This window comes from Physcomitrium patens, chromosome 24, assembly GCF_059467195.1.
Source record: "Physcomitrium patens ecotype Gransden chromosome 24, ASM5946719v1, whole genome shotgun sequence".
Taxonomy (NCBI): Eukaryota; Viridiplantae; Streptophyta; class Bryopsida; order Funariales; family Funariaceae; genus Physcomitrium; species Physcomitrium patens.
Genome location: NC_143433.1, coordinates 6,213,487 through 6,285,575, shown reverse-complemented (window position 1 = coordinate 6,285,575; position 72,089 = coordinate 6,213,487). Strand labels below are relative to the sequence as shown.

The window sequence follows — 72,089 nt, the reverse complement described above, 5'->3', positions numbered from 1 at the left end:
TATACAACCAAGCATTGTAACATTGTAGTTCCCGTACTTCTCTTATCAGCAGCAACCATTGACTATGATAGAGTTACCAATAGTATTAGCTCCGAACGTTTCTAACAAAATCTTGTTATTAAATTTGACTAAAAAAATCGAAGAAATAGCAGTCAATATAGTAAAGCATAAAGAAAAGAGGCAAAAACCTATTAATATTAGGTCCAATGTATGATAGAGTAATTGTAAGGGCCAAGGTCATTTGGTGACAGAATGCCCCTCTCTTCTACAAATGATGGTACAATGTATATTCTACGGAAGAAAGCATTTGACAGCTAATTATTGGAATTGAAAAAAACAACAATAGTTTGAAAATCAGACTAAGATCCCATCTACTCAATGGAATGTCAATCAAGTTCAAATGCAAAATATGTTTGGCTGGAACGGAACTGGTTCAAATAGGCGGAATTGAGCCTTCAATAACTTTTAAGGTCCAAATTATAATCCGAGTTCTGCATCAAACTTTCATAATTATGTGAAAGAACAGCCAAGATATCAACAATATTTTCCATCACTGCAATCAATTCTAATTTCCTCCGTACTAATAAGACAATCGAGATCATTTAACAATTCAATTTGGAATAGGCTCAACCAATATATACCAGTGCAGACACCCAATATGCTTGATAGAAGTGGAAGAAGACCACTTTGTTGTTATTATTAGAAGTAAATTGATCATTATGCTAATGAATGTCTTAATTGAAGAACGAGTGATGATTATGCTCTAATTTATAGAAATTATAAGCAATTGAGGTATACATATCATCAATGTAATACTCCGTTTAATTTCAACAATCGTGATTAGTAGATTTAGCTATAAAGTAAGATGGAGGATAATAATTGAGGTCCCTAAGATTCTTTGATAAATTGGAAAGAATGTGTCCAAGTGTAGAATAGATATTAGTTTGTTTTTGTAAGATATTGGTAAAATAGACTAATAGTCTATAAAATAGTTAGTTCAGGAGGATAGATGGTTAACTTAGTTATTAAAAGTGATTAATTACAAGATTATGGTTAGAATCTGAGAATAGGAAGTAAGTATATAGGACTTGTAGAAGTTAGTTTGAGTGCCAAACTGTGATAGTTATGAGCTAGGGTAAGCTTGGTACTACTTCTTTGTTTCTTTGTTGTTGAAGAGTAATAGATAGTTTTTGAATATTGTGAAGTAAAACTGTGGAATAAATCAGAGATTGATTTATGAGTTATTGATTATGTAATTGGAGTACTGTGTGGTTGAATTATTGAAAGAAGATATTGAGAGTTTGATATCAGGTTCTATGAGAGATTGTTAATAGATAAAAGATTATGATTATTATTTATTGAGAGTTGTGTGAGTTTCGACAGAAGAAGTCTGTGATTACAAAAATTATGTGGAGATAGATTGTTTGGAGAGGAAGTCTATTATTTCTAGTATTGGATGGAATTTATGTATTCGGAGTGGTCTTTTAAAATAGTGCAAGAGTTGCGCTTCAATATTATTAGTGATTGCAGAGTACTATTAGAAAATGGAGAGCATTGAAGTATTTTTTGGTATTTTCAATGATTCAAAATACAATTAATTGTGTGATCCTAACGAATAGAATTCATGTACTTAGTCTTTCTTTACGTTTGAATCCCCCTATACAGGTTTATTCTAAAAGAAATTTGTAGAATAAGTAAAACGACAATTATACCAAGCAATACTTACTAGGAGCTAACAAAAGGGCAAAGAATGATTTCAATATTTTGGTGAATTAGTTGCAAAGGAATAATTCAATCCAATTATGGAGACGTCAAATCCAATTCCTATAATGGACATCTTATTGATGATGAGACTTGGTCCATCTATGCAAATCAATGAGGTCCCAACTATCGAGGTCTCGGCTCAGTTTAAACCAGTTCTATTCTATGTGCAGTTCCAAGAGACGTCTTATCCATTAAAAGATCTCTTTGTGGATGGACATTCCACGAAAGCTCTTTGAGCTGTTTTAATTCCGATTCGAGGAAAGAAAATTATATTACCTCAAAGAATAAAGCTGCAAGAAATAAAAAGAAGTGGATATTGGAAATTTCTTAAACATGGAGCCTTATGACATTTTAAAAGATCTGGATACTATTTAGCCTTCTATTTCAATGAAGCAGCTTTTAGCAATAACACTAGAATGTAGCAAAATATGAATGCTTCTTCCTTTCTTTTGTATACTCTTATGCTTCTAAGTATGTTGTGTTTTAATGTCCTTGCAACAAATAATCCATTAATGAATAATGCATCGTTTCTTTGAGGCAATACAACATGGTTTAATATATTATCTGGGTCAACGTAAGGTGTTATTGTACATGTTGATGACAAGTATTTAACAGCACCTATATCAGGACCCTCTCGTGTTTTACAAGGACATATATATCCAAGCTCAGTTAGATGTATTTGTCTCATTATAGCACTTATTCTTTCTTTGGAACTAATCTCAATCCTCCTAACATGAGACAATGAATCAAGAGTTGACTTTGATGAAAATACTTGAGATATAGTTCTTTTGTTGTCACCTTGGGTGTAGCCTTCCCATATGCCTGTCTTTAAGTTATTTTGGATATCCTTTGATATTCGATTTAGTGCGCTTGCTATCACTACTTTTTGCTTATTGTTGCTTCTTATCTTTTGCTAATTAAGCTTGTTGATCCTCTTCTCTATGCACCTCCGTACAATGTCTGCTAGAGTATGCACACATTTAAAGCTCAAGCAGTCCCTATCATCTTCTTGTCTGAGTGATAGTATAGTCTCTATAAATTTGCATATCATCAACGATAACATCTTTATCTTCCTATCATCATCAAGAGTTGCTAAGATTCTTACTATTAAATATATATATATTTTAATGTCAATATCAAAAGAAGTAAAGAAACAAAGTAAAGTTTCTTATACCAACTCTTTTTAATTTAATCTACTAGCCACTCTAATATACATCTAGATTTATCAACATATAATATGTTTTAACTAATTTTTACATACTATAAGCATTTACAGTACAATACCGCTACTAGTTATTAGCTACTATTATTAATTATTAGCTATTGCTATTAGTTATTGGTCATTGTTATTGATTATTGGTTGTTGCTACTAGTTATTGTTATCAAAGCCGATTATTATTACTCGTTATTTGTTGTTGCAATTTTTTCTTTATCTTCCATAATCAAGTGCTCAATGCATTCTTAAGCTAAATGCCATATAATACGATATTGCCACATAGCTCTTAGATAGATAGTATATATAGAGATAAGAGTGAAGCCTTCTTTATTCATTTCAACACCTTTTTTTTTTTTTTTCTAATCTAGTTTCAAGAGTCTCTAGTTTCTTTATCTTTTGGTAATAGCCATTCTATTTTTTTTTATTAATATAAATATTTTTTTATTTCTATTTCATTGAAAGAATCTCACTTATTTATTTACTTTCATCAAGTTCTTTTTTTTGACAAGATTATCAAAAAATTGCTATTAATCGACATTTTCATGATGGCAAAAGTAGCAAACGTGAATACATCTTGTATGGATATGGAAATATCTTTTAGAATTTCCAATGGTATTATTGAAGTATTTTTAATTATATGTAGTATAAATGAGGCTATTTTGGGTATAATTAATTATGAATATTTTTATATATGATCTGCCATAATATTAACATCTAATCTTCTATCAATTAGGACATTAGTTAATTTGTAGTATCCAAATTGGATGCATATAATTATAGCATTTGAATCAACTATTGTTGTGTATATTTTGACAATATCTAAAAGATTGGTACTAATTTATTGCACACTATGCAAATATGTTTGTAATTTAAGACTAAATTTGAGTAATTTTTTCAAGGTGATTGAGATATTAGTTGAGTTAAAAATATCATTGGCTTTTGATGTTGTTACTCTAAGTTTCTCTTATATAGATATTTATATACTATATATATATTTTTTAATATTGTGGTTGAAATTTTTTTTGTTGCTTAATGCATGATTTTTTTGTTTTGAATTTCTTTTATAAAAGTATTATTATTACCAAAATAGCAGATATCAAGGATTTTTTTACTATAATTATTGTTATATCTCTTCTTTGATTTGGTTCCTTTACTTGTGACCATTGTGGTTTGAATATCAAACAATTCCTTTCGTAGTAATTTGTAGATATATAATTCTAATAAATGTTTGTACATGTCACACAACTTAGTTGAATTGTACCACAATATATTTGTGTGGGCTATAAAGGGGTAATATTTTGCTCAATAAGTTGATTGTTTAGATTTTAAAGATTCCATTGACAAGATTGTTGATGTCAATGATTGCATGTGCTGTATAACAATAATAGTAGTCGAGTACAATAGAATAGAGGACTATGATTGATAGTACTATTCAATCCTTGTGAAATCTTTAAGATTGCTTTGAAAATTTTATATAATATTGAAACTTACATATAAATTAATCCTTGCTAAAAAAAAGTGTGTAAACCTTTTAAAAACCAATTACATAAAATAAAATTATCAACAAAGATTTTTAGTTTATCCAATATTTTCTTAAATTGATTATAATCTATGCTTATTAGTTCATTTGGATTTTGTTTAATAATCTTCAATGCTTGGAAGACTTCTTTGTTGTTCTTAAATATACAAAAATTCTTTAAGAATCCTTGCTCCAATCTTTCTTATGTAGCAAAGAGATATTGGACTTTGAAATTGTAGGTCCAATCTATGGCCACATTCTTTCTATCATCATAAGAAAGAGATGTTTAAGTTCTTTATTATTTATAATTTAATAGATCATTGCTATGTTTATAAATTATCACATATGTTGATCTAGTTTATACTTTAATTGAAATACAAGATATGAAACAACACATTATAGTTTCTTAAATAACATTATTGTATTATGTGTTGTTTTGCTCAGGAATGCACCGGGCACTTAGTTGTGGAAGGTGAGATTATGTTTCATAAGTAGCTAAGAAATCCTAATAGATTTCACCCATACGAGAAGAATATAATCTGAATTTCAATTCAAAAGTAATTAAAACACTCTTCTTAGTAGTCTTAACTATATATAAATCCCAATTACCTTGTTACTTTCATACTTAAGTAATTTAGATTTTTCTTGTAAGCCTCAATCCTAATTAGTGAGCTTTAACAAGTTGTAACATCCAATCCGACCGTCCACTTAATGTGGAATTTTGCATACAATTATTAATGCAAGTTCTCTGAATGCTCAAATTTTTTTAGCCCAATCCAACTTACAGATTGTGAGAAAATCTCCAAAAATTGCACCAATGTCACTTGGCCGCCAACTTAAAAAGTAAAGCAGAAATCCCAACAATGATTTCTCCTTCTCCAATTATTAACTTTGTTTTAAAATTGGTGTGTAGCTTCATCTTTAAGTCTTCTAATATCAAACCAATTTTCACCTTAATACGACTAATAAATTTTCAAATATCATAGAAATCCTACCCAATCTTATATTGCCACCTTCCAAAATCCTCTTGTGCTAAAAACTAGATATCTCTAAACCATGCCGTTAGATTATCACAAAATTTTGTATACACTTAGCACACCCAATAATCCAAATAATATCAAATTTTCAATTATAGATATCATGCCAATTGTACAAATTAGGTAAAATGGCTAGCTCTAATTATATTATATAAAATCCAAATCACTAATATAAATCCTAAATTTGAATAGCAATTGCTAAGTCTTCCAAAACCCTCTTAAAACAATTCTTACGTCTTTGGAAAAAACTTCAAGCTAGCTCTCAAATCCTAACCTCCGAACTTCAAATGAAATGCTATTTTGTCCTAGGCCATCATTTTAGTAGCCAAAGATCTGATTTCGACCCTATCTCACAAACGGTTGATCCCCGGGTATCAATCTATCCTATCCTAAGGATTTTTTAGTCCAATCCTACTCTCAACTTAACCCTAGTATCAAATATATTAATTATTTATATCTTCTAACCTGATTTCATTAATTTATGGTCTTTGTAAGGTAGTAGAAGAGTCTCTACAACCTAAAAACTAACCTTCAATCTACTAATTATTTAGATAAAAAAATAACCTAAGAGGCTTTTATAAAAGCCATGTTTAGATACCTCAAATTATAATTAAGCTAAGATAATTAGATAATAATTAGAAATTCAATTTTGATTATAATTTTATTATATAGTCGTGTTACATCATGACATCCACTCCCTCTTAACCTGCGCATCCTCCGGCATGCACCAAATGAACTATATGTCATAATTGGGATCATACCATCTCTTCATTTTCTTCATCAAATCTTTTATTTTTATTTTTATCATCCTCTTCAAAATAATTATCTTCTTCAAAAATATCAATATCTTTCGCATGATCTTCCATATTGATTACTCTATCTTGTCTTTTAAAAATCTTCATTCGCTTTCTAGTAATAGGTATTTTCAACCTCGTACCATCTAACTCCCTTAATAAATATGTGGCATTATCATGAATCATTACTACCATATATGGTCCAAACCAATATTTTGAAAACTTCCTCAAAGTACTATGTTGGTTATCCAAACTACTATCATAAACAAGTATCCAATCACCTTCTTCAATTGCTCTAGGTCTCAATCGATGTTGCTTGTCAAATCGAGTCTTATTTCCTAACCTTGCCTTTTGTAAATTTTTTAATGCTAGTTCCACATCTTTTGATTTTTGTTCAAGTTGCCAGATTCTAATGGCTAACAATTCTTCTCTTGTCAATCCATCTTTCCATGGTAGCATACTCCAAGTTGGCACATTTTTTTCAATCGACATAGTTGATTTTTGACCTGTCATAAATTCCACTGGGATATATCCTATCACCAAACTATGTGTTGTTCGATCAGCCCATAATACATAAGGTAGAAGTCGAGGCCATTCTCTCATTCTTCCATTGTAAGCTTTAACTAAGGCTTTTACAATTAATAGATGCTCACGTTCACTCTTTGCATTCTCCTCTAGATTAAAAGTAATAATCAATGATAATTTGATCTCACATCTCTTAAAAAAATCATGAGTTTCATGTGCATCCAATTCTCCTCAATTTGTAGTGATCTTTCTCACACATCCATAGTGAAAAATAACTTCTTCAAGTAAAAACTTGCAAATTTTCTAAGTAGATTTTGTTCTGAGTGACCTGCCTTTTACTTGGTTTGATAAATCTTCACGAGCCAAAACTAAATATTTCATTTGCTAAAGTCCCATTAGCATAATAATCAAATCCACAACCTATTTAAAATGAATAGCCAAAGGATATGTCAGATGCAATCCATTTTGATGTCTTATATTTGAATACATCTAACAAATTATACAAGACTCTACAAACAAAGTTACATCTCGATACATATTCTTCTATCAATATCATTCCTTCATTTTAGCAAAAGTAGCCCAAATTCCTCTATATCCCGCCTATAGACTCTCATAAAACTCTTTGAATAGTCTTTGTTGATCTTCTTTAGTACATACTATTCATCTTGGTATTCCAATTCCTTTCTTTGGTCTCTTCCATAAAAACCCTTCTTGAAGCAAAATCCATAAGTCTTCTTTCTTATTTGATTAAATTTTTTTATTAAGCATTTCTCTTGTTTAGTCAAGGTATTCAAATAAAGACCAATTTTTAGTAATTCTCTTTTATAAAGCTCTTCAAAAAACATCTTGTCTTCTTTATAAAGATTTGATACTAAATAGAATTTTGTTCCAAGATCATCAATATCTTCAACTATCTCGTCTTTTCTTTCATACACTGCTCGAAATAACATATTTGCTACCGGATTGTCTTTCTCCGCAACATGCCTAAATTTTAGATTTAGTGATTTGATATAAGCAATTTATGTCAACATTACAATATCTGGTGTTGCACATGTAGAATAGATATTAATTCGTTTTTGAAAGCTATTGATAAAATATACTAATAGTCCATAGAATAGTCAGTTTCGGAGGACGGATGGTTAACTTAGTTATTAAAAATAGTTAATTATAGGATTATGGTTAGAATCTAGGAATATGGAGTAAGTATATAAGAATTATAGAAGTTAGCCTGAGGACCAGACTGTGATAGTGATGAGTCGGGATAAACTTAGTACTACCTCTTTGTTTCTTTGTTGTTAAAGAGTAATGGATACTTTTTGAATATTGTGAAGTGAGTCTGTGGAATAAATCAGAGATTGATTTATGAGTTATTGATTATGTAATTGGGATACCAAGTGATTAAATTATATAAGAAGTTATTGGAAGATTGATTATAGATGGAAGATTATGATTGTTGTTTATTGAGAGTTGTTTGTGTGTTTTGATAGAGGAAGTTTGTGATTATAAAAATTGTGTGAATTCAGAATAGTTGGAATGAAGTCTGTTATTCTTGGTGTTGGATGGAATTTATGTATTTTGAGAGGTCTTTTAAGAGTGCAAGATTTCACATTGTGGTTATTAGTTGATGAACGAGTATTGTTACTGGAAGGAAGCATTGTAGTGTTTCTTAATATTTTAGTGGTTCAGAATATGGTTAATTGAGTGACCCTAACTTATAAGCTCATGCGCTTAGTCTTTCTTTAAGTTCAAATCCCCCTCTACAGGTTTATTCTGAAGAAAATTTGTAGAATAGTAAAACATTAATTATATTTTGGTGTCGTTGCCAAGGATTGACAATAGCATTGAGTATTAGAATTTAACCGTTGGATGAGTAGATAGAAAATAAGAAACAAATTCAGCAGTATATAATGAAAGATTATGATTATTAAGAATGAGAACATTGCACTAAAGAAAACACGCCAATCGAAAGAAAGACAAGAGAGAGCTCAAGTAAGAGAATCATTGCAAAATGAGCAAGAACATAAGTTAAAAAAGAAGCATCAATAAAGTTGGATTAAGCCATGGTTGCATGCTTGTCAGTATATCTGAGTATATCTAGAAGTTGACTGATCTCTAATATTTTATTGTTAAGAAAATTACCAAGAGCACTCGCATGAAATTTTGTTACCAATCCGGTGTCGGGGTAGAGAGAGTTTGCCTCAAGAAAACGCTAGGCTTCTGGCTATCACTAATTATTCAATCAAGCTTGAAAATAAGGGTAGCCCTAATTTTATATATAATTTTTTTCTTTTTGAATAATTACACCAAATACACAATCTTCAAGTAACTCACAACACCCAAAATATGATAAAATCTTCTAAATCCTAATTTATTCTTATGTCGAGATTTTTCCAAACTTCAACACCTCATATTTCTTAATCCGACCGTCCTAACAAAATCAAATTTTACATGAGGTACTGATATATTCTTATTAACTTCTTTAACAATTTTCAACCGCAAATTCATTGCAGATCTTGAGATATCTTGAAAACCCTAACAGTCGCTTCAAACCCTTGTCTTTATATATTCGCGTATAATTTTCTTCATATCTCACAAAATATAAGCTCAAATGCCACGAAATTTGTATGTATAGCTTCTTAACAAAACATTTTACATTCTCTAAAAAGTTTGAGCCAAAAATTTGTCCGAAAACTCAAGTTATGCCTTCAACCATTACTACAAACAAAACCGCTTACTTACTGCCTTTGATTTGGAAGCGCCGCCTTCAACTCCTTACAACTCCTTCATATAAACTCCAAAAGCAATAATTCTTTTGTAAAAGATGTAGGCCTTAAAATCACCGTTCTAGTCGCACCTTCCAATCTTCAAAAGCTGCTGTAAAACTCCTCGTACTCTCAAAAGAGTAACAATACGTCTTAAATAAATACCTTAACTTCAAACGGCTATAACTTTTTCACCCTAATTCCAAATCTTCTAATTTTTGCACACAAATTATACCCCAAATCCTAAAATTTTTAACCCTAGCTTGTAATCTCTGAATGCCTTCGAAAGAGGAACCCTAATCCCTCATAAGGCCTCGGGCAGCCTCCTTGAAGCCCATTGGGCATGGTATTCGACCAATAGGGATGAAGTTTCCCATTCCTTGCCTTCATCCGACCCTGCCTTGCTTTCATCCCTCCCAATTAGCTTCCTACTAGTTTAGATTTTCATCCTTAGGTTTCCACCTTTTCCCAAGGTTTCATACTAAACATTTAGGTCTCATATATATATATATATATATATATATATATTTTAATGTCAAAATCAAAAGAAATAAAGAAACAAAGTAAAGTTTCTTATACCAACTCCTTTTAATTTAATCTAGTAGCTACTCTAACACACATCTAGATTTATCAACATATAATATGTTTTAGCTAATTTTTACATACTGTAAGCATTTACAGTACAACACCGGCATATTTCTTGAGCTTATTAACTGCAAGTGGAGGAAACACAAAAGAATTGTGTACTCCATTAGGTGCCTTCTCAATAGCAAAAACTGCCGATTTTATAAAAATTGGTCCCGTAGAATGGCATAAATTGCTTGCTAATAAGGGCCAATTTAGCATATTTCAAAATCCATGGTTTTCACCTCCAATTCAATTAATAAACTTATTCAAGGATAATAATAGTAAATTGAGGAGGTTGGAAAGTCCAAAAAAGATAATTGAAGAAGGTAGTAGTAATTTTAATAAGAGATTAAGCGGCATATTGTCCTCTTCAATGACGACAAGTGGTTTAGCAGTTCCAATAGTAGTCCAAATGGGTGACGTGGACGATCACACAACCAGCGTGGCTCCATTACCTACTTTTAGGGACTTTTTGGGTGTGGATACCGATCAATATTTGTCTCAATTTTGATAGCATGTATAGCCAATAATAGAAGAATCAAAGATATTTGGTTACAATGGTTGCCAACAACGTTAAAAGACACGGTATTTGAATGGTACAACTGCCAACTAGTGGATCAATTTTTGAATTGGGAAGCATTGAAGAATCTATTTTTAACCCATTTTTGGCAAAAAGATTTTAAGAATCGTCTTCGAGAGAGGTTAATGAACAGCAAAATGATCCTAAGGAAGGTGGTGGAATCGTATTATGGCCAGGTGGCTGATATACTCAGTAAGTGGTGGAATCACAAAATGTCAAAGGTATTTATCTTATCCATATTAATCATTGGTTTGCATCCACTAGAGTTAAAAATATTTGTGAAGGAAGCTCAACCCATTGTCATGTTGTGGTTCGGCTACTATATGAAAATAATGTAATTATGTACTTAATATATAATTTATTAAGTAATATTGTAAGAGCCATGTTAGTAGATTTTAGTTGGTTGTAGAATATAATTTGATTATTATTTTGAGAACAGGTTGTTTAAAAAGATTATTATAGAATTTATATAACTTTAATTTCCTTTTGATAGTAGCTTTTAAGATTGATTTTGGTTGATAGAAACTTCTAAATATTTAGAGTCACCTTTGTTAGACATTGGTGACATTTGAAAATTTATTTTGGTTCTTTTATTTGGTGTTTAGAGCATAAAATATGTAAATCTTATAAGAAAAAGATTGAAGAAGGGTTTTGGTAGCAAAGGGAGTAATTAGGGCACCAATATAGATGAATGGAGATAAATGATGAAAATCTCCATTCTTATTGGTCAAAAATCATAACCAATGGGCTTTGAGGAGGCTATCCGAGGCCATATTAGGGATTAGGATTAGTTTCTCATAGCCATTCGAGTTTTGAAGGCTAAGGTCAAAAGATTTAGGTTTTTGGCTATGGTTTTGGTACATTTTTTGTATAGTTTGGAGTTTATATGAAGGATATACAAGCACTCAAAGCTAAGGTGTTGATTTGGAAGCTACTATCACTCTTTTTAGCATAACGTATGCGTACAAATAGCAATTAAGGATTAGCAACTGCGACTAGAGAGAGCACTTTTGCGGCTACACTTTTTAGATACTGCTTACTGGATTCTAAGTTGAAATGAAGGAGTAATTGGATTTTGAAGTTAGTGTATGCAATCTAAGGGTAGTAAGTAACTTGATTTACTAGTGGTTGTCTCTTGAGCTATATCATGAGCAATTTGACAAGATTTTGGTTCAAAATTTCAGAAAATGTGTAATTTCATGTTAGTAAACTTTGTGCATAAGTTTTATAACATTTAAATGTGGGATTCTTGAGATATTAAGAAAATAGTGCTCGGGTGCTTGTAAATTAGGGTTTAAAGCATCTGCTAGGATTTCTTAGATGCCAGAAGATCGGGAGTGAATTTGCAATTGTTTTTTTTTGTGATAAAATTTTAAGGTGAATTCTACCTATCTTATAAATTTGAGACAAACTAAATAGTTAGATCAAGAGTAATGAATTTCTAAATTTTAGGAAAAGAAAACCCTTTGTGGAAAAAATATGTTTTGAAGGGATTTTATTATATTTTGAGTTTTATGCAAAATAAAAGAGTTTTGGAAGCTAAGAAAAGATTCATATAAAGATTTGAGCTACATTCTCTATAGCTAGATATCTAGTATATTCTCAGATAGTAAATCATGCCTTACGACAATGTAGCTTGACATGGAGTATGTTCCTTGTCATAGTGACCGGATCTTTGTTGTAGCCCATCACGCCTTGTCATATTTGCCAAATGATTCCACGAATACCTCCAAAAAGGTTTTGAAGTTGTTCAAAATTGACAATTGTAATTGTCATTTTACTTATTCTACAATTTCTTTCAGAATAAACTTGTATAGGAAAATTTGAACATAGAGAAAGACTAAGTGCATGAGCTTTACTTATTAGGGTCACTCAATTAACTATGATCCAAATCAATAAAACACCAAGAAATACTACAATACTTCCTTTCAATAACATTACTCCTTCATCAACTAATAACCACAATGTGCAACCTTGCACTCTCAAAAGATTGCTAAAACTTAATAATTCCATCCAACACCAAGAATAACAGACTTCACTCCAACCAATTTGGATCCACATAATATCTGTAATCACAGACTTCCTCTATCGAAACACACACAATTCTCAATAAACAACAATCATAATCTTCCATCCATAATCAATCTTCCAATAAATTTTCATATAATTCAATCACTCAGTACTCTAATTTTATAATCAATAATTCATAAATCAATCTCTAATTTATTCCATAGACTTACTTCTCAGTATTCAAAAAACTATTCATTATTCTTCAACAACAAAGAAATAAAGAAACAAAGAGGAAGCACTAAGCTTAACTCCGACTGATGACTATCACAGTCTGACACATCGGCTCAAGACTATCACAGTCTGACATCCCGGCTCAAGACTATCACAGTTTGGTACCTCGGCTCATGACTATCATAGTTTGGCACCCCGGTGTCGTATTACGTGTTTTCCTGCTCGAGAACGTGCCGGGCATCTAGCTGTAGAAGGTAGTATGGAGATTTGCCAATATTCAAGCAGTCTATCGGTTATTGACTGTTGGAATATAAACGACTGCAAGAATACATCGTAAATCTATATGGATGCCCTTCGATTGCTTGCCGAAGTCCTTTTTGCCCCATCCGGTAGGTCTCTAGACGTTACAGAGAACCCCGAACAACCCAAACTGCTAATCTTCAATATCGCTTTATACTCACGATCTTATATCCACTGACTGTCTCGTTAGATTAATCCACTTCATTAAAAATCCTGATTCACCATTACAACACTGACTTCAGCAACGATTCCCTCAGTCTTCCCAAAATCCTATGAAGAAAAAAAAACCCAATTCTTTGTCTTTTTTTTCCTTCCCGAAGCATGAAGCTAGCTCTTCGATCCTTCAAAATCCCCAAAATTTATTCTCTCCTCCCCCATTTTTTAACCTATCCTCTCATTTAACCCTAATTCTCCCCTCTTTCAAACCCTAGCCTTTGAATTTCTTCAATCTTCCATCTTGGATCCAGAATTGGCTCCTGCCATCAGAGCTTTTTTCTCTGTTTTTACCTTTAAGAGATCTTTTTACCAAAAACAACGTTTCTTAAAACGGCACAGAGAACAGAACAACCTGAAACAGAATCAAAACCCTGTAATCGGGACCACATTGAGTTGCCCGACCAATTCACGTCTCATATTGGCTAAGAGGCCCATAGTAAGACCTGGATGTTCCCACAATTGGACCGCATTGGGTTGCCCGACCAATTCAAGTCTCATATTGGATAAGACCTGGATTGGATGTCTTGAAATTGGATCCAATTGGCTCTTTGAACCAAGCTCACCCGTCGTTGAATTGGTCCTTTCCCTTTCTACTGACTCCCGTTATTGGAATCGAATGGAGCATTTCAGTAAGCCCCAACTGACTGTAATTGGGTGACTGAACCTAGCCTCTCAGTATTTGCATTGGAATTGGTCGTTGCTCCCAATATTCGAGGTAACTGAACATTAATAAAAGTCCTTTTTTTTATATTTTTCACAGTATACTCGTATTATAACACGATACCGGCTCATGACTATCACAGTTTGACACCCCAATAAACTTCTACAACTCCTATATAATTGCTATTGATTTCCAGATCCTAACTACAATCCTATAATAACCGCTTTTAATAACTAAATCAACCATCCATTTTCCTGAACTGACTATTCTATGGACTATTAATCTATTTTATCAATATCTTACAAAAACGAACTAATATCTATTCTACATAGCCCCATTCCTATCTGTGCAGTGTCCTTGCAAACACAAGATTTATTCCTATCTAAAAACTACTTAACAAAATTCTACAAAGTTACTATTTCCTCTGGCGTATCTAATTAATCATTTGCTGCATAATCAAATGTAGGTTCTACCAATGCTGATTCTAAATTCAAATTTTCTTCCTCCTCCAATCCGTCTATCGACTTCTTCTTCAACTAGTTTGATAGATCTTCATTATACTTATCCAATACACAGACTGGAGCCTCTAGTTTCAAGATCTGGGCATCCCAAAGTTTCAACTGATGTTGCTCCTAATTCATCCATTTTGAAACATCTTCAATTGATACTTGTGACCAGCTCCTAATTGTTAACTCTTCCATCAATTTTACCACCTCAGCTTGTAAAACTTCGATTTTGGACCTCAACTTCTTCGTTTCATATTTGGATTGGTTACTCAATGCTTTTTTCTCTTTTGTCAATAACTCTGCCTTGTCTCTTTCCGCCTACTATTGGCATTTGAGTTTTTTCCATTCCAAATCTCATATCTTGCGATTTTAGATCAATTCCTCCTGTTGTCCTTCCACAATCCGTAAGATGTGTTCTTTTTCTTCTGTCTAAGACTCATATTGGTGAACCCATTTCCGCTCCAATACTAGCTTGGATTCTCCAATTTCTTTTATCGTCCATTCTTGCTCTTCAATTCTTCGGTTTTGCTTTGATATCACCTTCTTATTGTCCTCTAAATCCCATTTGTTACTGCCTTCTACATCCAATGCTCTCTTTGTACTTCCAATTACAATGACGCTCCTTCTATCAAATTCTTAACTGGAACTATTATGCTTGAATATACAAGAAACACAAGAAATGGCACTCCAACCAACCCAAAACAACACCATAGAATGACTTTAACTGGTGCCCCACTTCTATTCTTTTACTACTTGGTGATAATGACAACATGTTACCCATATTATCCATAGAAGGTAATGGGAAGTAATCTTTCTTGGTGCCTGCATTAAGTTTTCAGAAATCTGGACAAATTCAAATTTTTCTGTTCTTTTTTGGCACCATCACGATTAAAGAAATCCACTCACTATTCGGTACTGGATAAATAAAACCAACCGCAAGAAGTTTTTCCAATTCCTCTTTCACCATGAGGGATTATTTAGAATTAAGGCGATGTTGTCTTTGCTGTACTGGTTTATCATTCTCCTCTAAAATGATACGATGCTCACAATCATTAGTAGGAATATCCTTTAAATCAGCATAAGTCCAAGCAAAAGCGGACTTATGATGCAAGAAAAATTCTATCCAAGAGGTCAACTCTTGATCTTTAATACCTTCATAGACCTTAATTGTCCAAGGTTCTGCTGTGCTCGCCAAGTTAATAGTTTGACATAAAGCTACAGCGGCGATGTTCTGTTTCAATCCCAACGCTGGTTGAAAATGAGTCGATATGTCCGATATGTACAAAATACTAAATCTTGTCTCCAGAGCACTCACATGGTACACATCATACTTAGTCATCCAATGAATACTAATGTACTTAGAGTTTTTTGAATCTGTCGGATATATCAAGTACTCCTTCTGACCTCGACATTGGTACATCACTCGAAGGTGTTGCGCTGCCTCCATGGGCAACTCTATAATTGGTACAATTACATCATCATCACAGCTAAGCTCATCATCCAATGTCAATTCAGATGCTGGCAATTGAGATTCCGCTTGATAGTGTACTGGGTACATTTGTAATACCATTTCGTCTTTGTCCTTGCCAATTGTCAAAGTACCCTGACTCCAATCATTTTTAGCCTTTGCCTGATAAAGTCAAGGTCGTCTCAATAAAATTAGATACAATAAAGTCAAACGTTGTAGTCAAAAGAGAATATAGTCAATTGCATATGCAATACCAATAATTTTAGTTTGAACATTCCATAAAATATGCATTGGTTGAACCTGGCTATGATCTGTCATCCGTAATACCAATGTCGTAGGTACTAAGTGTTCCAAATCTAAAGCATCCATTGTATCAGTGTTTATTAAATTGACACTGGAACCACCAACCACCTGAACGCCCAAGATCATAACATTGTCAATGAAAACATCGATGGTTGGTGCACCTAGGTCAGGGTTCAAACTGACTTTATAAACTTTCTTATTACATTGTTGATGCCGTGTTAATGATGAATTCAATGTAGAACGGTACTTTGGTGCAAGTGCTAGAAGTTGCTTCATAAAAATAGAAGGTCGAATATCATCTAGATCCTTCAAAATATCATAGGATTCCATATTTAGGGTAATGCCTAATATCCTCTTTCTTTTCATTGGTTTGAGTTTAACTCTGTGAAGTAAGATATTCTTCTGCCCTGGATTTGGAATTGGAACAGTAAATGGAGCTTCCTTTGAATTCACACCTCCTAGAGGATCTTTCAACGGAAAGGACGTTTCCCAAAATTGTGTAGAAAATGGTGTCGTGTTGTGGTTCGGCTACTATATGAAAATAATATAATTATGTACTAAAAAATATAATTTATTAAGTAATATGGTAAGAACCATGTTAGTAGATTTTAGTTGGTTGTAGAATATAATTTGATTATTACCTTGAGAAGAGGTTGTTTAAAAAGATTACTCTAGAATTTGTATAATTTTTTTTTTTTTTTATAGTAGCTTTTAAGATTGGTTTTGGTTGATAGTAACTTCTAGATATTTAGAGTCACCTTTGTTAGACATTGGTGACATTTGAAAACTTATTTTGGTTCTTTTATTTGGTGTTTAGAGCATAAATTATGTAAATCTTATAAAAAAAAGGATTGAAGAAGGATTTTGATAGCAAAGGAAGTAATTAGGGCACCAATATAGATGAATGGAGATAAATGATAAAAATCTCCATTCTTATTGGTCAAAAGTCATGACCAATGGGCTTTAAGGAGGCTACTTGAGGCCATATTAGGGATTAGAGTTAGTTTCTCAAGGCCATTCGAGTTTTTAAGGCTAAGGTCAGAAGGTTTAGGTTTTTGGTTATGATTTTGGTACAAGTTTTGTGTCATTTGGGATTTTTATGAAGAAGTTATAGGCGCTCAAAGTTAAGGTGTTAGTTTTGGACCTGCTATCACTCTTTTGGACATAACGCACGCGTACAGATAGCAATTGAGGATTGATGACTACGACTGGAGAAAGTACTTTTGTAGCTATATTTTTCACTGATTGCTTATTAGATTCTAAGTTATAGTAAAGGAGTTATTGGATTTTGAAGTCAGCACTTGGAATTTAAGGATAGTAAGTAGTCTGATTTACTTGTGCTTGTAATTTGAGCTATATCTTAAATAATTTGACAAGGTTTTGGCTCAAAATTTCCAAGATTGTGTATAATCTTGTTATAAAGCTTTTTACATAAGTTTTGTAGAATTTGGAGTTTTTTTTTTTGAGATATAAGGAAAATAGTTTTTCAGGTGCTTGTAAATTAGGATTTAGAGTGTCTGCTAGGATTTCTTAGATGCCAAAATATCGGAAGTGAATTTGTAGTTAGTTTTTTTTGTTGTAAAATTTAAGGATGGATTCTACCTATCCTATAAATTTGAGACAAACTAAATGGTTAGATTAATAGTTATGATTTTCTAAAGTTTGGGGCAAAAAAATCCTTTGTATAAAAAATATGTTTTGAAGGTATTTTATTATATTTGGAGTTTTATACAAAAATAAAGGAGTTTTGGAAGCTAAGACAAGAATCATATAAAGGTTTAAGCTACACTCTCTATAGCTAGATACCCAGTGTATTTCCAGATAGCAAAACATGCCATACGATAATAGAATAGCTTGAAACGAAACCAAAGATTCCATAATTGAGACCTCATTGGGTTGCCCAACTGAGTCAGGTGTCATACTGGATAAGAGGCCCGTAACAGGACCTCGATTGGATGTCCCCATAATTGGGTCAAATTGACCCTTCACATCTGGCTCACCTAAATACTGAATTGGTCCTTTCTCCTTTTGCTGACTCCTGATAAGAATGGCTTGGACACATTCTACCTGATTTATCGGAGAATCTTAAGGACTTTGATTTATCTCCTCCATTTTTCCTTGGCTTTGGATCTGTTGATCCTAATTATTGAAATTAAATGGAGCATTGCATTGCAGATAAGTATGCCCCAATTGCTTGTAATTTCCACACACTGATACATCATTGTCACTCGCTCTGGGATTGGGACATTCACTGGCACAAGGACCAATCTGTCTGCAACGGAAACAACGAAGTGGTCTTCTTGTACTTCCATCATGCATAGTGGGTGTCTCCACTGGTATATACCAATTAGGCTTGTTTCATATAGGATTAGAAAATGATCCTGGCTGTCTCGTTGGAATGAAAGGAACTTGATTCGATGACGCCTGTGGAGCATATTACTAATACCTTTGCTGCTCCTTTTCATAGTTCTAAGGGTTTGATGCAGACCTCTGATCAAAATTGGAACTTTGAAAGTTATTGAATGCTTAATTTTATCGATTAGATCGCTTTCTATTCCATTCAAATGTATTTCTTGATTGAACTTGATTGACATCCCAATGAGTTGGTGGGATCATAGTCTGATTACCGAATTTTTCTTTCCTTTGCAAATTCCAACAATTAGTTGTTAAATACTTTCCTTCGTAAAATGTACATTGACCCATTATTTGTGAGGGTGAAGGGCATTCTATTACTAAATGACCGTGGCCCTTACAATTACTATAACAAATATTGGTCCTAGTATTGGTAGGCTTTTGCTTCTTCTCCTTATCCTTGGCTATATTGATGGCCATTTCCTCCATTTACTTCGTCAAGTTTAAAAACAAGGCTTCATTGAAATCTTTTGGGACTAATATTATTGATAACTCTGCCACTTGTTATTGATATGGAAAATATGGAGCATACTCTGTTGTCATGTTCGATGGCATAGCTTGCAATGGGATGACATTAACTGGCCCCTGAATATTTGCATTAGAATTGGCCCCTATATCTAACATCAGTGGATAACTACCTATTGATCCGTTCCAAGTCAGATTTTGATAACTACCTTGAACTAGAATCATCATACCTCCTCCAGTTAAAAATTGTTCATAAGAGATCATTTTGTTGTTCATTAACCTCTCTCCAAGACGATCTTCAAAAACTATTGGCCAAAAATGGGTTAAAAATATATTCTTCAATGCTTTCCAATTCAAAAATTGCTCCACTCATTGACGATTGTACCATTCAAATGCCATATCATTTAAGGTTGCTGGCAACCATCGTAACCAAATATCTTTGGTTCTTCTATTATTGGCTATACATGTTGTCAAAAATTGAGACAAATGTTGATCGAGATCTGCAGCCAAAAAATCCCTAAATGTAGGTAATAGAGCCACGTTGCCGTGTTGTAACACGAGTATACAGTGAAAATAAAAAGAAAGGGGAATTTTATTAATATTCAGTTACCTCGAATATTGGGAGCATCGACCAACTCCAGTACAAATACTGAGTGGTCAGGTTCAGTCACTCCGTTACAGTCAGCCGGGGCATACTGAAATGCTCCGTTCGATTCCAATAACGGGAGTCAGCAGGAAGAGAAGGACCAATTCACACGACGGGTTTGAGGAGCCAATTGGATCCAATTTCGATAATCCAATCCGGGTCCTCTTATCCAATATGAGACCTGAATTGGCCGGTCAACCCAATGCAGTCTAATTACGGGAAATCCAGGTCTTACTACGGGTCTTAGCCAATCTGACGCGAGGACCAATTTGACCCAATTACGAGAACATCCAGGTTACTACGGGCATCTTTTCCAATATAGGACCTGAATTGGTCGGGCGACTCAATGTGATCCCGATTACGGAGTTCGATTCTGTTTCAGGTTGTCCTGTTCTCTGTGCCATTTCAGGGAACGTTGTTTATGGTAAATGGATCTCTTAAAGGTAAAAACAGAGGAGAAAGCTTGACGGCGAGAGCCAATTTCGGATCCAAGCTTGAGGTGGGAGCCAATTCCGGATCTAAGACGGAAGATTGAAGAAATTCAGAGGTGAGGTTAGGGAGGAATCGGGGGGGGGAGCTAGTTTTCAAAGCTTTTGCAAGGTTACCAGTTCGGTTTTTTTGGAGGTTTTTGAAGATCAAGGGAATTAGAGAGAGGAGCTTCATGCTTCGGGTCGGGGAAGGAAAGACATAGAATTTGGATTTTTCTTCTTCGTAGAGTTTTGGGAAGACTGAGGCAATCGCTGCTGAAGTCAGTGTTGTAATGGTGAATCGGGATTTTTAAATGAAGTGGGTTTGAATACTCTTGACTGTTTTGTAAAATCGAGTTACGTCTGTGTTTGAAGGATTAAAGGGGTGTCTATAGGGTTGAGTATGCGAAGTGAATGAAATTTATTGGATTAATCTAACAGGACAGTCAGTGGATATAAGATCGTAAGTACAAAGGCATATTGAAGATTAACAGTTTGGGTTGTTCGGGGTTCTCTGTAACGTCTAGAGACCTATCGGCTGGGGCAAAAAAAAAGACTTTGACAAGCAGTCGAAGAGCATCCGTATAGATTTACGGTACATTATTACAGTCGTTTATATTCCAGCAGTCAAAAATTGATAGACTGCTTGACTATCAGCGAATCTCCATACTACCTTCTCGAGCAAGAAAGCACGTAATACGACATAAGTGGTGAAATCGACGTGAAAGCTTGAGGTGGAAGGTATTGGATTTCGGTTGATTTTATCTTTATTTTTATGGAAAACGAAAATAAAAATTTTGAAGGATTTTTGGGAGAAGTTTTTGGTGGGGAGTCTTCTAAAGGACAAGATATGCACATGGATCCGTCTATTGCTAGTTTGTTTCAAGCCTTCTCATTGTCAATGCAGCAACAGCAAAGCAATGATCGAAAGGAAGCTTTGGCAACCAAAGCATTGCAAGCAGTGGTCAATAAAATTGATCAATTTGATGGGAGGAATATTTCAAGGTATTTAAGATGTTATGTTCGTGACATGGAATTAAATCAAGTTTCTGAGAAAAAAATGGTTGCACTATTTGGACTTGCCACGATACCGGAGATAAGGGACCACATTACATCGATTACGGATCGTTGTGGGAATTCATGGGAGGATTTTTTACATGCATTGAAAGACGAATATTTCTTGAAAGATGCTGATCGCGTTACTAAGAAGCTGTTTCTGGGATGGATTGAACGGCCCAATAAGAATTTGCAAGCAACAGAGCTACTAAGGGAATTTGAGAGGCAGTACTCTCAATTATCGAAGGTAGAAAAATTGACATTGGAGCCGAACAAAGTTGATCTATTTCTTTAAGCTGCTGATGGAGAATTGCAAGAGAAATTAGAACCCCTTCTTGAAGACAAAGAAGAAGATGAAGGATTGACAACGAAGTGGAAGAACGTGGAAAATGCGATGGGGTTGCTTACAAAAAAAGAAAGGAGGAAGGATAGGAGCAATATTCTGAAAACAATACAAGCACCCAAAGCTCTAGTACGTACAACACCACCGACAATGCCTACAGTTCAACCTTCGACATCCTTGTCAAAGAAAGCAGATATGGGTATGGAAGAAATTATACGAGGAATGCGAGATCTTCAAATCAAATTGGCAAGACTTGAAGAGAATACTTCTATAAACAATTCGAAGAATGTTTCAAAACAAGGATATGTACAAAGATGCATTTAGTGTGATGATGCTTCACACACTAGAAAAGATTGCAATGAATTTAATAATATGATATGGCAGGGAATTATTTGCTAGAAAGATGGGAAGATAGCATTGAAAGATAGGGAGGATCTTCTTCAAACGAATTTTGGCAAGGGAGGAATGAGAGCATTGGTTCAAGATTACTTAAAAGAGCATGAAACTGTAGTACGAGAAAGTGCAAGTTATGGTGCTAGAGTAGATGATGAAATTGGTGGAAGTACGGAAACTAGTGAGTTTTGGGCTTCTGCCGTTTCTACAATGTAAGAAGGGAAATTACCTCGAGAAGCGTTATTGAGAACTGCAGCTACAATACGAGGAAGAACAGGTTGGGAGGATGCTGTTGAGTCTCTTTCAGTTCATGCATATATTGCTAAGAGCCAACATGAAGCTTTGATGGAAGAAAAAAGACGAGGAAATTTTGATGATACTAGAGAAGGAAATTCTTTTAAGAGGCAAACTCGAGGAGACAAGGCTCGGGAGGCAGCTTCACAAGAATTGCCTGTAAAGGATACCTCAGCATCATTGGGAGAAAAAACAACGGAGACAAAAGATAAGGGCAAATCAATTGCTTATAAGCTACTTTCTGACATTGAAGCGGCAACAAATTTGAAAGGGGTGTTAGAAGAACGTATATTAAACGCTAAGGTGGAATTTACATTGAAAGAAGTCTTGGGAATTGCAAAGAAGGAGTTTCATGATGTTATCATTGACAGCATTAAGCGAAAGAGGCAATTAATGAGCGAAACTGGAATGAGTCATGCTATTGATGCAAGAATATGTAGAAATGAAGAAGAGGTTGATATTGGTTACAAGCAACCAACAAATGAAAAGAATGGGTATAATCAGCGAGTACGTTTCGAAGATTCTAGTGACAAGGAAATGGAAACTTTGAGCCATTATATTCGAAAGCATTGGGCAAGGGCAACTACTGAGGTATTGGTGAAGGTAGGAGATATAGAAGAACCAATAGTTGCTTTGGTGGACCATGGTTCTGAAATAAATCTCATGTCTAAAGATCTTTATAAGAAGCAAAAATGGCCAATTAATATGGAACATGGATGGGCAATACGAGCAGCTAATAACACACGAGGCGAATTATATGGAGCTTGTCAAGATGTCAAAATTTGGATTGGGGATGTTGCGACGGAGCAACATTTCTTCGTTCAAGATACAACATCTTATCCGTTGATTTTAGGACAATCTTATATCACGGCAACACGGATGGAAACAAAGGTACTTGACGATGGTTCTGCTTATGCAAGGGTACGGAGCGAAGATGGGAGGAAAGCTGTATAATTTCTAACAGTACCTCCCAACCATGAACGGAATCGAGATAGGTTGAGGGAGAAACCATTGCCAAAGATTGTTGAAGGATTTAAGGATTTTGGGGAGGTACCACTGTAAAGCGAGATTATGGAGGTACAAAAGAGGAGGTACTCTCGCGAGATGAAGGTGCCTTTGATGCAAGTTTTATTGGTATATTGGAGAATGGAAATATTATGTATAAGAAAGTTGATGATTTTAAAAGAAAAGAAAGAAAAAGATTATATGATATTGAAGGACAGTTACGCAAGATAGGTACATTGCAAGATGATGAGAGGATTTTGGGTGTTTATGAAGAAAATGGACTGGAAGATTCATTGGAATTGATTACATCTATTGGGTTAGGGGATAATGATAAGATTGTTGAGATTCATTCGAGAGAGGTTTATACCATGCTTGAATCTTTTCAAGCACCAGAAGTCACAGTAGAGACGAGATATAAAACGGCAGATAAGAAGGTAAAGCCTGTTGCCGGACCATTACCAGAGGATTCTAAAGAACAAATGGGAGAAGCATCAAAAGAAGCAAGTTTAAGAGATCCAATGAGTATTGGACATCAGTTTACTGAAGAGACTTTTGAAGAATTGAAGATTGGTTCTGATGGTTCTTTATTGCCGGAGGAAATTACTTGCTTCAAAAAGATGTTGGCTAAACAAGGTAGATCGTTTGCCTTCGAATCTCATGAAATTGGGTGTGTGGATCCAAATATTATAACACCTATGGTTATCTTCACTGTACCACATGTACCTTGGAATCTAAGACCGATTCCAGTACCGAGGGCACATTTACCTAAATTGGTGGAACTATTGAAAGAAAAGATAAAGATGAAAATATTAGAACCTTCATTTGCGCCGTATTCTAGTCGATGGTTTACGGTACCTAAGAAGAATGGGTCACTACGGTTTATTCAAGATATGCAACCGGTAAATGCTGTAACTATCAGAAATGCAGGAATTGGACCTATTGTGGATGAATTTACTGAGGCGTTTGCTGGAAGGGCGATCTATTCAATGGGTGATTTGTATTCAGGTTATGATCAATTTCAACTTGCCGAAGGAAGTAGAGATATGACAATGATGAGGACACCGCTTGGATTGGTTAGAATGTACACTCTTCCTTAAGGCGCGACCAACTCAGTTGCGCATATGATGAATGGGATGAATAAGGTATTGAGAGATTTTATTCCAAAAAAGACTATGCCTTTTCTGGATGATGTTCCTATAAAAGGGTGCATAGAAGGAGACAAGGATGAAACTTTAGATACGAGGGGGTGTCGCAGATATGTTGTTGATCATATACAAGATTGTGAAAAGATTTTAACTCGGCTTGGAGAAGTTCATCTTACATTATCGGGTATGAAGTCCGTATTTGGAGTGCGAGAGGTTGTAATTGTTGGACATTTATGCGGATCTTATGGAAGAAAACCAGATCCGACTAAAGTTGATGCAATTGGAAGGATGAAAGAGAATTGTGGTTCTTTAACAGAGGTTCGCAGGTTTTTGGGTGCATGTGTATTTTATCGAATCTGGATCCCTCATTTTGCTCACATAGCGGATCTATTATATGAACTGTTTCGCAAGGATTATCGATTTGAATGGAAAAAAAGGCATATTCAGGCAATGCAAAGATTGAAGAAATTATTGATGTCACCTCCAATATTGAGGAAGGTTGATTATAAGTGCAATAGATCAGTGATTCTTACTGTAGACGCTAGTCCAATTGCCGTTGGATGGACGGTGGGTCAAGATGATTCGAATGGGAGTAGATTTGCAGTTCGATTTGGGGCTAAAGTTTTAAGTATTCGTCAGCGTGCATATTCGCAAGTCAAAAGAGAACTTTGGGGAGTTGTTTCGGCTATGAAAGCTGAAAAGGACTATTTGATTGGGGCAGTAGTAGTAATTGAAACAGATTGCTTGCCATTGCTTGGAATGATTATTAACTGTTCAACGCCAGATATTGCAATGTTGAGATGGATTGCTTATATTAAGTCACTAAATCCAGAATTTAAGCATATCACTGGAAAAGACAATTTAGTAGCAGACATGCTATCTCGAGCAAGATACGAGAGGGAGGACGAAATGGTTGAAGACATTGATGATGTCGGATTGAAATTCTATTCAATATCAAATCTCAACAGAGAAGACAAGCTATTTCTTGAAGAATCTTATGAAGGAGAATTATTGGATATTGGTCATTATTTGAATACCTTGTCTAAGCAGGGGAATTGGTCTACAGAAAAATTCAAACAAATAAGAAAAAAAGCATATGGATTTTTACTTCGAGATGGATTCTTATGGAAGAGACCGAAGAAAGGAATTGGGATGCCACAACGAGTGATAGGCAAAAGGGAAGAAAAACTAAAATTATTAAAGGGTAGTTTTATGATAGTTTATGGGCAGGGCATAGAGGAATCTGGGCTACTTTTGCTAAACTCAAGGAATGATATTGGTGGAAAAATATGTATCGAGATGTGCTCTCATTTGTAGAGTCATGTGAAATCTGTCAATCGTATTCTAATATCCGACATCGAGATGGTCTTCATCCTACGTATCCTCTGGCTATTCATTTTAAATGGCTTGTTGATTTGGTTATTATGCCAATTGGGTTATGGCAGATGAGATATTTGGTTTTAGCTCGTGAAGATTTATCAAATCTAGTAGAAGGAAGAGCATTGAGGACAAAATCTACAGAGGGGATTTGTAGGTTTTTGCTTGAAGATGTCATTTGCCGTTACGGGTGCATAGGAAAAATCACTGCAGATCATGGAGAATTAAATGCACAAGAAGCTCGTAAGTTCTTTGAAAAATGTGGAGTTAAACTATCACTGACTACTGCTTATAATCCGGAAGGGAATGCAAAAAGCGAACGTGTTCACCCGCCGATTGTGAAAGCATTGGTTAAAGCTTGTAATGGGAAGGTTAAAGAGTGGCCACGGCTTTTGTCATTTGCATTATGGGCTGATCGAACAACACATAGTTCGGTGACAGGATATATGCCAGTAGAACTTATGACAGGTCAAAAACCAATTATGCCGATTGAAGAAAAGGTACTTACTTGGAGTATGCTACCATGGGAAGATGGATTGACAAGAGAAGAACTTCTGGCTATTAGGATTCGACAATTGGAGCAAAGAACGGAAGATGTCCAGATAGCATTGGAAAGGTTAAAAAGAGCAAGGTTACAAAACAAGGCGCGATTCGATAAGCAACATCGATTGAGACCAAAAGCAATCGAGGAAGGTGACTGGGTACTTGTTTATGACAATAGTCTGGATAATCAACATAGTACTTTGCGGAAATTTTCAAAACGTTGGTTTGGACCATATGTTGTAACAACTGTTCATGATAATGCGACTTACTCATTACGGGAGTTAGATGGTACAAAATTGAAAATACCAATTGCAGGGAAGCGAGTAAAAATATTTAAACGAAGACACGCAGAGATGAATATGGAAGACCTTAATGAAGGTACTGAGATTCCGCAGCAAGAAGATGAAAGTGATATGGATAATGAAGGTGACGAAGACGAACTGGACAAAGACGTAGGGGATATATTCTGAATCAAACAGCAATTGGGTAAATTGGTGCATACCGGAGGATGCACAGGTTCAGAGGGGGTGGATGTCGTGTTGTAACACGAGTATACAGTGAAAATAAAAAGAAAGAGGAATTTTATTAATATTTAGTTACCTCGAATATTGGGAGCATCGACCAACTCCAGTACAAATACTGAGAGGTCAGGTTCAGTCACTCCGTTACAGTCAGCTGGGGCATACTGAAATGCTCCATTTGATTCGAATAACGGGAGTCAGGAGGAAGAGAAGGACCAATTCACACGACGGGTTCGAGGAGCCAATTGGATCCAATTTCGATAATCCAATCCGGGTCCTCTTATTCAATATGAGACCTGAATTGGCCGGTCAACCCAATGCAGTCTAATTACGGGAAATCCAGGTCTTACTACGGGTCTTAGCCAATCTGACGCGAGGACCAATTTGACCCAATTACGAGAACATCCAGGTTACTACGGGCATCTTTCCCAATATAGGACCTGAATTGGTCGGGCGACTTAATGTGGTTCCGATTACGGAGTTCGATTCTGTTTCAGGCTGTCCTGTTCTCTGTGCCATTTCAGGAAACGTTGTTTACGGTAAATGGATCTCTTAAAGGTAAAAACGGAGGAGAAAGCTTGACGGCGAGAGCCAATTTCGGATCCAAGCTTGAGGTGGGAGCCAATTCCGGATCTAAGACGGAAGATTGAAGAAATTCAGAGGATAAGGTTAGGGGGGAATCGGGGGGGAGCTAGTTTTCAAAGCTTTTGCAAGGTTACCAGTTTGGTTTTTTTGGAGGTTTTTGAAGATCAAGGGAATTAGAGAGAGGAGCTTCATGCTTCGGGTCGGGGAAGGAAAGACATAGAATTTGGATTTTTCTTCTTCGTAGAGTTTTGGGAAGACTGAGGCAATCGCTGCTGAAGTCAGTATTGTAATGGTGAATCGGGATTTTTAAATGAAGTGGGTTTGAATACTCTTGACTGTTTTGTAAAATCGAGTTACGTCTGTGATTGAAGGATTAAAGGGGTGTCTATAGGATTGAGTATGCGGAGTGAATGAAATTTATTGGGTTAATCTAACAGGACAGTCAGTGGATACAAGATCGTAAGTACAAAGGGGTATTGAAGATTAACAGTTTGGGTTGTTCGGGGTTCTCTGTAACGTCTAGAGACCTATCGGCTGGGGCAAAAAAAAAGACTTCGACAAGCAGTCGAAGAGCATCCGTATAGATTTACGGTACATTGTTATAGTCGTTTATATTCCAGCAGTCAAAAACTGATAGACTGCTTGACTATCGGCGAATCTCCATACTACCTTCTACAGCCAGACGCCCGGCGCGTTCTTGAGCAGGAAAGCACGTAATACGACAACGCTCATTATGAAATTGCTCACGTCACCTATTTGTACTGCTATTGAAATCGTTGGACCACCCGTCGCCATTAAAGAAGACAATGTGCTGCTTAAACTCTTAATAAAATTACCACTGCCTTCCCCAATTGTCTTTTTCGGACTTTCCAACCTCCTCAATTTGGTAATATTATCCCTGAATAAGTTTATCGGTTGAATTGGAGGTGAAAATAATGGATTTTGAAATATGCTGAATTGGCCTTTATTGGTAAGCATTTTATACTATTTTTTCAAACCAATTTTTATAGAATTGGTAGTTTCCGCTATTGGAAAGGTATCCAATGGAGTACTCAATTCTTCTGTGTTTTCTCGACTTGCAGTTAACGAGTTCAAGAGATATGCTGAGTTGTTGACAAAATTTCCTACGAGTATTCTTGGCAATTTTTTTAATGGTATATATGTCTGAAATATTAGAGATCGGTCAACTTCTAGGTATGCTCAGATATGCTGACAAACATGCAACCATGGCTTAATCCAACTTTATTGATGCTTCTTTTTTAACTTACGTTCTTGTTCATTTTGCAATGATTCTCTTGCTTGCGCTCTCACTTGTCTTTCTTTTGACTAGCATATTTTTTTTACTACAATGTTCTCATTCTTAATAACCATAATCTTTTATTAAATACTGTTAAATTTGCTTCTTATTTTCCATCTACTCATTCGGCAGTTAAATCCTAATACTCAATGCTATTGTCAATCTTCGACAGCGACGCCAAAATGTAATTATCATTTTACTTATTCTACAATTCCTTTCAGAATAAACTTGTACAGGGAAATTCGAACACAAGGAAAGACTAAGTATATGAGCTTTATTTATTAGGGTCACTCAATTAACTGTGATCCGAACCACTAAAACACCAAGAAACTCTACAATACTTCCTTCCAGCAATAATACTCCTTCATCAATTGATAACCACAATGTACAACCTTGCACTTTCAAAAGACCACTGAAAACTCAATAATTCCATCCAACACTAGGAATAACAGACTTCACTTCAACCAATTTGGATCTACACAATTTTTGTAATCACAGACTTCTTCTATCGAAATACACACAACTCTCAATAAACAACAATCATAATCTTCCATCTATAATCAATCTTCTAATAATTCTCATATAATTTAATCACTTAATACTCTAATTTTAAAATTAATAATTCATAAATCAATCTTTAATTTATTCCACGGACTTATTTCTCAGTATTCAAAAACTATCCATTACTCTTCAACAACAAAGAAATAAAGAAAGAAAGAGGAAGCACCAAGCTTAACTCCGGCTCATGACTATCTCAGTTTGACACATCGGCTCAAGACTATCACAGTCTGACATCCTGGCTCAAGACTATCACAGTTTGGCACCCCAACAAACTTCTACAACTCCTATATTATCACTATTGATTTCCAGATCTTAACCGTAATCCTATAATAACTGCTTTTAATAACTAAATCAACCATCCATCCTCCTGAACTGACTATTCTATGGACTATTAATCTATTTTACCAATATCTTATAAAAATGAACTAATATCTATTCTACAACGATATTTTCTCAAATAAATAAGTAAACCATGATAGAGCTTGCCTCGTGAGCAAAGTTCCAACTAATCCAACACGTTACTCCTCCGTCGGATAGGATTGTCGTAATAAGTGAAGTCTTGCTTGAGAATGCTCTAAGCACCTAGCTGTGGAAGGAAGAATGGAAATTGCAATAATAAAATCTTAATTCTAATAGAATACTAACAATGCTCTAATTAGACCATAATAATGGTAAGCAAGCTTAATCAAATTCAAAAAAACCTCAAAGAAATTTCAAACAAACAATAAGAATTCTTAAAGAAATATTAAAAGGATCACAAATATCACTCAAATGCATCTCAATTCAATCTTAATTTAATTCTAGTTAAAATCCTATTGAACTTCATTTATACTTTAGGCCAAAACTAATTGAATCTTAAATCCTAATAAAATCCTAAATCCTAAATCAAATCCTATACAAATCTTAAACAAACCTTAAACCAAACTCCAACCAAATTCTAAATCAAATCCTAAACCCTAAATCAAATCCTAACCAAACTCTAATCCAAATCCTAACCAAACTCTAATCCAAATCCTAAACCAAATCCTAAATCCTAAATCAAATCCTATCCAAATCCTAATCCAAATCCTAAACCCTAAATCAAACTCTAATCCAAATCCTAAACCCTAAATCAAACCCTAATCTAAATCCTAAATCCTAAACCAAATCCTAACTAAATCTTAAATCCTAAATCAAACTCTAACCAAACTCTAAATCCTAAATAAAATCCTAACCAAATCTTAAATCCTAAATAAAATCCTAATCCAAACGCTAAACCCTAAACCAAACCCTAACCAAATCCTAAACCAAATCTTAATAATTCCTATAATAGATTTAAACCTCAATAATTAATGAATAAACCGTTGATCTTAACTCAAATTTTGCTTATTTCTAAAAAAATAAGTTAAAAACAAGCACCAAAAAATTGAAAAGGATCAAAGTTACCAATTTGACAATAACCTCAAAAATAAGTTCGGGTATTGGCCGGCCTCCTTCTCCAATCTTAATGCCAATCTTCTAGAGCTAATATCTCTCTTTTATATCATTCAATTGATCTCAAAATTCTCATATACATAGAAAAATAAGTCTAATATCCTCTTATCTAAGTTTCACTCCAATCCAACTAGTAGATTGCAAGAAATCTTAAAAACCCCCATTAGACCTAAAATTCTACTTTCTAAGACCTTAACTCACTTAAACCTCAATATCCTTCAATTCAACCGTTAGATCGAGTTCAAATTCATGCTACTTATTAAAAAAAATTATAACCATAAACCCACAAAATTTTATTTATAGATCTATTATAAAACTCTTGAAATCATCCAAAATATAAATCCTATTTTATTTCATAAAATCCAAGTCATCTGAAACAAACCTTAACTTTGCAAAGCTCTTACAAAGTCATATCAACTCCAAATCATCCAAAATCAATGCCCATAGAAATCCTATCCAATCTTCTATCAAACTCCACTCTCAAATCTACCAAAAAGTTCCGAAGTCGTCATTGAGACTCGGTTTTGTGCCTCAAGGTCTGATTTCGACCCTGGTTCATAACCGGCTCTCTTTGGGTATCAACATCTAGTTTTTTTAAGTAATTTTTACTAGAATTTACTTTCAACTTCCTTCCAAAGATGTCTATATTATTTGTTTTTCCAATCTATCTAATTTTGTCTTATTTTTGGCCCTACAAAGTAAGTAGAGACTATTTTTTCTAAAAGGGTAGCATTACTACTAAAAGTTTTACTATCTTCCTATATTTTATCCATATTTTTCTACTTTTTCTTTTAACTTGGCTCTTCTATAATAAGATCCATATTATCATCTTTCACCATATAATCATGTTACAACATGATAGCATTCGTGCTATAAAGCTGTTATCAATCTAGTTTGATTGACAAAACCTTGAAACTTGAAACGCATACCATCAAACTTGTCTAAAAGGCTAATTCAGGACTCTTTTCATTGTAAGACCAACGGTCTTTGTTGAACTAGAGGCAAAGCTGCTTCTCTTGGTGCTGAAGCTTGAGGTTGGTGAATCCTCAATTGTGCCATCTTGGATGCTCCATCATCATAAAGTCTTGCAATGATTCGTTTAATCTCTGCAGTTCTCTGCGATAACATAACAAAAGCATTCATAATGGCATCCAACTTGGACTCCAAACTTTCAATCATACTAATATCTTAACTTTCGGCCATTCTAAGAGAAGGAAAGAAATGACTCTAGAAGAAGGCAGTATTGGTTTAGAAGAGGGTACTCCGCAACCTCTAAAATGCCTTGAAACCTTCAAGAAGAGGGATAATCCACTCTCTCCAAGAAAGATAAGACTCCAATATTATAATAGAAGAAATATCAATTTAGAGAAGGATAATCCGTAACTTCTAAAATGCCAATATCTTCAAACAAGGAGATAATCCACACTCTAACAAGAAGGAACTAGCTCTAATATAAAAGATGAGTGTAGTCTTGATAAATTGTCACGAATTTAGAATATTGACTGGAAACAAGAAGCTCAAGAAGAATCCATAAGAACTAGATTAATGAGATGAGTACAAAAATAACACTAGAGAGGTCAGCTAGAGCTCCAAGAGGTATGTTGTCGAGACTGAGGATCCCCTCAGTCTCAGCTCTTATATATACTACAAGCTAAGAAGCTTTTCAAGTAACTTCCAAAACTAGGAAGCCTCTCAAATAGCTTCCACAATCTATGAAGTTTCTCAAGCAGCTTCCACAAACTACAAAGCTTCTCTAGAACCTTCTAGAATCTTCTACAAGTTCTTAGTGTATGTCCTTGATATATTAATTCAAAAAGCATATAACCTTTTATTAAACTATGAATTGTATGATCTGTCCATAGTGCAAAAGGTAGTATTCTACACTATTCATGTGCTTTGCCATTGCATGCCTTTACTAATGCCTTAAAAATAGGTGAATGCCTACTCTTACTCTTACTATCACCTTTTGGATTATATGTAGTTGTTAAAGAAAGTTTAATTCCTATTCTATTTAAATTTTCTCGTGCTTCATTTATATCCAATTTATTTTTATCTACTATAATTTTTTCAATACAATTATAGAGACAAATAAAATCTTTTAATAAAAATTGGCATACACCTTTAATATCTTTTGTTTTTAATGCTTGTTCTTCAACCATATTTGATAAATCTTTTCATGCAAATAACAAATAATTCATTTGTCCAAGTTCCATAGGCATTACCATTAAATCCACCATCCACTTATAATATAAAGCCAAAGGATATGTTGAATATAATCCATCTTGATGCCAAATATTTGAATATACTTGGCAAGTCTCACAAGGTCCTACAAAATTTATTATGTCTTTGTGCATACTCTTCCATCAATATTTTTCTCTCAACTTAATAAATGCTACCCAAATACCTCGATGCCCTATCCATAAAATTTCATGAAATTCTTAAATAATCCTTTGTTGAGCTTTAAAATCACATACCACCCTTTGTAGTACTTCTCTTCTATTTTTTGGATGCTTCCATAAATATCTATCATGTAAAAAATATCCATAGATTTTTTTATAGATTTTCTTAAATTCTTAATCTATCTAACCTTCTATTTGCTTTAATGTGCTTAAATACTTCCTAACATCTTTTTATTCATCTTCATATGAATCTCTTAAAAATATTTCTAATAGTATATTTAAACATACACCTTCTTTCTTTGATAATATATTAGTATAAAATTTTGTACCTACATCATCTTCCAAATCAATCATCTCTTCTTCATCATAATACCTTGCTCTTGATAATATACTTGCGACTAAATTTTCTTTCCCTGCAATGTGTTTAAATTCTAAATTTATAAATTTGATATATGCTATTCATCTTAACATAGTAATATCTGAAGTTGAACAACTTATAAACATATTCAATAAAGGTAGAAAATCTGTTTCTATAACTGTTGGTGCCCCAATCAAGTATTCTTTTTCATTTTTCATAGCTATCACTATACCCCATAATTCTCTTTTGATTTGTGCATATGTCCTTTGCCTAGTATTCAAAACCTTTGCTCCAAACCTTACTACATATTTATTCCTTTGTTCATCATCTTATCAAAGTGTCCAACCTATTCTAATTGGACTTGCATCAACTATTAATACCTTAGGCCTTCCATCTTCATAATTTATTTTCATCAAAATTAGAGATAAAGAAAGAAGTTCTTTTAATTTTTCCATAGTTTTTTGTTGTTCTTCTTTTCATTGAAATTTTTGATTCTTTCATAATAACTCATACAATAGATCTATTATATTTGCAAAGTGAGGTATTCATATATGATAGAAAATGCATGCTCTTAAAAATCTTCTCACTTTCATTATATTTGCACATTCTTTCATTTTTTTAATAATATCAATCTTTTTCATATTTGGCTTATATCCATATGACCTACACATAAATCCTACTACCAAAACTTCTTTTACTCTAAACATTAATTTTGTCCTTGATAAGATTAAATAAAATTCTTTTAATCTTTTTAAAATCTTTTCACAATCATCAATATGATTTGTCACAAACTTCCTATATCTCTTTGAATCCAAAGTCTCATCTTTTCTTTCTTCTTCTCATCCTTTAATTAGTACATCATCTAAGAAAGATATTGTTATTTTTGAAATAAAATCTTTTAATACCTTATGCATTCTATTCAACATGTGTGCCATAGAATTTGTAGCTCCTTGTCGTAATGTATATATTTTGACCAATCCTAATAGTGTCTTCATAGTTTTCAAATCTCTACTTTGCATTGCTAATTGAAATTGATCATACCTTGAATAAAGATCATCCATTAAAGAGATAGCCCTTCTAAAAAATACTTTTGTAAAATCATCCACAATTTGATTTAAATCAATATTTTTAATAGTCACTTTATTCATAGGTTGCATGTCTTATGTAAATCTCATTTTTCCATTTTTTTTTGGCATTGTAAACCATTGATTAGAATAAGGTGCCATGAATGGTTCTAAAATTTCTATTTTAATATTTTTATTAAATAAATCTACTAACTTAGTTAAATATACTTTTAGTACTGGAATTGGTTGTAAATTCTATGGTTCATGAGAAATAGTAAAAATAACCATGGATACTACAATACTTAGATCAATACACTCAACTTCATGTACTTGAAATGCAAAAGCCTTTCTATGATATGAAAGCATATTTCTATAATATTTTTCTTTGTATTTTATCAAAAATCTATTACATCTAATATAGCATCCTTAAATTTATATCCTATTTTCTTCATATCCCTTAAATTTGGTTGTGTAGATGTTCCACTTATCATTTCTTCATAATCTGATGGTAGTGGTAAAGCCACTAGTTTAACCTTTTTTGCTACTGATTTATACTTAATTTCAACACATACCTCTTAGTAACTTAAATTTTCTATAAATCCTTAACTTTCATCATAAAATTCTTTAAAACATACATTAATAATTCTATTCTTTCCTTATAACACACATTGCAACAAATAATTTAATTTTCCTATAGTATTTGTAAAACCTACTTCTTCAAATGCTTCGAAAATAAATTCATTTTCAACCAATTTTTTATTTTCTTTCAAGTTTTGCTCAATATCTTTAATATAACATTTATCCATCCTTTTCATCTTCTCAATAATCTTAAAAGAGAATACACAATCTTATATCATACCAATAAGTCTAATAGATAATATCTCTTTTTCTAAACTAAGTGGGAGCATTTTTCTCTCTAACCCATTGCAACTCCGCCTTACAATGGTGTGCAGTAAAAATCCTCAAGGTCTTCAAAATTCTCATTTGATAATAGCTTCTCTCTCAACTCATCACGATTTCTTTTATGATTAGTTCAAACTATTAAAAATTGAATAGCTTTCATCCTATCTTGGCTTCTTATTCTTGCATAGGCTGAACCATCATCTATTATCTTTGTTTCTATTTGTCTGGCAATAATATATGATTTTTTTAATATAATAGGATATGTAGACATGTCTTGCACAAAGAAGTTTTGTTCATAAATATCATCTCCTATCATCACTTTGATATTTGGATAAGCTCCATACAAATCTCGCTTTGAATTATTTGTTGTTCTTATCATCTATCCATGTTCAGTATTAGTAGGCTATTTTCTCTTATTATACAATTCTTTTGACATCAAATTGATTTCAAAACCATGATCAATCAATGCTACAAATGATTCTTTTAAATTTCTTAATTTTATCAAAGTTTCCATAGTATCCTTTGTCCAATGACTTCTAGAATAATGGCTAGAAGCTTCAATGACACTTCATTTTTTATAAATCTTACTTGCAAGACATCTCCAAAATTTTACATTTCATCTTCTTCATCTTCATTGCTTTCTATTGTTCTTCTTCTTTCTGCATTTGATGTCATAGTGTCTCCTATAGATTCTCATTTTTTCTTTATTATATCAATAATAATTTCATAAAACTCATGCTTTGTAAGTCTTGGAATTTCATCAATTGTAAATTCAACCTTTTTACTTAAAATCTGCTCCTCTAATACTTTCTTCAAATATGTAAAAGCTTCAATATCTGATTGTAATTTATAAGCATGGGCTTTTGCTTTTTCTTTTTCAATTTTCCTTTCTTTTGTGGAAATATTCTCTGTTGTCTCTTCATATATAGGATTCTTTTATTTTTGTGCTTGTTCTCCTTTTGTAGTTCTTTTTGAAGGCCTTTCATTATTTTCATCTTTCCTTTTTTTTTCTCCTATTAACACTTCATATTGACTCTTTGCAATATGAGCATGCACAAATAATCTATCTACTAGATCATTCCATCCAATAATTTGTCGAATGTTATTACCAACATATTTTAAATTGTCTCTAGTAAATTTTCTTGTTTCAGCATAACTCATTGTACTTATTCACAAGAAACTAAATTCTCCTAAAAACTCAAGATTTATACTTAAATATTTACTAGGATTTGCTTCCACCCAATATGTTGATGCTTCATTGCTTGAAATTCTATGTACTTTAAAAGCATCTCCTACAAACACCTTTATTCTTCTTTTACCAAAAATTTTCTCTAATTTTTTTCTACTTTCTTTTAAGTGTATCATACGATCTTTAAAAAAAAAAAATTCTTTACATAGTGCCTCTCTAAAATCCTCACATTCTCTTCTTGAATGATCTATGCTATCACACCACATGTACCTAAGATTGAATTAAAGATGTTCGATGGATAATAGACATTTTTACTTTAGATGCTTCTAATGGTCTTTGAATATCCACCCTATCTTTTCTTTTTTTTGCCAACAATCCTATTGCCTCCTTCACTTCTTTCTAATTTTTTGTCAATCCTTCATCATCTTTTTTATCATTAAGCAAGATTTCCAACTTCTCTTAAAACTTTCCATCAATAACTTGAAGAAAGAGCTCTATCTTATTTGGATCGAATAATTATCTTTTCTTCTTTGATAAAGAAGAATATTACTTTTTAAACTCCCTTAATAATTTTTTTGCTAGAAGATCCTTCTTTGACCTTTCAATTCATTCAAAAAAAGACTTCTTTGTAACTTAATCACTATCAATCAAGAATAACTCATCCTTCAATGCTTGAAAAAATTTCTCCCATGAAACTCCAAAATGTCCTATAAGAGACTTTACTTGATTTCTTATCCTTGATACAAAGTCTAATTCAAATAATTGAACCATCTTCTTTTCTGAAATATGCTTCAATTCCATTTTCTTTACATAATAATTTAAATATTTTATAATATCCTTCTCTTCAAATTGATCAATCTTTTCCACAATCGCTTATAATACTATATTTTTCATATCCTCTTTAAGATCTTTAAGATGTTGCTATTGCATGAATAAGGCAAAATCTTCAAATATGCTTGCAGAGTTGGAATCAAAATATGTACCTTATCTTCCACTAATTTTGCCACTTGTAGGTCCAATTGGTGTACTATCCATAACTCCTCCTTCAACTTTCTTGCCTTCTTTCTCCATAATTCAAATAATCTAAGAAAACCAAATACCTTTCACCTAAAGCCTTTCACATTGGGTTCACCAAATATATCGTAATACATAAAGTATTGCTCAAGAATGCATTGGGCACGTGATTGTAGAAGGTAGAATGGAAATTGTAATAACAAAATCTTAATTCTAATAGAATACTAAATAAACTCTAATTAAACCATAACAATGTCAAATAAGCTTTAATCAAATTCAAAAGTAATAATAAGAAATCTTAAAGAAAATTAAAAGAAATCTACAATAAAGCTTAAAATAATCTTTAAAAAATTCTAAAGAAATATTAAAATAATCACAAGTATATCTCAAATAAATCTCAATCTAATCTTAATTTAATCCTAATTAAAATCTTATTAGACTTCAATCAAATCTTAGGTCAAATCCTAACTAAACCTTAAATTTTAAACCAAATCCTAAATAAATACTAAATCCTAAATCCTAAACCAAACCCTTTCCAAATTCTAACCAAATCCTAATCCTAAATCAAAGCCTAGACAAATCCTACATCCTAAATCAAATCTTAAGGTAGTTTAGAACCTCAATATCTTTTGATTAAATTTTTAATCTTATTTGAAACTATAGACACCTCTTAATTTTTTGGTTATAAACAAGTACAACAAATTTGAAGACAATTGTACTTATCAAATGGAAGAAAAATGATAAAATCTGCTCAAATGTTGGGCAACCTCCTTCTCCAACTTTAATGCTAATCTTCTAGTACTAATATCTTTTTTTTTCTCTATTCGATTGATTGTAAAATTCTCATATACATAGAATAATAAGTCTACTACCTTCATACATAAATTTCACTTCAATCAAACTAATAGATTGCAAGAAATCTTTAAAATCCTCACTAGACCTAAAATTCTACTTTCTAAGATTCTAACCCACTTAAATCTCAATAACCTTCAATTCATCTATTAGATCAAGCTAAAATTCACAATACTTATTAAGTAAAATTATAGCCATTAATTCACAAATTTTTACTAGTAGATCTACTATAAAGCTCCTGAAATTGCTCAAAACATCAAGTCTATTTTATTTCACAATAATCCAAGTCATCTAAAACAATCTTAACTTTGTAAAGCTCATACCAAGTCATTACAAATCCAAATCATACAAAAAAAATGCTCATACAAATCTTATCAAGTCTGCTATCAAATTTCACTCTTTGATCTACAAAAAAACCTTAGAGTTGACATAGGTGCTCAGTTTTGTGCCTCAGGGTCTGATTTCGACCCAAGTTGATAATTGGTCCTCTTTGGATATCAAATCTTTCCCTTTTGAGTTAATTTTTGCTAAATTCAACTCTTAACTTTTTCTTATATATGTTTATATTCTTTATTTTTCTAATCTATTTTATTTTACTTTATTTATAGTCCTACAAAGTAAATAGAATCTTATTTTTTAAAAAGAAAATATTAGTATTTTTTAATTTTAGTCCTTTTTTGACTATTATCTATATTTCTAAGATAATTTTCTATAATATTTTAAACTAAGATCTCCTACAATATAATAATTTCTACTCTTTCACATATTAGTTGTATTACATCACAAAAATACTTTTGTTAATTTATGATAGAAGTCCAAAATTATTTAAGCACTTAAAGTTTTTTCATAGAATTTCTCATCCAATATTTAAAAGTACATGTTCAGCTTTAGGATTTCTTAAAGATAATAGAGAGTAGCAAGAATGTTTAGAAGAAGCATCTATAATAAAAATTAGATCTCAATTGACAATATTTTTTGCTATATTTTAATTATACAATATTATATGATAATACGACTATATTATAAAAAATAAAAATATGGATATTATTATAAAAGAGCCTAATAGAATGGTATAGAAAAATAAGGATAAATCATAAGTAAGTAATAAAAAATTTAGACTTTATGCTATTTTTTATAGAAAAGACTTCTATTTACTTTGTGGAGATATATATTCTTCAAATCAAATTAAATAAGATAAATAAATAATACATGCATCTTTAAGAGAGATTTAAAAATAGATTTATGCAAAAATTATCTGAAATTACTAAAAATTGATGTCCAAAGAGTACGAATTGTTAACTTGAATCAAAATCAGATCTTAAGCCACAAAACTATGTACTCATAGTTTCTACAGAGTTTTTTTTATCAATCAAAGAACAAAGTTAGGAATTAGACTTGTGAAGAAATTTTTAAAAGTTGGTTTTTTATCATTTGGATTAATATTGAGGTTTTAAAGGATTTCAAAGTTAATGATATGCTCAATGGATTTATATTTTGAGAAATAAAAACAAATTTATAAATTTCATGATTTTGTAAGTTTTGGAGTATTTTTATAGGTAAACATTTGATAGTTTATCAATATGCTTGTTGTAAATGTACATGAGATATTTGAGGTCAATCAAGTAGTTAGATTAAAGAATATAAGAGTTTTTGTGGATTACGATCTTGGATAATTAAAATTTGGGATTAGTGAGGAATTTTACAATCTGTAAATATTTGCTAATTTGATTAAAGTAAAAATTATTCAAAGTAATTTAGACTTAAATAATTATACATAGTACAAATTTTGAAGCAATTAAATAGTTCAACAAGAAGAAATCTTTGTTGAAAGATCAACATTTATGTCAAAGAAAGGGGGTGACCAACATTTGATTTATTTTGGGAATTTTTTTTACAACTACTAAGACTAATTCTTCTCAAATTTTGTGTCCTTGTTAATTTCTTGTTTATTGAAGTCTAAATAAAATTTTAGTTAAGATCTATAATTTAATTAATGTTTATTGAGGTTTCAAATAGCTATAGTAATTAATTAAGATTTTTTTAAGAATTTCTTTAGGATTTGGTTAGGATTTGGTTAAAGTTGATTAGAATCTAGGATTTTTCTAGGATTTCATTAAGATTTTTCTATGATTTAAGATTTGATTAAAATTTAGGATTTGATTAGAATTTGGGATTTCATTTAGGATATATTTAGGATTTGATCAAAAATTTAGTTAAGATTCATTAGAATTTTAATCAAGATTTCATTTAGGATTTCATTTAGGATTTATTTAAGATTTGATCTGAGATTTGGTTAAAATTCATTAAGATTTAAATTAGAATTAATTAGAGTTAGATTATGATTTATTTAAGATTTATTTAGGATTTCTATTTTTATTATTTTAAAAAATAATTATTTTTTAAAGATTTTATATGTTTAGTATTTTTAAAAAATATTATTATTTCTTTAAGATTTTATTTTTATATTTATACAAAATTTCTTTGTTATTTTTTTAAAGATTAATTTATGATTTTTTTTTTATTTCATTTGTAATTTTTTAAAAAAATTATTATAGTTTTGTTAAAGTTTGATTAGGATTATTAAAGATTACTTAAATTTTATTTAAGACTCTATTAGACTTGGTAGGATTGTTGTTGTATTTTTACTTATCTTCCACAAGTAAATGCCTAGTACATTTTCAAGCAAAAATATACATAATACAACAAAAAAAATCCGCTAAATGTATTAAATCTATTAAAAAGGTTTTAAGAAAGTATCTTAGATGATTTAAATGCCAATTTGTAAAAAAAACATGGAATTAGCAATTCAATGGAAGAAGAAATTGACAATTTTGGACTCTTTCTATTAGATAAGATTTTGCAAGACTACAACAAAATGCTTGTACACTTTCTTCTAATGCGATTACCAAGAAAGAATTGAAATGTAAGAGTTAATAGAAATTATTTTATTATTGAAGAAAGTATATCGAATATTTTAGAATTAGAAGAAAATTCAAAGTAATATGTTCCACAATTGGATCTTGAACAAAGAAAGGTATATGATGATGTTGTAGCTTCTATAATAGAAGAATATAGATATATATTTTTTTCTAAATGGACCTGCAAAAACTAGTAAGACATTTGTCTATAATACATTGGCAAATAAAGTTTGATTGATGCAAAAAATTGTCATATATGTTGCATTATTAAGAATTATTGTATTACTACTTGAGAGAAGAAGAATTGCCTATTCTATGTTCAAGACTTTATTAGTTTGTAACAAAGACTATTTTTGTTCAATTACTAAGAATTTCAACCATGTTGAGTTTATTTGCCAAACTTTGCTTATTATTTGGGATGAACTTTCGATGCAATATTTTCATTTTCTTGAGGCAATTGATCATTCTTTTAAAGACATTTGGGATATTATTTGCCTATTTGGAAGAGCTATAGTAGTCTTTGGTGAAGATTTTTGCCAAATATTGTTATTGATTATGAAAGGAACTTGAGAAGAAATTGTAGCATCATCTTTTTGATGTTCAACACTTTGGCTTCAAATAAAAATTCATACATTAAAAGAAAACATGAAGTTAAATTTAGGAGTACTTCAAGTAGATATTAAGTTTGGTAATTGGTTTCTTCAAGTATGGAATGTACATACATATTATATATAATAATGGTGGTGCATTTGAATTCTTTATGGTTGCATTATTATTGACTAATATTTCTATTTGCCACTTGTGACATTAAAAAAAATACAAACTTATTGTTCAATAAAATGGTTATGCTTTTTGATCACATAATTTTCAATTGACAATTAATGTCTTTAATTGATGTTGTTTATGTAAAGCTGATAAAAGATAGTACAACAAATGATGCCTTCTTAAGAAGTAGAATCATTTTATTTGCAAAGAATGATGATATGGATGATATTAATGAAAAGATTTTGGCCATATTTCTTGGAAAAGAACACAAATATCTAAGTGCTAATAAAGTTTTTGTTGAAGATGGTATCAACAACAATAATATTTATTCAGCCAAATAAATGAAGTCACTTAATCCATCTAGAATGGCTAGATCAAGGTTTTGTCTTAAGATTGAGATTTGGTAATGCAACTAAGAAATATTGCTCTTCGTCAAGGACTTTGCAATGAAATTTGATTGATAATTATATGACTAATGGATTAAGTTCTTAAAGCAAGAATTCTTAGAGGCTAATTTGAAAGAAAATTGTTGTTTATTCCACGGATTACACTAACTTCTACAACAAAAGAACTTTTTCTCATTTTAAAGAGAGCACTTTCTAATATGTCTTATATTTATAATTACAATAAACAAATCTCAAGAATAGTAGGTGAAATATATTAATTTGGACTTACAACAACCTATTTTTTTTCCATGGTCAACTTTATGTAGCACTTTCTTAATGCACTTCTTCTTATTCTATTAAGATTCTTCTTTCTAAAAATGAGAATTTAAATTCCATATTATTAAGATTCTTCTTCCTAAAAATGAGATTTTAAATTCCATATTAAATATATTTTTATTTTTTAATTAGATAGTTATTAGTAGTTTATTTTTTGATTTTTGATTTTTATTTTTTTTATCCATAGTTTCAAAATTTGACTTTAGTACATCTTTAAATTTCTTAATATAATTTTATGTTTTTTTATATTTTAATAAGTAGTTTCTTGAACAAAATTAGCTAATTTTTTGCATATTATCCATGACAATGGCATAGGTTTAGCTTTCCCACTTTGTAGTTGAAACTTCAATTGTGTATTTTCTTTTTTTATTTTTTAAAAAGATTGTGAATTAAAAATATTTTTTGGGATATAAATCACTTCCCTTCCACAAACATATCTTTCAAAAATTTCTTCACTTGAGTCACACTTTTTGTTACAACTACATGAGTTCCTATAGTGTATTTGTAAGAGCGCAAATCTGGGATATAAATCACTTCCCTTCCACAAAAAGTTCGATAGAAATGTTTTTTGTACCCAAAGCAATTGGTATTGAAGGTGTAGACATCGGCAACTCAGAGCTACATTTCGATCTCTCTTTTTTAAAATTTGCCCTCGCTCTCTCTCTTTGTCTGTCTCATGCCTCTTTCTTGTTTGATCGCCTCTCTGTTCGCTTCAATTCACTGCTCCACTGGTTCATTGTACACCATCAACATGAGAAGCAGTGTTGAGTTTTCGCCTCCAGTCTTTCCTTGCGAAATGGACATCGACGGAGGATTGGGAGTTCCCGTGACCATTTGCCAGCCCATGGATATCCCTCAAATCCCAGATCAAGAATGACGAAGTGATTTCTATTTACCTTGCTGGCGCTGCGTTTATGAAAGTCTAATTCCTGCTGTTTCACGACTTCAATTCTGGTATTGGAATGCGTGTACTCATTGTCATTGCCCCGTTTGTAACAGTTCCACCTGGCTATTCAATTTGCTCGTGCAAACACAGGTAGACTAGAACGCAGTTTTGTATTGCGGTGATCCTGGCAGTGTGAGCATAGCCAGATTACGATGTGTTGCACGACAGTAATTGTATTGCGAACTTTGCAAATAAACAAGCAGCGATTTACTTGAAGAAGAGAATTTGATGGTTACAGAGACTGTGTGCTGTTCTGAGCTCAATTATCATCGAAGTATGTTGCTAACTTTGTCCTTGTATCAGTTTCATGGTGGCATTTCACTGCCAGTGACGCCCCTTTTGTTTTTGTAATCCCAACGCATTGTTGATTACTTGTCCGTCATTGCTTTATGTCTCACTAGCTATGTCCCTGTTCAAATAGATCAAATTTGCACAAATCAGTGTCTCCAGACATTGAACAATTATTGCACAAAATACTAATGGCATTTTTATTATTCAACCATGCACTTTAAGCTGAATGAAATTGAACATAGATTGTGGTCAATACAACCATTGATACTGGATGAATTGGGTTAATGGCACAATAATTTGCATGAGCTTTTTACATTAATTTATCCTTGGTTTATTTTTGTGGTCAAATCTGAATAGATTATTTGAGAGAACCTTCCAAATTTTTAAGTTAGGTTGTCTTGCCCTTTCATCCGAAGGCGTTGAGATGGTTTGATGCAAAATAAATATAATTTGCTATTGCAAGTCTTCAAGTTTTAATAACTGTTGAGAAATTACTGAGTTGTCACATGCTACAAGCACGATCAACATCGTACCAAATCTCTCTGAAGTGCACTTCTAGTGATAGACCAATTCGAAATTATTCACCACACTTATTCCAAGAAAAAGTTACTAAGGTTGCTGCAACGATTCTGAAGATCCTCCAAGTTGAACCGAGTAAGAAGCGATGATGAGTTTCGAAGTAATGTCTCTCGTGGGGGTGGGCGGGGCTCACCAGCGTGGAACCCCCTTGCAACCAATGGTCAGGCCCAGCCCCAGGCCGCTACATTTTCCCTGTGCCGCGCTTTATGGGGCGAGGGTCTCCTCCTTCAACCTCATTTCACATGTCTCATCTCCGCCGTACGACTTGATCGAGTTGGGTGTCTTAGTTTTTCGGATGATTGATTGGGCGATGGAACCGCGATCATGTACGATGAGAAACTGATGAATTCCCTGTGTTTTCGGGACGGATCGTACCAACTCGTTCATTCCAATAATCCGCTCTCTCCTGTCTCTCTTCATATAACTACTTTCTCTGCTCTCTCGTCTCATAACTCCTTCCTCTACTTTGAAGTATGCTCTCTCTGTCTCATGGCTACTATTTCTTGTTTGAACTCCTCTCTGTTCGCTTCATCTCACTGCTCCAGTGGCTCAGTGTACACCATCACCATGAGGAGAAGTGTAGGGGTTTCGCCATGAGCCTCTGCTTGCGAAAGGGACATCGACGGAGGCGTGGGAGATCCCGTGACCATTGGTCGGCCAGTAGACATCCCTCATATTCCAGGTGAACAATGACGGAGTGATTTCTATTTACCATGTTGGCGCTGCGTTTATCAAGGTGTTATTCCTGCTGTTTCACGGCTTCAATTCTGGTATTGAAAAGCGTGTACTCATTGTAGTTGTCCCGTTTGTAACAATTCCACCTGGCTATTCAATTTGCTCGTGCAAACACAGGTAGACTAGAACGCAATTTGTAACATCGTCTAGTTAAGCGCCTAGGTGATTCTAGCTCAAAATCTTTGACCTCTCGTCAACGAGTCTTATGTGGATTGCGCACACCTTATTTGTACGTCCATTTTTGTGTTACCGGTGATCCTGGTAGTGTGAGCATTGTCAGATTACGGTGTGTTGCATGACAGTAACTGTATTTCGACTTTGCATATGAACAAGCACCGATTTATCAGAAGAAGTGCATTTGATGGTTACAGAGATTGTATATTGTGCTGAACTCAATTATTATAGAAGTGTGTTGCTACCTTTTTCCTTGGATCAGTTTCGTGGTGACATTTGGAAGGGTGAGATTAAGGTGTGAGTGGATATGAAACCTTGGGTTGTTTCTCCTTTCTCATCAGAACTCGGGCTGGTGTTGCTATTGTTTACAGAAGACAAGAAATCATATTGTACGACGTAATAAAGTATAATAAATGAGTGAAGTGTATGTTTGATTAGAATTGTCCTCCTGGTTAGTACTCAGAAAATTTGGGTATCATTTCAGGGTTGCCACAGCTGTGTTGTGCAACGCATCAAATGAAAACTGCGGAGTGCCCAGCTCCTAATTACAGAAACATTGTTTTCCTCAACAAAGTGAGTACAGTAGCCGGTCAATGTGTTAGTATTCTTCAGAATATTTTCAAGCAGTGTAAGTGGTCTTACAGTGCATAGCGGTTCCAGTGCAGTTTCAACATACTATTAGGTTGCTAATTTACGTATTTTCCTACATAATTTGAATGAAACATCACACTGATAAGTAGAACAATATGAAACCTACTTTTGGTCACTGTTGCCATCTACTGCACACAACATTAGTTGGAAAATTTGCTGCGATTTTCGTATTCAACTCCTTTAACTGTGAACAAACGGTTGATTGCAGAGGTGAACATACACTGGAGGAGAAAGATCGAAATGCTATTCAGTGTAAATAACGTCTTCACAAATTACAATACTTTCTCTAAGCCAGATTATGCGTGTAGTCACTACTGCAAGATTAACAATCAGTTACTTCCGAATCGCGCCCAAATTGCAGTGAGCTGTACAAAATCAACTTGGACGATGCAGCGATGCAAGGGCTCAATCCGACTTGTTTGGATTAACGGTATCTGCCACTGACTGAGCTGCGTTGCCAATTGCATCTCCAGCCTGTGCACAAATTTGAAACCGTTTTCGGTATGAGAGTCGAATTTGGATTAGGCACTAAATCTTGCGAAGTGCAACAAATGGTTCAGAGAAAACTATAAGAGGGACGACGCACCTGCTTCACCACGCCGCTGACGCCGTCTTTGGCTTGGATCCCTTTATCTTGGGCAAATCCGCCAGCTTCGCCAGCCTTCTGCTGAGCTGGTCCGGTAAAATCCTGTCAATGTCCAGGCAAACCAGACCTTAGGCGGGCATAAGTGACAATAACTGATGGTGCAACAAGAGAAATGTGTCATGAAGTGGGAATTCTGAACCACCTGGAACAACTGAACGTACCTGAGCGGCGCCCTTTGTTTCCTCACTCTTCTGAGCTGCAGCAGCCGTGGTGTCATCATAGGTCGACATGCTGATGAAGATTGGGAACCGAGAAAGGGAAAAAGAAAAGAACGCCGTAATAAACGAGACGCTGCAACAAGTGCAATGACGACAACAAAGGGGTTTGTTGTGATGCTTGCAGTCAGAATAGAGAATGGTGGGAATGAGGAGGAATGTTGGACCCCTTTGTAGCACATGGTGACGAACACGATAAAACTTGCACTTAGGAATCGCTGCTGCAGCTGGCCACGTGGTCCCGGAATCGCTGTAACTCCGCCAAGTGGTGAACGCAGATTGAGATTTGTCAATCAGACTCACCCAGAAGCTTAATTTCCAGTTTGTTCGAGAAACGAAAGCTGTGCTTCGAAGCTCCGTTGCTTTGGCGTCAACCCCTAGTCGTCTTCAAAAGAACCCAGAACACTTTCATAGTGCTCCATGGAGAGGCACAAGTCGAGTCGCCTTTCGGCTAAATTCAGAGTCTTGACCCCACTATAGAAGCTAGATAAGGGTTACAGTATATGGGTCTGTCGTTCTTCGAATTCGAGAACAAAATCTGCTTGGAAACAAATCCAACGACACCCAAATATTGTTGCATTCCTCCACGATGTGTAGCGTCTTCATTTAGATCCTAGTCTTCATACACTTGCTCAGATCGCCTCCCAAGGAATGTGTAACCATCCTCCTTACCAACGACCCAAGCTTGCGAAAGCACGACAAAGGGATCCAATGATGCGATTGCAGGAAAGTGGCAACGAGCTGCAAGGCGGGACAACTTCGGTTTGCTAGGGACTTGGAGTGTCAAATCATTGGTCATCTTGTCGGTGTTTCAATTCCGAGCCTTGCAGAATGCATCTGGTGTGTCGAGAAGGTTGCATTGGTTTTCGATCTACTGCACAGCGTTGATTACTGCGCTGTTGGAAGACTGTGTCTGTACATCGAATCAGATAGCAAGATGAAGTTGTGGTTTTAGGTACTTAGTCGGCAGTTTGGAGCTTACCCCTGCTTCATAGCTTTCTCCGGAAGTTGCGCCATTCTGTTCCGTAGCCAATTTCGCAGAACAGGTGCCCATCTCCCACTCCGAGTTTTTTTATATTTCATCTACTTGTCATTCATACTGTCGATAGGGATGGGTGGTGGGCAGCTGCATTAGAAAAATACTTTGTCCCAAAGGTGGGCAGCCTAGTATTTTGAGGGTAGTTTGGCATGTTTGTTTGTAGATCCAATTAGATATTGAGTTCTAGTATATCTTTGTTTAAAATTTAGGTATAGTTTTCATATTCTATATGCACTTGAAGCATCTTATTGGGTTTGTTGCTTATTCTTCTTTTAGCTCATTCCAATTTTTGATCTTATATTTTGTTTTCAAGCTTTGTAGCTACTGCCAATAGCAAGAGGTACTATGTATCCTATTTCTAAGCATTGTACTTCCCAATATGAATTGCAAAGACACTAATTGATCTATTGATAGAAAGCAATTCCAAACTTGAATATGCTCATATAAAAAATAAGAATAATATAAATCAATTCTAGAGTATTTATAAGACATGGCTATTGGATTTGATATATGGCAAGATCATAGAGACATGTAAGTAAATGTTTGATTGAAGTGACAAGATTCTAGATGTTAAACTTGTCTTATTGTTAAGGACATGAACTAAAAGATGATGCATAAACCAATGAAATTCGTGTCAAAGAAAGAATAACAAAATAGAAATAAGGAAGTACATATATTAAAAAAAAATTGGAATGACTTATTCTCAAAAGACAAGAAAAATTGAGACTCTAAAAATTAGACTAAAAGCAAAAAAAGAATTGACAAGAATGAAAAGGGCTTCACTCTTGTCTTTATATATACTATCTAACTAGAGGCTACATGGCAATGTTCTATAGGACCTCCAGTATATATTGACTTTGTAGGACACATGCCTTAACTTACAAGGTAAGTTTTTTTTATGTGTAGACCAAATAGTTAGTTTGGTCTTCAAGCTAACAACATGTGTGGCACATGGCCAACTTGTTGATCACTTTTCTAATCCAAAAAGTCAATTATAGACACCTATAAAGTCAAAGCAGTATTTATAAAGCTTCTAGAAAACTTCTATAGAAGATATTATAGAATTAACCTACTTTTACCTACTTCTATTTATTTCTACCTATTTATACAGATAATTATTGGCTTACATGTATATGTCTCTGATATTATCCCTTGTTCTAGGAACAAATTCCATGAGAAGTGGTCATCATATGTTGAAGAAATCTATAATGCAACGAATTGTATTTGCCACATAATTAGATCTTTGTTCTCTTTGAAGATGGTTGATAGGGCATTTCAACTATTGATAGTGTCCTATACCAAGGCGGAAAAATCACCTTGTTATTTGAACGTTGTTGAGACCTTCATAACTTCCTTCAAATAAAATATTTGGAACACCATCAGAAATTGTTCCTACCTCTAATAAAATTACCAATCATTAGGAGTCTCTTCTAGTGTTGTGATACCAAACGTGTTGTATCTCACCATCTATTTGAAGAAAAACATGTCATTCTTGAGGATCTTCATCTCGATTGCATCTTCTTGAAGGTAGTGACAATCGCAATATCTTATCCAGCAGATCAGCAAACGAAGGTTCTTCAGTCAAATCTGTTGGTTGTTGGTTCTTCATCTCCTTAGTGTCACAACTACAAAGAAGCTACAAACAAGGATTAAAAGTAGAATTTTATCTTATCTAAATTTTATTTCTTTTATACAAAAGGTTTTTATTTTGATTTTGATAGATGTTGTCAATGAAAAGCCTCCACCGCCTTTGCTGCATTTACAAGATTCTTTATTGGCTCCCATAAGCATTCACTAATATCATATGTGTACCAATGGACAAGATATTCTAATTTATTTTGGCACCACCTTGAATCTAGGACTTCTTCCTCTTCGAACTCTTCATTATTGTTCACTTCTATAGTAGGAGGTGGAGCTTGTCTTCTTATTGGTATGTCCATTATCTTGTATGATTCAAAAAGACATACGTGGAATACTTAATGGATTTTTATTGACTCCGGTAAGTGTAAACAATATGCAAATGGATTGATTTGTACAGAAATAGGAAATTATCCAAACCTAGGATAGTCCAATTTATCACACAAATGACTGTTCTTGACATTACAATGAAGTAACCATATCTTATCACCCATGTAGAATGGTGCTTGTTTCTTTTAATAGACATCTACATTGATCTTTTATTGTTCTTGAGCTTCTTTTAATTACGCCTTCATTATTGCATATAAATTTAATAAATGATTTGTCAAAACTTCTACCATAGGATTATCAACTTTTGAAAAGTCAAAAGTATCAAGTCATGGATGATAACCATAATTGACAAAAAAAGGTATTTGTTTTGTAGAAGAATGTACTATCTTATTATAAACAAACTCTACCAATGGCAAAAGAATTGTCCAATCATCTTGTTGGTAGTTGATGGTACATCTTAAATACTGCTCCAAAACTTGATTAATATGCTCCGTTTGTCTATTAATTTGAAGATAAAATGCTGAAAATAGTTTTATATCCACTTTTAGAATCTTAAAAAGAGTCTACCAAAATCTTGATATAAACTAAGTTCCTCTATCAAATATAATATCCTTAGATAACCCATGATAGCGATAGATGTTGTCAAGAAAAAATTTATTTATTTTTTTACTTGTGATAGATTTTGTACAGGGTACAAAATATGCCATCTTGATAAAACAATCTACTATCATAAATATCGAGTCATAAAAACCTGAGATAGGAAGATCCATGATAAAATCCATAGAAACATAAGACCATGGTTGTTTTGGAATAGATAATGATTGAAAAAGTCTGTATGGTTGATGACGAGGAGTTTTTTTATCTTGAACAAATATTACATGACTGAACAAAGTCTTTCACACCCTTCCACATTTGTGGCCACTAGAAATCTTTTGGATATAAGTTCCATAGTCTTATTATATCCAAAATATCCTGATGTTGGAAAGTCGTGACGTGCTTGAAGAACACCTAATTGTGCTTCTTATTTTAGAATGTATAATCAACTTGATTGGATTTGTTTCACAAGAGTCAAATCAACAATCAATGTTGATTTCATTACTTGTAGATGAAAACGCTTTGGTTTTAAGAAAATTATTTTTTGTTGATCAAAAGATACATCTCCTTCTTTTGGTGCAAGATAAGAATGTCTAGAAAGGGCGTTTGACAAACATCCATAATGACCCATCTTATTTTGTGGATCAATATGTGATCTTGAAATCAAATCTTAATAAAGATATGCTCCAACGAGCTTGGCGATAATTTAAAACACGTGTTGACATGAAATACTCAAGATTCTTGTGATTCGTATATATGGTGACTAGATTAAAAGTATCTTTTAGATGATGACACCATTCTTGAAATGAAACTATGATAATAAGAAATTTTTTGTCGTGAATTTCATAGTTAATCTTCGCTGCTGAAATTTTTTTGAAATGAAAAGCTACTAGATGAATTTTATTACATGTTTCTATTTATGATAATACGGCATCCAAAGCAAAGTCTAATGCATATATTTCCATAAAAAAGTTGACATGATACAAGATTGGTGCAAAAATAAAGGCTGACTTTAAAGTTTCAAAAGATGCTTCAGTGTTACGGACACAAAATACAGACTTGAAATCTAACAAGAAGTTCAAGAAGAAGTGACAAAACTAGATTAAAGAGATGAGTACAAGAACAACACCAAAAAGGTGAGCTAGAACTCTAAGAGGTGTGTTGTCGAGACTGAAGAACTCTTCAGCCTCGATCCCTATATATACTCCTACTTAGGAAGCTTCTCGAGCTACTTCTATTAACAAGGAAGCTTCTAGAAGGTTCGAGAGGCTTCCTTTCTAGAAGGTTCTAGAAACTTCTTGAGCTACTTCTATTAACTAGGAAGCTTCTAGAAAGTTTGAGGGCATTCCTTTCTAGAAGCTTCTAGAAACTTCTCTTCTAGAAGGTTCCAAAGACTTCCTTTCTAGAAGCTTCTAGAAACTTCTCTCTAAAAGGTTCTAGAGGCTTTTCTTCTAGAAGGTTGCAAAGGCTTGTTTTCTAGAAGGTTCTAGAAACTTCTCTCTAGAAAGTTCTAAGGAATATGTCCCTAACATCATCCCCTCTTTTAGCTTCGAGGTCTCTGAGAAGCAATGTTGTTGATCAGTACCAACGCAAGAAAATGAAGATCTGTCGCATAACTTCTCCTATGAACTCCAACTGTTGTTCACGAGGCAAGTGGTTCATCGACCCTTGAAGCCAACGGTAGTGGCCCACGCCTTCGACTTCTGACCAAGCATGAACTTCCGTGTCCTCATTGTGAAATTGTCCTGCAAACACGCCTCTGGTTGACCATTGTAAGCAGGCTCGATCTCAAATACGATCACCAGTGATTGATTACTCGGTATCCTCCGTCGTCGTCATGGTACATGTAGTTCTTCATCTCGGGGTCGCCTTCGTGAGCTACTCGGTTGAGATACTTTGACTGGCATAGTATCTATCTCTTGGCTATCCATATCAAAAGACCAAACTACGATCTATCTTGGAGAAAATAACTACATCAACTATGAATTTTGCTGGTGCTCTCCCCTTTTCTTATATTGTTGGGAGAACAAGCTTCAGAAAGAAGCTATCATCAAATTGATTTAGGTTTATCGGGATGTCGTTGATGAAACTCCTGTACCTTTTGTGGCGCATTCGCAAGATTTTCAGCTGGCTCCCACGTTTGCTCATTAATGTCATAGCCACACCAATGAATAAGATATTCTAACTTTCCCCACCTTCGCCGTGAATCCAATACCTTTTCAACCTCGTATTCTTCGTGGTTCTCGATTTCAATACTAGGTGGCGGACATTGCACTCTTCCAGGAAAAGATGACTCTTGATAAGGTTCCAACAGAGAAACATGAAAGACTGGATGTACCTTCATAGAAGCCCGTAACTCCAGCCGGTATGCCACTGGATTAATTTGCTTCTGGATGATAAATGGTCCCAATCTTCGATAGTCCAACTTATTACATGGTCGCTTGATCTTGATATTTCGTCGAAGAAGCCAGGCTTTGTCTCCAACTTTGAAAGTAGGTGCTAGATTCCGAAATCTATCTGCAGACGTCTTATAGGATTCTTGAGCAGATTGTAATTGAAGCTTCAACATAGTTTGAAGCTCTGATAGTTGCTTCGCAAATCCTTCAGCTGCTGGATTGTTATTTGTTGACGGACTCAATAAATCAAGCTTCGGATGATACCCATAGTTGGAAAAGAATGGTGTTTGTTGAGTCGACGCATGGAGGGTGTTGTTATATGCAAACTCAGCTAGCGGTAGATATGCAGTCCAATCGTCTTGCTGATAGTTGATGCTACATCGTAAGTACTGCTTCAAGACTTAGTTCATCCGTTCCGTTTGGCCATCAGTTTGAGGATGAAAAGCTGAAGAAAGCTTGATATCCACCTTCAATATCCCAAAGAGAGATCTCCAAAACTTTGACATGAATTGGGTACCTCGATCTGATATGATATCATCTGGTAGTCCATGATATCGATACACATTATCGAGAAAGAGTCTTGCTGTGACTTCACTAGACGATGTCTTCTTACAAGGAACAAAGTGTGCCATCTTCGTAAGCCGATCTACCACGACAAAGATGCTGTCAAATGAGTTTGATGATGGCAAGTCCGTGATGAAGTCCATAGAAATTGAAGACCATTGTCGACGTGGAATTGGCAATGGCTGTAGAAGTCCATAAGGGCGATGCCGAGGATTCTTAGATCTTGAACAGATGTCACAAGAGAGGACAAAATCTTTCACATCCTTCCACATTTTGGGGCCACCAAAAATCTTGGAAAATAAGCTCCAAAGTCTTGTTGAATCCAAAATGTCCCGCAGCTGGAAAATCATGGCGAGATTAAAGAACTCGGAGTCGTGCTGGTCCTTTTGGAATGTACAATCGCTCTTCAAAGTATAAAAGATCTCCCTCCACCTTGAACTTGTCGTCATTGGTACGTTGCTTAATATCAATGGCTACTGAATCTTTAATGGTCATAGCATGTACCTGGTTTAGGAAGTCAGCATCAAATGATACAATAGTAGCACAAAGTTGAAATCTCTTTGGCTTCAATAACGTTGTACATTGTTGATCAAACACTGCTTCTCCAGCCTTTGGTGCAAGATACGATCTCCTTGATAAAGCATCGGATAGTCCTTGCTGCCTTCCAGGTCGATAAGTCATAATAAAATCGAATCTAGATAGCGACATATTCCATCGAGCTTGAAGCCGATTTAAAACTCGAGCCGTCATGAAATACTCCAAATTCTTGTGATCCGTATATACGGTTACTGGATGTACAGCCCCTTCAAGAAAGTGACGCCATTCTTCAAAAGAATCCACTATAGCAAGAAGTTCCTTATCGTGGATCTCATAATTGATTTCAGCAGCAGAGAACTTCCGAGAATAGAATGCAACTGGATGGAGCTTCTTATCTTCACTCATTTGTGAAAGCACAGCTCCGAAAGCAAAATCTGAAGCATCAATTTCTAAATAGAAGGCCTTTATAAAGTCTGGATGTATCAAAATTGGAGCTGTAGTAAATGCTGTCTTCAAATCTTAAAACACCTTCTCCGCCAAAGGTCCCCATTCCAACTTATCCTTGCATGTTAATCGAGTGAGAGGAGCAACAACTTGAGAATAATTCTTGATGAAGATCCGATAGAAGTTAGCAAAACCAAGAAAGCATTGTACATCTCTAACCATCTTCGGAACCTCCCAAGACATGATTGCTTCTACTTTCTTGGGGTCCATCTTCAAACCTTCTATAGTCGCAATGAACCCCAAAAATTCCATCTCCGTCTGGTGAAATAAACACTTTTCTAATTTGGCATATAGTCCTCGCTTGCGTAGTTTCTCCAAGACCAAACGAACATGCTCCTCATGCTCTTCCTCGTTTTTAGAGAATATTAGAATATCGTCCAAGTAGATGACAACAAAATCGTCGAGGTGTTCTCGAAAGATGTCATTCATCATATGTTGGAAAACCGCTGGAGCATTGGTAAGACCAAAAGGCATGACATTATATTCGAAATGACCATACCTTGTACGGAATGCTGTCTTCCACTCATCTCCTTCCTTGATTCATACGAGATTATAAGCTCCCCTTAGATCAATTTTTGTAAAGATCTTCGCATGTCTAAGTTGTTCTAAGAGACTAGAAATCAAGGGTAATGGGTAACGATTTTTCTTTGTTACCTTGTTGAGGCCTCGATAGTCCACACACATCCGTAATGATCCATCTTTCTTCTTCACAAATAAGATGGGTGCTCCAGCTGATGATTTTGAATGATGAATGAAGTTCTTGGCTAGATTCTCGTCGATGTACTTTCGTAACTCTGCCAACTCCGTTTGCGATAGATTGTAGATTGGGCCAAAAGGTGGTTGTGCTCCTTCTTGCAAGTCTATGGCACAATCATATGGTTGGTGTTCCGGTAGTATGTCGGCGTTCTTCTTTTGAAACACGTCTTCAAAATCTTTATATTGCTCTGGTATACTTGCTGTTGAGATCTTCTCCTCGGTAGTTGGAGTCGCATAAATGACAAATGGAGTGCCTTCCTTAGATGATCTTATAAACGCTCTTGCTCCAATGAATAAGGATTTCTTTTTTCGAGGTTTTTTACTAGGTTTTTTCTTGGGTGGTTTTGTGGGAAAAGTCATCTTCCGCAACCTCCAATCTATCAATGGATTATGTTTTTCCAACCAAGAAAGACCAAGAATAATAGGATTTGATGGGGTTCTAATAATATTAAAAATAATATGACTACTATGGTCTTTAAACGTTACTTCTATAGGTTTTGATTCATGGGTGATGCTACCAGACAATAAAGGTCGCCCATCTATGACCTCAACATGAACAGGTTTTGATTTTTGTACTAAAGGGATCTTATGACGCTTTGCAAATTCTTCGTCTAAAAAACAAGCAGATGCTCCTGAGTCTAGTAGTGCTAAGGTTCTCAGTTTTTGAGGGCCGATAAACAGAGGGATTGTAAAACAAAGTGCAGGTTGGGCAGAAAGAAAGGAACCTGATTGTTGTTGGGATATTTCATTGTCCAGCCGCACGGTTCCTACTATGACTGGGCATCCTCGTTTTCCTGAACAAATACTCCCCTAGTCTTAACTATGCCTCGATTTTGCTTTTTGGGGCAGTTTCCAACTTTGTGGCCTTCTCCACCACAATACAAGCATAAATTTTCCTCCATACGTCGCTTTTTTTCTTCTATAGTAAGAGATTTGATATGTACCGCATCAATTTGCATGTCTTCCACCTCTGAATGCGAATTCACACCGCTTGCCGACATAGTTGGAACATGGCAAATTGTATGTTGTCTTGAGCGTTGGTCTTAGCGACGTTGGAATAGGCGATTATCACACTTCACAGCTTGGCTAATGGCTTCATTGAGCGTTCGTGGATCAGGAAGAGTTAATAGCAAATCCTTCACATCATCTCTTAAACCCCAATAGAATTGACTCATCAATGCTTCTTCATCCCAATTGATGTCGTATACTAATTGCCTGAAATCCGAAGCATAGACTGATGTAGAACGCATCCCTTATCGTAGCAACCGGATCTTTGTTGTAGCCCATCGAATCTTATCGTGTTCACCAAATGCTTCCGCAAATGCTTCCAAAAAGGTTTCAAAGTTGTTTAATATAGATGATCGTTTCTCAAACAAAGGAGCAAACCATAATAGAGCTTGTCCCGTAAGTAAGGTTCCAACAAGCCCAACACGTGACTCCTCCGTTGGATATCGTTCGGGCTGTAAAACTGTTATCAACCTGATTTGATTGACGAATCCTCAAAACTTGGAACGTGTTCCATCAAACTTATCTGGAAGGCTAACTCGAGGCTCTTTATGTTGTAGAACTAGTGGTTCTTATCGAACCTGAGGTAAAGTTGTTTCTCCAAGTGCCGAAATTTGAGGCTGGTATAGTTTAGATTGTGCTATCCTAGATACTCCATCATTATGAAGCCTTGCCACCACTCCTTCAATCTCTGCAGTTTTTTGTGATAACGTAGCGAAGGCATTCATAATAGCATCTAACTTAGACTCCGAACTTTCTGTCATACTAATGTCTTGACCTCCGGCCATTCTAAAAGAAGGACAAAAATGACCCTATAAGAGGCAATATTGGTTTATAGGAGGGTAATCCACAACCTATAAAATGCCTTAAGAATTTCAAGAAGAGGGATAATCCACTCTCTCCAAGAAGAATAAGACTCCAATATTATAACAGAAGAAGTATCAGCTTAGAGGAGGGTAATCCGCAACCTCTAAAAAATGCTAGTATACCTTCAAGTAGAGGGGTAATCCACACTCTACTAAGAAAGAACTAGCTATGATATCTCAAGTTAGTGTAGTCTCGACAAACTGTCATGGACACAAAATACAAACTTGAAATCTAACAAGAAGTTCAAGAAGAAGTGGCAAAACTAGATTAAACAGATGAGTACAAGAACAACACCAAAAAGGTGAGCTAGAACTCCAAGAGATGTGTTGTCGAGACTGAAGAACTCTTCAGCCTCGATCCCTATATATACTCCTACTTAGGAAGCTTCTCGAGCTACTTCTATTAACTAGGAAGCTTCTAGAAGGTTCCAGAGGCTTCTTTTCTAGAAGGTTCTAGAAACTTCTCGAGCTACTTCTATTAACTAGGAAGCTTCTAGAAAGTTCCAGGGGATTCCTTTCTAGAAGCTTCTAGAAACTTCTCTTCTAGAAGGTTCCAAAGACTTCCTTTCTAGAAGCTTCTAGAAACTTCTCTCTAAAAGGTTCTAGAGGCTTCTCTTCTAAAAGGTTCCAGAGGCTTGTTTTCTAGAAGGTTCTAGAAACTTCTCTCTAGAAAGTTCTAAGGAATATGTCCCTAACATTCAGCTTCTTTGCTCCACTCAAGTTGATCTTTGCAATTCAAACATGTAAATAGAGCTCCAATACAAAAGAAGTCTTTGATGAAGATTTGATAATAGTTGACAAAGTCCAAAAAACATTCAACATCTCTTACCATTTTTTGAATCTTTCAATCCATAATCGTTTGAATTTTCTTAGGATCCATTATAAGTCCATCATTTGAAATAATATATCCTAAAAAATTGATTAGAGTAGTGTAGAATATACACTTTTCTATCTTAGCATAGAGTCTCGCATCTCTTAATTTTTATAACACACAATGAATATGAAGTTCATGTTCATTTGTATTTTTAGAATAGATCAAAATATCATCCGGATAACAAACAATAAAATTGTCTAAAAATTATCAATAAAACATCATACATTAGATGTTGAAAAGTTGTCAGTGTAATTGTAAGTCCAAAAGGTATTACATTGTATTCAAAATGTCCATACCTAATTCGAAACATAGTCTTTTATTTATCTCCTTCTCTAATATGTACTAGATTGTATGCTCTCCATGGATCTAATTTTTTTATAGATCTTAGCTTGATTCAGTTGATCAAGAATTTTGGATATCAAAGATAGAGGATACCTATTCTTTATAGTGAACTTGTTAAGTCCTCGATAATTAACACACATCTGCAATGACCCATCTTTCTTCTTCATAAATAAGATTGGAGCTCTTGTTGGTGATTTGGAATGGCATTTGAAATTTTTGGCTAGATTTTCTTCAATATATTCCTTGAATTTAGCTAATTCATTTTGTGATAAACTATAGATTGGTCCACATGGTAGTTGTACTTCTTCTTGAAGGTCAATTGAGTAGTTACAGGGACGATATTCTAGAAGAGTATTTACTGTCGTATAGCGTGATTTGTTATCTAGAAATACAATGGATATCTAGTTATAGAGAATTTAGCTCAAAATTTTATATATATCTTGTCTTAGCTTCCAAAAGTCCTTTATTTTGCATAAAACTCAAAATATAGCAAAATCCCTTCAAAACATATTTTTTCCACGAAGGCTTTTTTTTCCCAAATTTTAGAAATTCATAACTCTTGATCTAACTATTCAATTTGTTTCAAATTTATAAGGTAGGTAGAATTTATCCTTAAGTTTTACCATAAAAAAACCAACCACAAATTCTTTCTCAATCTTCCGGCATCTAAGAAATCCTAGCAAATACTCAAAATCCTAATTTACAAGCACATGAGTATTTTTTTCTTAATATCTCAAGAATCCAATACTCAAATGCCATCGAACTTATGTACAAAGTTTACTAACATATATTTACACATTTTCTGAAATTTTGAGCCAAAATCTTGTCAAATTGCTTAAGATATAGCTCAAGACACAACCACTAGTAAATCGGGTCACTTATATCCTTAGATTGTATGTGCTAACTTCAAAATTCAAAAACTCCTTCATTCCAACTTGGAATCGAGCAAGTAGTATGCAAAAAATATAGCCGCAAAAGTGCTCTCTCCAATCGTAGTTGCCGATTCTCAATTGCCCTTTGTACGCATGCGTTATATCAAAAATAGTGATAGTAGCTCCTAAATCAACACCTTAACTTTGAGCACCCATATCTCTTTCATATAAACTCCTAATCATACAATATTTATACCAAAACCATAGCCAAAAACCTAAAATTACTGATCTTAGCCTTCAAAGCTCAAAAGGCTCCAAAAAAACTAACCCTAATCTCTAATATGGCCTTGAGTAGCCTCCTTGAAGCCCATTGGTCATGATTTTTTTTATCAATAGGAATGGAGATTTTCATCATCCATCTTCATTCATCTATATGAATACCCTAAACTTTCTTTTTGCTACCAAAACCCTTCTTCAATCTTTTTTTTTATAAGATTTACATAATTTATGCTCTAAACACTAAATAAAAGAATCAAAATAAGTTTTCAAAGGTCACCAATGTGTAACAAGGTGACTCTAAATATTTAAAGTTACTACCGAAAAAATCAATCTCAAAAGCTTCTATCAAAAGAAAATAAAGTTGTACAAATTCTAATGATAATTTTTTTAAACAACCTCTTCTTAAAGTAGTAAGTTAACCACATTCTACAACCAATTAAAATCCAGTAACATGGCTCTTAATATGTTGTTAAGTAAATTATATATTAAATACATAATCACATTATTTTTACATGGTAGCCAAACCACAACATGACACCACATTCTTCTTTTCAAATACATCTTGAAATACTTAATATTGGCTAGAAATACCACTTGAACTCTTTGCATCATTAGAAACAAGTGTAGCATAAATGACATAAGGTGATCCTTCTTTTGCAATGTACAAGAAAGCTCTTGTACCTACAAATATAGATTTGATTGCACTAGACTTATAACTTTCTAATAGATTAATTTTATTCTTAATTATACTTTTAGAAAAGTCAAGGGTACGAGAAATCCAATCTATGTAAGGATTATATTTTTTTAACAATAATAAATCTAAAATAACTAGATTAAAGGGAGATCTAGTTATATTAAAGATTACGCAACTACTATAACCATTTATTGCTACATTTATAGAAAAAGTTTCATGGGTAATATCTCCAGAAAACAATAGATGACCATCTTTGACTTCTATATGAACAAATTTGATTTTTTGTACTAACAGTATTTTATGATTGTTAATAAATTCTACATCTAAGAAATAAGATGAGGCTCTTGAATCTATCAAGGCAGAGGTTTTATAATTATTAGGTTCTAAATACACATCTATTATAAAACAAGGAGAGGGTTCTGAGGAGAGGATAGGACCTTGATTGGAAATTGTATAAGATTCTAGTCGCACAGTCCTTATTGTAATTGGACAAATTTGTTTTTCGGTACTTTATCTTCTTTGACAGATGTACTCCTCATTTTGTGATTTTTTCGATTTTTTGGATAATGTTAAGTAGTGTGTTTAGGTTCTCTATAATATAAGTGCAATCCTTCTTGATGGCAACAAGTCTTTTTCTTACTCAGTAAGAGATTTAAAATGTACCACATCAATTTACATATCCTCTACTTCTAAATGTATGTGTGGAGGAGATATTGGTATTGCCATTGAATTATAGTAACGTTGAGGCCCATTTATGGGCCTTTCAGATTGAAATTCAAAAAGTCAATTATCACATTTCACGGCAAAGTCAATTACTTGACTCAATATTTGAGGATCAAGTAAGTTAAGCATCAATTTCTTTACTTCATAATAGAATCTATAGAAAAATTAGCTAATAAGTGTAGCATCATCTCACTTAATATCAGTTGTAAGTTGTTGAAATTGTGAAGCACTTCTTGCCATATTTATTGATGCTTGTGGTGGTAAGTTAAGTTAATGCATCGCAAGCATCAACTCCGTCAATTGCTCTTGAATTTGTGCCATTTCACTCTTCATTTCAATAAGCTCTACCATAATAACACTCAAAAAAATGTATAGTATTACTCAAGATAAGTAAAAGAAGGACTTGAGGACAAAAAAAATACTAAGAATAATTTCAGTTTACAAGAGGATAATCCGCAACTTCTAATATGCTTATGTCTAATCATAAAAAAGAGACAATTGATTCCTAAGACAAAACAAAGCTCTGATATTGTAAGTATATTCCTGTCAATCTGTCAAGAACATGAAATAAAAGATGATGCATAAATTAATGAAATCTATGTCAAAGAAAGAATAATAAAATAGAAATAAAGAAGTATGTATATTAAAAAGAAATAGGAATGGCTTATTGCCAAAAGACAAAGAAACTTGAGACTCTTGAAACTAGACTAGAAGCAAGAAAGAAATTGACAAGAGTGAAGAGAACTTCACTCTTGTTTCTATATATACTATTTAATTAGGAGCTATATGGCGATGTTCTATAGGACCTTCAATATGTGTTGACTTTGTAGGATACATGCCTTGACTTATAAAGTAAGTTTTTCTACGTGTGGGCCACATAGTTAGCTTGGTCTTCAAGCTAACACTATTTATGGCACATGGCGAACTTGTTGACCACGTTTTTAATCCAAAAAGTCAATTAAAGACACCTACAAAGTCAAAGAAGTATCTATAAAGCTTTTAAAAAGCTTTTGTAGAAAATATTATAGAATTAACTTACTTTAACCTATTTCTATTTACTTCTACTTATTTATATAAGTAATTACTAATTTACATGTGTATGTTCGTGACACCTACTTGATAACATAGATTGAATTGTATTTGGAATATGGTTTGGATTCAAGAAATTTATTTGTGAAGAATTTTTGCAAGTTAGGTAAATCAATTATGAATACACATTGTTGAAGAAATCTTCATTGCTGGAAGACCATCAATTACATAATCAAAGGAATTCAAATTATAGTTTTGTATTGCAATAGAATAAAAACTAAATAAGATAGAGTATTTATTATAGAAATGACTTGTTTTCTTTTATATTGGTTTTGATTGACCAATCTGAAGTCAAAAACTTGTAAGCAAATATATGCTATATATATATATATATATATATATATGTATTTAGAATTGATTAATTAAAAATAAAAAATATTATGATATAGATATAACATAAGTAATTAATTTTGATATTTATAAATAAACTTTGTAAATTTTTGAAATAAATTAATGTAGTTTTTTCATATAAATTTGCTACATATTTAAATTATATTATTTCTAGTGCTATTTTTACTTAGAATTATAATCATAAAACTAAAAAGATATATAATATAAAAAAAATAACATCAAAACTTTTTACATTATTAACTAATATTTCATTCTTAATAATAAATAATAAAAAGATATGTTAATAAAAATTAGAATATGATATTTTTTTGTGATATTATATATGTATATATATAGATATATATATATTTATTTAAAAATAAATTGACCACAATATTATTTTTGAGATTTTATTATATGTATATTTAATTTCACAAAAAAATACAGTAAAAAAGAAATAGAAATAAACCTATGCTTTGAAATATCAAGACCTCTATTCTTTTCTATTTCCATGAGATAATTCAAAATAAAACTAATAAGTGTTAATGCTGCTTCTTTGCAAAATGAGCTTCTACTTAGTTTGTATACTCATAAATGAGGCAAAAAAAAGTAACTAATAAAATTAATTAATATAGGCATTTTTAGAAAAAAATTAACCATAATTGATATTAATAATTACCTTAATAATCAAGCATTGATATCCAAAGAAGACCAATTGTGAACTTAAATTGAAATCAAACCCAAAGATATAAAATCATGTATCTATGGCAATTTTGGGATTCTGTAGTTGATTGGAGAGGTGAATTTGAGAAAAAAACTAAAAAGAGATTTTTTGGTTGTTGATTTTGAGTGATTTGAGTTTGTAATAACTTTATAAAGACTTTGCAAAGTAAAAATTGTTTTGACATTGGATTTTGAAAAATATAAAGAATTTATACTTTGGAGAATTATAGGAACTTGGTAAATAAACTACAAATATAATTCTATGATTAAATAATTTTTATTATTTTGAATTTATTTTGTAATTCTCAATTTGATTAAAAAAATTATTTAAACATTATTGAGTTTCAAAATATTAGAATCTAAAGAATTAGAGTTTAGAGGATCAATAAAGATTTCTAAGATATGCAAAAATCCACCTATTGGATTGAATCAAAATTTCAGCACACTAGTAGAAAACTTGATTTTTAAAAAAATTGCAAAATTTAAGAGTCATTGAAATATGAACATAAGAGATATTGGCAATGAAAGTTTAGCATCAAGGTTGGAGAAGGACATCAACCAACATCTAAGTAGATAATAGAGTTTATCTTCTAATTGATAAGTTTGATTTTCTTCAAATTTTTTGTACTTGTTTTCAACTAAGTAATTAATAGGTGTGAAAATTTTGAATAATATTATATGATTAAATTATTACTTATTAAGATTTCACTTTGCTATTGGATTAATTAAAGATTTGATTTAGGATTTAGAATTTCATTGAGATTTAATTGAGATTTAATTAGGATTTGTTTTAAAATTTAGGATTTAATTAGGATTTTATTTAAGTTTAATTAAGGTGAATTTAAAATTTTATTAGAATTTTTTTAGGATTTCATTAAAATTTGATTAGAATTTATTTAAGATTTATTTAAGATTTCTATTTTTGATATATTTTTGGAATTTTCATACAAATATTTATAATTTTTTATATTTTTATATAATTTCTTTAAGACTTCTTCTAGATTTAATTAAAGTTTTATTATGGTTGTTAATTTTTAATTAGGAATTATTTAAAATTCTATTAAAATTGTTTGGATCTTGTTGTTGTAATTTCTAGTTTATCTTTCATAGCTAAGTGCCTAGTCCATTCTCAAGCAAGACTTCATATAATAAAACATATTTAGTAAACCTGACATGAAAAACTTAAGGTAGAAGATATTTAGTTTTCATGATTTGTTTAAATTATAGAGAAAGAAGACAAGAATATTGAAGGAAGAGCTATAGATGGTACTTTAATTGGAGCTCTAAGTAGAGTTACAAGTAGAGCTACAAATGGAGATACTATTAGAAGCCAATATATATATTTTGGATCTAATTCTATAAATACATTTGAAGCCTTTGTTTTATTTTTGAAATAGCAAAAAGTTAAAAATTAAAAAAAAGGTATGGCAAACAAAGCTTTACATGTAGTTGTAGATAAGAAAGATATTACAAATTATTTAAGGTATTATAGTAAAAAAATAGAGTTGAAATATATTTCTAAAAAAAAAATGGTTCAATTGTTTGAATTAGCTTCTATTCCAAAAATCAGAAATCATGTCAAGTCTACTATAGGACATTTTGGAGGTTCATAGAAGAATTATTTTCAAGCATTGAAGAATAAATGTTATTTAGAAGATTGTGACCGGATTACAAAAAAGTCATTTTTTGAATAGATTGAAAGGCCTAAGAAGGATCTTTAAGTAAAAAAATTATTGAATGAGTTTATAAGATAATATTCTAAATAATTAAAGATAGAGAGGCAATTATTGGATCCAAGAAAATGGAGTTTTTTTTTTTTTTTTTTTTTTAAGTAATTAATAGAGAGTTGTAAGAAAAATTTTAAATTATATTTTTAGATAAAGAAGAATATGAAAGATTAAAAATAAATTAGAAAGAAGAAAAAGAGATAGTAGGCTTGCTTGCAAAATGAAAAAGAAAAAAAGACATGGTAAGTGTTCAAAGAGCGTTGCAAGCATCTAAAGCAAAAATGCCTACTACTGATCTTACTTCTATGATTTAACCTTCAATGACTAAATCAAAGAAAAGAAAAATGAGTATTGATGAAATCATATGTGAAACGAGAGATTTATAAATAAAATTTGCAAAAATTAAGAAAAAAAAATCAATTATCAACAGTTTGAATAATATAAAAATCATGACAAATGGAAGGTGTAGCATATAGATGGATGTAGTATAATAGCATAGATCATTCAAAAAAGGAGTGTGAGGATTTTATAAAGGCACTATGTGAAGGGATTTTTTTTATTTTAAACATGATATGATACACTTAAAAGAAAGTAGAAAAATTTTCTTTTAGAACATTTTGGTAATAATATTTGGAAAAGTATTAGATGGAATAATCTAGTAGATAGTTTATCTCTTCATATACATATTACAAGGAGTCATCATAAAGCATTAATAGAAGAAAAACAAAGAAGAAATGAAAATAATGAAGGGCCATGAAAAAAGATTGTAAGGAAAGAAAAAACATGACAAAAAAAAAATCTAATGCATGAAGAGGCAATAGAATTTTTTTCTATAAAAGCAAGGGATTTAGTATTAAATAAAAAAACTCTTACTTTTAAATTAAGCACCTCTCGTCTTTTATATCCATCTATACATATATTTTTTTTAGTCTTGAATACTATTTCAAGTAATGGATCATATATCTTGAGTTCAGTACTTATATAAATTGTATCATGTGAAAATTTTGTGAAAATTGCATCTTGTATTAACTACATATGAGAATTGTATCCTAAATAGTAGTAGTAATAATACTACTGTAGATCAATGTACGGATCTACCTACTATTTTAGGATAGGAGTAGTAACGATTCTCTCTTTGCTATTCAGGACCATAGAGGTCCCAATGAGCACATGTGAAGGTGGGTGGAGAATAATTTGATTACCCTTTAATGTTACATAAAAGTAACTTTGACGAAAACTTGAGAGTACAAATTCAACATCAATACTTAAAAATAAAATATATAAAAAAATTAATTAAAAATAAAATAAACATGATAAAAATGAATAATTATAAATATTATTTTAATTTTTTGAAAAAAAGAGAAGGTGACCAAGATAGAAAAAACTTGAAATTATCTTACATCAAGAAAAATGACCTAAGGTGACAACTAAGAAGAGAAGATTATTATTTTTAAAATTATAAAAATTAATAGGAACATTGCATATGTTATTTAAAATTAGAAGTTTAAATTTAGATAATTGAAAAGATTAATTTATAATTACAAAAATAATTTTTTTACTTCTTTAAAAAATTATTCCATATATTAATTAAAGCTTATATTTTAAAAACATATAATTTTATAATCAAGATATAGTTAATATGAATAAGGTAAAATAATAATTATAATAAAATAATAAAATATAGGTATCTATATCAATATTTATATATAAAATCTAATAAAAAAATCTAATGTAAAAATAAAATAGAATAACCAATACATACTAAATAATTTAATAATTTTTTTATAAGTTAAATTTAATAAATTTTTAACTTAAATTTAAAATTTAAATTTATATATAATAGTTTATAAAATATCATATTTCAAAAATTATAAAATATTTTTGAATATATATTTAAAATTTTTATATTTTTAATATTGTTTAAATAATTTTGAGCTTTTTTAAAAAAAAAATCTTTAAAAAAGATTTTATGAATTGGTGATCTAATACAAAATTAAGTAATTGTGTTTTTAAAAAAATATAATTTTATTTTTTAAAAATAATTAAAATCTTATCAATTTAATATAAAAATAAATTTAATAAGAATATTAATTAAAAAAATAGGAAAAGTAAGAATAATTATTTTAAAATAAATATTATTAGATATTTTTTATAATAAATTATGGAATTATCTACTATTAAGATTTAAAAGTTACTTTCTAAATTAAATACTACCTATTACATGTTATAGTCTTATTATAGAGTAAAAAAATTAATTTAATTTATTTTGAATATATCTTTTTCATTTAATATAAAAATAAATTATTATAATATTTATCATATCTATAAGTGTATTATGTATACTATAAGTTTTTGAGCTACTTTTAAAGTTTTAATATTTAGAAATAAAATATATTTCTATGTATGTTTAATTTATATATTAATATTATTTTAAATATATTAAGAATACTATTTTTTATATTCTTGAATTTAATAATAGTTTTATTTATTTATATAAGTCTTATATATGTTATTGTAACAATCTTAATATATAATCTCCTCTTATTACTCCTAAGAAATTTCTACAATTCATAAAGTTGATCTAATATTCTAACATATTTTAATAAATTGTAGTTACTTGTTAATTTTTTGATCAAAATAAATCTTATCTATTTTTTTTTCTTAGATGTAATCTTTACAAGACTAATATGATTTAAATAATTTTTTTTAAAATACTTCTACTATTTTAATAAACACAAAATTAACTTTTTAAGCGATTTTTTCTTTTTTAATGTTCAAATTGAGCTTATAAATACATTATACTTAGAATTCCATTTTAAAAGGCTATGATTAAAAAGATTCATCAAAGTTCAATAATATTTTTGAAGTGTTAGCCTTTTGGTATAATATAAAGAAAGGAGAGACTATAAAATAGAAGAGGATTTTTTTTTATATTAATCTTAATCTTAATTAAAATAATAAATGAAAAAATTAATTTTTAAAGAATTTTTGACTTTGTTACTTGAATTTTTCTAAAGATTACTGTTTTAATTTAGGCATAATAGAAATTCCAAGAAACAACTCTTTTCATGTCTTATATGAAAAAAATACATTTTAAACTATCTTTTTGTTAGAACCTTTAGAATTTTAAATATATATATATATATATATATATATATATATAATTTAAAATAGCTTCTTTATTTAAATAATTGTTTTTTAAATAAGAAATTTTATCTTTTTTCTTGATTATAGAGTACCTCCTATTTTATATTCTTTATAATAAATTATATTTTTGATCTTAGAATAAAAAATTAAAAGAACTCTTATATTATTATTTGACTCTATCTACAAATTAAGTAAAAAATTATTTTAAAAGATTTTATTACAATGTATTATAAATTTTTCTTAATTTTTTCTGCAAAGAAAAGAATTGCAATATAACAAAATAGAAGATTAAAATATAATTTTAAAATTAAATTTTATGAAGATTATTATTATTATTATTATGATATTTTTAATTATAAATTTGGACTTTATTGTCAAATTGTCACTTCTTTTTGATGTCTTAAATTGTCTTATATTTAATTTATTTTAGTATTTGATGGATATTCTAAAATAGTCAAATATAAATTATTATATTATTGTCATAGATATATGTAATTATCTGTATAAGAAGTAATGAATAGAAGCTAAATAAAGATAGATTTAATAATATCTTATGGATAAGCTTTATAAATGCAGATTTTACTTTAGACATATGTTTCAAAAGACTCTAGTTTTCTTGTCTTTGAAAATAGCCATTCTAATTTAATATTATACCATCATTGAGTAATTATCTATTCTTTTTGAGTGACAAAAGAGTGCATTGATCTTTGATTCTCTGAAATTCATGTCACTGATAATTTAACAAAAGTACTAATTTATTGTTATTATTTTGTTTTAGAAGTGAGTGGATTATCCTTTTTTTTTCTTTTTTTTTTTTTTTTTTTTTTTAAAGATTGTCGGCTATCTACTTTTAAACTTTCATTTTTTATCTTTTAAAATTATTTTTTCTTTAAAAAAAAGTAGAATACCTTTCCTTGTGGAAATTTTTATTTAATATTAGAGGTTGTAAATTATTCTCTTTTAATATAACTTATAGATTTCTTAGAGCCATATATGATAGGAATAAAAGAAAAACTTATTGATGCTATACCTAACACAATGAAGAATAGATTTGCTACTATTGCAAATCTTCATGAGTTTGGTAATACTTTTAGGATGAAAATCTCATGTATTATCAACATCAACTATGAAAATATTATTTCTAAACCTGTAGAAGAAAATAAAAAAATTTAAAATTTATACCAAAAAATTGTATAGTTAAAAGAAGTTTATAGATCAAGATTGTAATTAAATCTAATAAGTCTTGTTATTATAAATATGAGAGAAGCAAGGATATGTATGCCAAAGAATTTTAATATAATAAGATTAAAATTTTAAAGATTTCTACAATAAATAAAATTCTATCTAAAATTCTATTCTTCCATGTATTATGATGATTTACTGAAGTTGGATGCATAAATGTATTTCTATCTAAAATTGCTCTTTTTTCGTTTGTATCTTTGATAAAAAAGAGTTTCAAATTTTTTTATGACCTAAATTTATTCTTAAAAGTGTTTATGGCCACATTTAGAGAAAGTGATTGAAAAAACATTGCGAAGACCAAAATCCTATCTATAGAATAAAGATTATGTTTACTACCATATATGCTACCGAATTCCAAAATACTACTTACAATGTGGATTAGAATGACAAAGCCTTTATCAACCAATTTTGATATGGATTGAAAGATTATATCAAAGCTTTATCATTAATAATGTCAAAAATAAAACCATTGGAATAATTTATTAGTCAAGCCATTGCATGCAATAATTAACTTTTTTATAGATGTTAAGGAAAAAGATTTAATTGAAGAAGTACATACCAAGTCATTGCAACAACTCTCAAGTTTTCAAAAACTTATTTTTCCGAGTTGAAACCAATGCAAATTAATTTGGTATGTTTAAAAATTTTTAGTAAATTAAAAAAGATTTGATGTTGTCAAAAAGGTTTGTAATAATATTATAGAGAACCTACAGACATTACTTAATATTCTCTAAAAAAGAAACACAATCACAAAATAAAGAAAATGGTTATCAAGAAAGATAATACATCAATAAAAAAATTTATATAATTATAATAAGAACTATGTGGTAGGAATTTTGTACAATACCTAATAAAGGTCTTATTTTCTACTTGAATTCTTTACCTTTATTTTTAATAGATATTTATTTAGGACCAAAATTTTACAAATTCTTTACTTTATTATAAAAGAAAATCAATTTATTTTTATAAATAAAGACTTTTTTAAAAAGTAAGAAATACTTTTAATCAAAAAAATTAAATTACTATATATAAAAGACATAAGTGGCCATTAATTATCTTCTAAAGATGTTATCTATGAAACTATTTCTTTAGATGTAGCAATCAATTGATATAAAAGCTTAATAATATTTAATATGATTAAATTTCTTATTAATTTAATTATTTTTGGATTATTATTTCTAAAGAAGTATAATCCTCAAATAAATTAGATCACTTGTAAACTTGATTTTTTTTGTAGTTTAATTCAAAACTATATTATTTAAATAAAAAGATATAAGTCTAATATAACCAAATTTTTATTAGTAGGTACAAGATATTTCATATATGTTGCAAAAAAGACAATGACATTTGCTATTTATACTGCCATTTAGACCAATCTAAAGCTTCTCTCATAAAAATTCGGCTATACTTAAGAAATACATTAATAAAATCTTTGTTAAGAATTTCATATGCCATTTTAAATCTTGACCAAGAGCTCCTACCTTATTTGTAAAAAAAAAGATAAATCATAGCAAATTTGTGTAGATTATTAAAAACTCAATAAGATCATTATTAAGAATATATATACTTTAACATTTATTTTATAATTTCTTGATCAATTGAATCAATCAAAGATCATACCAAAATAGATCTACAAAAAGCATACTATCCAATATGTATCAAATAAAGAGATGAATAGAAGATTATATTTTAAATCTAGTATAGAGATTTTAAATATAATTTCATACTTTTTAGACTCAAAAATACACTAGTTATTTTTCAACATCTTTTGAATGATATTATTTGAAAAATTTTAGATGTTTTTTTGATTTTTTATTTGGAAGATATCTTAATTTAATCTAAAAGCACAAAAGAGCATGAATTTTATGTTTATTGTGTGTTATAAAAACTTAAAATTGTAGGATTATGTATCAAGATAAAAAAAAGTTTATATTTTATACAACTTAGGTTAATTTCTTAGATTACATCAGTTCAAATGATAGCCTTATGATAGATCTTAAGAAAGTTTAAACTATCATAGATTAAAAGATTTCAAAAACAATAAAAGTTATGCAATGTTTTTTGAAATTTGCCAATTACTATTAGATCTTTATAGAGATTTTTTTTTAAGTTATAATTTCATTTATACATTTGACTTGTAAAGACAAAATTAATTGGAATAAAGTAGTTAGAACATTCTTTGAAATATTAAAGAAGAGTTTTATTTTTACATTAATCTTATATTGTGTCAATTTCTGTAAGATAATTTTTATAGAATCAAATGCATAATATTTTATTTTAGGTGTGGTATTATCA

General features: G+C 32.0%; 2 long non-coding RNA genes across 3 annotated transcripts; one reads left to right on the top strand and one right to left on the bottom strand.

The window, feature by feature from the left end:
• The first annotated feature begins 45,283 nt into the window (after positions 1-45,283).
• LOC149986373 (uncharacterized) lies at positions 45,284-48,969 on the top strand. Of its 2 annotated transcripts, XR_016500618.1 has the most exons (3): positions 45,284-45,784; positions 46,496-46,584; positions 46,871-48,969. It is a non-coding gene; the product is annotated as an uncharacterized LOC149986373 (long non-coding RNA). The 2 variants fall into 2 exon arrangements; XR_016500619.1 differs by lacking the exon at positions 46,496-46,584 and having other exon boundaries at positions 45,325-45,784.
• On the bottom strand, positions 46,885-47,604 carry LOC112276607 (uncharacterized). Its single transcript, XR_016500620.1, has 3 exons — positions 47,470-47,604; positions 47,249-47,350; positions 46,885-47,136 (listed from the first exon to the last, which is right to left on the bottom strand). It is a non-coding gene; the product is annotated as an uncharacterized LOC112276607 (long non-coding RNA).
• Positions 48,970-72,089: the final 23,120 nt, after the last annotated feature.